Consider the following 72089-nt stretch of genomic DNA (forward strand, 5'->3'; position numbering starts at 1 on the left):
CCATTTTCTCTTCGTTTTTTTTTTTCAGCTTAACGCATTTTCACACACATTCCGACAAATGGTTAGTGTGACTGTCCCGCTTCCATTCTCTTCACTGCAGAAAATCTGAGTGCCACACGGCACCGTCTGTGACAGTGTACACCACGACCGCGGTAGTCGCACTGCTCGACAAATACTGCCTCGTTTTATGGGTTCTCTGACGTCATCGTTGGCGTTACCGGAATGTCATCGTTCATGCAGATCACGATTGTATGGACATCTGTTGACATTTTCTATGATTATATCGTGAATTATACAGACAGCGGGGGAATAGTGGTTTAATTTTGGACACCAGTGCAGACTGTGGAGATAAGAGTCAGCTTTCATGTTCGTTAATAAACACGCAATAATACAAGAACTTCTAGACATTCTCGAAACATGAGACGTTGATTGGAAAATGAGCAATGAAAACGCCTAACAGAAAAAAAACATAATCGTAATGGATGTTTTGCAAATTGCGCAGTTGTTAAATTTCGCCGGCCGGAGTGGCCGTGCGGTTAAAGGCGCTGCAGACTGGAACCGCCAGACCGCTACGGTCGCAGGTTCGAATCCTGCCTCGGGCATGGATGTTTGTGATGTCCTTAGGTTAGTTAGGTTTAAAGTTCTAGGGGAGTAATGACCTCAGCAGTTGAGTCCCATAGTGCTCAGTGCCATTAGAACCATTTTTTTTTTTGTGTTAAATTTCGCATCAAGTGCAGATAAAACTAAAGTTCAGACGAGGTCGGCTGTCATAGGACATTACCGACTGTCAATCATTCAGACACACACGCACACATACGTACACGTACACACACACACACACACACACACACACACACACATATATATATATATATATATATATATATATATATATATATATATATATATATATATATATAGGGCCGCCGCTCGAGCCACCACCACGACCACCACCATCACCATAGTCACATGAGCACTACCACCAACAGTAACAGCACCAGATTAACAGTAATGATTAACAGTGGTGTCAATAGTTAAGTGAAAACGAACGCTATAAACTCTGAAAGTAAAACACCAACTGCAAATCTTCCAGTGTTATCTTAACATAGGTAAACACTACACAGTTTGTAAAAAGGTGAGCTAATGTTTGTTCTTTTGGCAGCTATAAAAACGTACCAATACTTCGAGAACCAGGTATTCGGAAAACGGAAATCGTTTTATTATTCTTAAACGACAATACACAGTGATATCATCACCTGTAATTCTACTGTCCGAATTGTAAATAAAGTAGCTAGTCTTGTAATAATGAAAGCTAAACGCTGTGTATAGCTAAGCCTAACAGGAAAAATATCAGACACGTGTACATAACCCTGTATGAAAATTTGCAAGAGTGTATTTACGAGATGACATTGCTTGTGGTTTTTCAAATTAAGATTGAATTTGTATATCACGAAAAATCATTTCTAGTATTGTAGCTGGGTAGATTATTCACATATCCTGAATAAAGTGTATTTAAAGATGTTCATTTTTCTGCTCTGAGAATTTGGTGAACGTGCCAACCGAAATAGTTACTATAGCTAACCACAAAACAAGAGTGAAAAAACAGAGTCCAAGATTACCAAATAACTGCTGAAAGGTCTCTGTTGGATTCCTTTCATGTTTAATTTCTTAAATCTGTTGTCATTTATGGAATAAATTCCTCTTCTAAATTTACTGTGGCGTTTCTGACTATCTGGGAGGAGACTGAGTAGTGGAACGTGTTACTTTTACACGTAAACAAGAACGATCTGTCACACTACAACACTTTAAAACACAGTTTATATGTAATTCATGTCACACAGTCTCATACGGAACCTACATCCGCTTTCTGTTATATACTGTATATGATAAGATACTGTCATCCCCCTTCCCTTCTGTGTGAGAGTATGAATGAGCAAATGTATTTGTAGTTGCATGCTTGAGGGTAGCAGACAAGCCTGTCTGCTAGAGAACAGTAGGACCAACGTCGGAACAGGTAGCTACGCTTTCATAAAGCAGAGAGGTTTCTATCGTTAGTATGGTTCTGTCCGTCCGTTGTCATGTTGGTATAGGAAGCTGCCCCTCTGGCCACTTCCGTTTGTCTTTGTGAACCACCCTCAGGAAGCACGCTCGGTAGTAGGCAGTTGCAGTCTGGCGGTGGCGAGCGTCTGAAGTGGTAAGATCTCCGGCTAAGCGCGTGTCTGCTAAGTCCATAGGACAATGGATTTCTTAAGTTCAGCCTAACTGAAAATTTAATCACCCTTATTTCGGGTTTAGGTCTAAAATATCCGATGTTATCTTAAATTGCAGCGCAGTATTATTCTCGTGTGAAGTTCAGATTAGTTTCCGGTAGTTGCTTTGTTACTACTTTGTGAGTAAAGTGGAACTACGTGTTGATCAGTAACTCTAAATAAGATCAATCTTAAATGCGAATGCTTGTGTGATTATAACGTCTCGTCTTGACTATATTTTCAATATAGCAACTTTTCTTTATGTTCAGCCCACGTGGGGTGTACTTTGCGAGACCACTACCACGTGCTTATATAACTGTTTGACCCATCAGGTTAATAGTAAGACGTTAGTAACCAGTTCAAGGTTTTGCTTTCGTCAATTGCTTTTCGATCTAATATATTTTAATTATCAAAATTATTGTGGAGTTGTACGCTTTGTGTAAACCAAGTCTACCACGTGGAGAATGTGGTGTAATCATCAAAGTAGCCCTCAGCTATTCTTTTTGCGAAGACTTCACAAAGAGTTAATACGAATTTAGTATACCAGTGTGTGGTAATTACATGACGGACAGGATTGTGGTATGAACGTAATTTCTTTGGGTAAAAAAACTGAATCTGTTGGTTGTGGTTAATTTCTTCTTGCTTATGTTTCAATGTTCTTCGTGAGTTGTTTTACGAATGCAGTGTCGTATGCAGTCTCCCAAACTTGGCTCAATATTTTATGTGTTCCGTAAGATTACAATCTCACATTTTTCAATCGTAAATAAGGCACCAGCTCAGTTATAACTCACGTATAATATGCTGAAATTTCAATGAACAATCATAAAATAAATTTCCAAATATAAACTGATTTCTTTCTTTTTATTTAAATTCTCTTTATATGTATATATATTACCGGTTTTGTATGACTATTAAAAGATTATCATTAATGTTAGTCTGCTTGGTAAACCTAGACTAAATATCTGATGAAACAGTTGCCCAGTAATCCACGGTTAACGTCCCCAGACAGATCACAGCTTTTAACCCGCTTTTATTCTACTATTAGCACCCGATTTCAGCATAGCAAAATTCATGTAGCAATATTACACATGGCGACCCTGTTCTGTGATTCCGGTAGACTCTGGAATCTCTGAGACGTTAGATTGCAAGCGTTGTGTAATCTTAATTTTTTTTCCTTACAGCGCTCAAACAACTTCTGCGTTGTTTCTGACGAGACTTTCTAAAGATTCACTGCGTTGTTGAGCGGCGTTGTGTTGTTTGTCTTGTTGTTTTGTTTTCTATATTTGAGTGTTTTATATGTGTGTGTGGTTTTTTTTCTCGCTTGTAAATTCCACTGTTTCGATCAAAGATAAAAATTTGTTTTTCGTGTGAAAAAGTGAGTACTAGGTTGGGTACCTTTCGTGTAACTGTCGAAATTTTTGGGGGATACATTTACTGCGATTAGTGTGTTGCGTACTGGGTATAAATTGAACGAATGCAGACACGTAACCAAACTAAAAGTAAGCGGTCTGACAACTTAAGCAACATGGACCAAGGGGATAATTTGATTTCGAATGTTAACGCGTCGGGCGGTTCCGAAAATGCAATGGGAAATACTTCAGACGAAATGCAGAACAGCACGAACGGGCTCACATCAGAGCCACAAATTAATTTGCCTCCTACTAACCAAAATGATTTGGTAGAACTCATGAAAGCCTTATTGCAACAAAATAAAGAAAACGCACAGAAATCTGAAAAATCAGTCCGAGAGCTAGGCGATCAAATGACGCAGAAATCAGAAAAATCGTTCCGAGAACAAAAAGAATCATCCGAAAAATCGATCCGCGAGCTAGGCGAACAAATGACGCAGAAATCTGAAAAATCGATCCGCGAGCTAGGCGAACAAATAGACGAAAAACTAATCCAGCAGACAAATTAAGTCGACAAGTCGATGCAGAGAGTGTCCGATGATATCTCACAAAAAATAAACAATCTGGCAAGTGAAATAAAAAGTGATTTTATGAAAGAATTAGGCCGTACATTTGAACAAATCGATGATCGTCTGCAAGCCTTAGAACAGAGCAAGCGGAGTCGCTATGCCGAATCTAAAGAAAGCGAAAAACGGCTACTTAGGAATTTCCAAGAGCTGAGGGAAGAATGCCAAAGGGAACATCAGCAGGTACTCTCGAGGGTCCAAGAGACGGAAACGCATTGTCCCACGTCCGTTAGCAACACAATAGCGGACAACAGTTTAGCGATCCACGCGTTGGAACAGCAAGTAGAACAATTGAAGCAGACTGGGGCGGAGGACAAGAGACAAATAGATGATAAGATTGCGGCATTAGCGGACATTGTAGGCACGATGAAGCTGACGGAAAGCGAGAACAATACTACACCGGTAGCGGCCGCAGAGACCGAAGAAGTGCGTTCGCTTCTGAGATTTCAGAAGGGACAATTCGAAGTGAACAGGCAACACAAGGCTGTAACAGGCGAATTACAAGAACGCGTGGCGCATCTGGAAAACCGCATGGCGTGTGATTCCGAACTCGCCAATAGCACTAAAAATAGCCGTACGAACAGTGCAGAGAGGGACTCCGGCCACGAGGGAGATTTTGACGACAGGGAAGAATGTAATTTGAGGGGCAGACATGAGAAAAATAGAAACATTCAAGGGCCCCGACAGGAGGAAATGTGGGGATTTGATTTCAAACATTTCCTTACGGTAAGAAAGTTTGAGATATTCCGAAATTCGCAAAAAGGAATACATCCACGAGCATGGCTCGAGCAATTTGAGTTCTGTCTTCCTCCCGACTGGGCAAGTTCACATAAGATAGAATATATGTGTGGCTATTTGGAAGGCGAACCGGCGATTCGCATGAGGTCGGCAGCGCGTCACTGCAACTCCACTCGGGAGTTTCGACAAGCCTTTCTCTCCGCCTATTGGTCGGAAGCGGCACAAGATAGGGTCAAACATGGCATAATTATGCTGCCAAATTTGAACCAGTCTGGTTTCGGCAGCCCTGCACGCCTATTCGACTACATGCTGCAGGCAAATCAATTTTTATACGATCCATACGGGCCTGCGGAACTAATTAGGATATGCATCACCAAATTGCCGATGCACTTGCGGCACGTCATTCTTGCGGGACGATGCAAAGAGGACGTGGAAACGTTTAAAACACTTCTCCAAGAGTTGGAATATAATACAGCAGAATGCCCGCCTAATCAGGCACAAAGTTATTACGGGGCACAGCAGCGCGACCGCAGTCGTGGCCGTATTACTAAACAACGGCGTGACTGGTCGTCGCGACGCGAACGAAACAATAATCGGGACCGGCCATATAGAAACTGGGGTAACAGTCGCGAACACAGGTGGAACAACGGAAATGATCGAGGACGTGGACAAGATCGTGAACGCTACAGGTACGGCAACCAGAATCGATATCACAGTGAACACGGTGGGAATAGGACTGTAGGCGGAGCACCTCATGATGTTGAAATTCGGCCGGCTAACCCTAGACATAATCCAGCAAATGGAAATGAACAAAACCGGCAATGACAAATGATCAGCGCAGAAGGCGCCCAATCGGAACAAATGAGTGACATGGCAAATGAGTAGAAAGGTCAGTGAGAAGTAGAGAGGACGGCGAGGAGAAAGAATTGATTACTGTAAATTTGTGACGTATGCATTTTGAATAATATGTTGCTAAAAATAATGATAAAGATGTTTCTATGTGATTGATTGAAAAGATGTTTTAATTTTTTTTCTTTCCTTGTGCAATTAGGATTTAGTTTGATTCAAACGTGAAGATAAAAGGTTTCCTTGTGAACGAGTGAAATGCTGTTTTTTTTTTTGTGTGTGTAAATTGAAAAGAGCCGCTCCTGAGAGAAGCAAGATCTGTGTTGAATTAATGCAAAACTCAGGGGAATATCCGATCTGTGGGTATTATGGGTCTGGCAAACCCAGGTCCCCAGCTGTTAGTAGCCTTGTTTCCGATTTTCTGCTTTCAGTGCTACTATCTATCTATTACTATTCTATATCTGTCAGTATAAATGAGGATCTCTTACTATAGTATGCGTGCTGTATGAATATTTTAAGATAGGAGAACTCTGAGAAAGGAATGAGTAAGTTCAGAATCTTGAAAACAGGATGCGATAATACGATTGTTTAACCATTGGCTTCCCAATATGCGATGATATGTTAATATTGATGATATATGTCTTTTTTGTTCTTTATAGCTGAGTACGGAAAGTGCTGTCTGTGGATTTCGTAAGTAGATTGATTCCCTTCAAGGTGAAAGACGAATTGTGGTTTGTGTAATTTACGTCGCCCTGAAATATTATTGTGGCAGTCAAATACGAGCAGTTTTCCAGCAAATGGAGAATGGAACGGAAATGTGGATCCTTTTTGTAGTCTTCACTGATGTTGAGCCAGAGCCTAAAAAATTATTCTGCGTTAATACTTGTCCTAGAAAAGCGACGTTTATGTATTTTTGCTGATGCTGTGAGCATTACAGCTTACCGTTTTCGCTGGTGCGGGATGCACTGCAGCCTATATGATTTGTACTGAGGAAATTTCCCTCTTGAAGGTAGAGGATGATTAAATAATTCTGATTATGGGAACGAAGGAAAGCTTGGTTTAAGGTAATACGGATGAAGCAAAACATTTGTCATTTAAACTGCAGGAGGATTCGGATCTTTTGTGTCTGTTGTAAGTTCAATATGTTAAGATGATACTGTTTTACAGAATAGAGGTGACCACAATTTTGCCATTCATGAGAAATGAATCCAGAATAACCACCACAGGCGAAATGACTGATTTGGAAGCGAGAGGTAACTTAAAGAAGGAACGAAATCGCAGCAAAATGGGTAAGAAAATGTAGTATAACCTGTATAGTGCAGACATTTTTACCGTTCTCAGAGCCATCTGTGTGATTAATTCTTGTGATAACGTAATTTTAGATGAAATTTTCTTACTGTTTTATGTGTGAATATATGAGTATGATAAATGTATAATTGCGAGTCTCTTTTCAGGTGTGCGAACTGGTATAAATGTTTTGGTGTGTAAATAACCATTGTTCTTTTTACTGTGTATGTTTAAGGAAAGTTTCTCCATATTTATCATGTGACAAGACGTATGCCGCGAGCGTCAAGAAGAGGACGAATTAGAACAATGTTGTAGTGGTATATACACGGTGTTGAAATAGCATTGAAGTAGCTTATTGGCTTAACTAGTAGTGGATAGAAGTAGAATATTGAGTAATGCATGTTTATGAGTAGTTAGTTTGTAGAATAGACAACAGGTGTGCATGTATGTGTGTGTAAATAACATGTGAACCCTATGCTGTCCTGACCTATACTTGCACAAGACATAATCCTATTCATTTTAGTGAATTAATAAGTAGCACTTGCTTTATTAGAACGTAAGTGAACCACATTAGTGATGTGGATTTAAATATTATATTGTCAGTTCATTTAATTTTTTATTTTTTTTACATTGTAAAGTCATTTCACTTTTATTATTTTACATTGTCAAGTCATTTAAATTTTATTTTATATTGTCGATTCATCTAACTATTTTTATAAAAAAAAAAAAAATTAAGTCTCACTTTGTTCTTGAAAATTGTGAAAGACAATAGTAAGTGGTATTATGTATGACATTGTGTAATCACATAACTACAATAAAAAAAAAATTTTCTGTGAATGCAGTTGAGAACGTGAAAGCGAACCGGCTAAACTCTTACGAGACAGCGGGAGCAGCCGGACTAGTTGTAAACTGGCGGGTTTCCCAGCGGGGGACGCTGTCAACCGGGCCACTTCGGGAGCGCGGTCGACCACAAAAGAAGGGCATGCGGCAAACACTTTCCCTTGCACCTGGAGCTAATGGGCGGCCGCCCCGGACGACCCTTCCTCGAGGCGATGACCTGAGATGGGCGAGCGGTCCACCGCGCGGAAATCCATCTGCTGGCAACGCACCACACGCACGCGACCGTGACGAGACGGCCGCGGAGAAACAACACAAGGGGCGTGGAGCCTTTTGACACATACTGTCCAGAGAAACTTGCAGACGTCAACGACGCCTATCGACATTTCCTGACGGATGCCTACTGTCAAGCGACAGTAAATCATGGTTCGATGTTCTATGGTCGCTAAGGGTGGCACAAAAGAAGAGCCATTAAGTGTCATCCTTGCCCAGGAATATCGAACCGGCGAGTCAATTGAGGATAACTCAAGAATGTAACAACACAAAGGGCGTGGAGCCTTTTGACAGGTACTGTCCAGAGAAACTGGCAGACTTCAATGACGCCTATCAACATTTCCTGATGGATGCCTACTGTCAAGCGACAGTAAATCTACATCTATACTCCGCGAGCCACCTTACGGTGTGTGGCGGAGGGTACTTATTGTACCACTATCTGATCCCCCCTTCCCTGTTCCATTCACGAATTGTGCGTGGGAAGAACGACTGCTTGTAAGTCTCCGTATTTGCTCTAATTTCTCGGATCTTTTCGTTGTGATCATTACGCGAGATATATGTGGGCGGTAGTAATATGTTGCCCATCTCTTCCCGGAATGTGCTCTCTCGTAATTTCGATAATAAACCTCTCCGTATTGCGTAACGCCTTTCTTGAAGTGTCCGTCACTGGAGCTTGTTCAGCATCTCCGTAACGCTCTCGCGCTGACTAAATGTCCCCATGACGAATCGCGCTGCTTTTCGCTGGATCATGTCTATCTCTTCTATTAATCCAACCTGGTAAGGGTCCCATACTGATGAGCAATACTCAAGAATCGGACGAACAAGCGTTTTGTAAGCTACTTCTTTCGTCGATGAGTCACATTTTCTTAGAATTCTTCCTATGAATCTCAACCTGGCGCCTGCTTTTCCCACTATTTGTTTTATGTGATCATTCCACTTCAGATCGCTCCGGATAGTAACTCCTAAGTATTTTACGGTCGTTACCGCTTCCAATGATTTACCACCTACGGCATAATCGTGGTTCGATGTTCTCTGGTCGCTAAGGGTGGCACAAAAGAAGAGCCACTAAGTGCCATCCTTGCCCAGGAATATCAACCTGGCCGGTCAATCGAGGATACCGCACGAATTTGACAACACAAACATGGAACCAAATCGAGATGTACGTGACACAGACCACCAAGAGAAACTTCATGAGAGGGCAGAGACGGCGGGATTGCACGCAACAGATGGACAAAAAATCCCTACTGACAGCTGCGGCGACGCACCCCCTTCCCCTCCCCTTATATTGTGCCTCGGAACAGTGGAACTAGTGAGTGTATCAGTGAACAGTGATTATACGGTTCCTAGTTCAATGCATGTACGTGTGTTTCTGTCACAGAAACTTTGACTCGTGTGTTTTGCAGGGATTCGATTTATTGGTGTTTACTAGACTGACTCTTGTATTTTGCAGGTGTTCTATTTATTAATTTTTTTTTAGACTTTGACTCTCGTATTTTGCAGGTGTTCTATTTATTAATTTTTTTTAGACTTTGACTCTCGTATTTTGCAGGTGTTCTATTTATTGTTTATTTTAGACTTTGACTCTTGTATTTTGCAGGTGTTTTATTTATTGGTGTTTTTCATTAGATATTGACTATTGTACTGTTTTATTGATCAATGTTTGTTCTTGTGTGATATATTAGATTTGTGTTATTTTGTTTCGTAAACTCATTCATGTGGCATTGCTTCGTTTATCAGTCAGATCGCTATTCATTCTCATTGGACTGTGATCGATTAGCCTTTGCATGGGGCATATTTATAGTGAGGAACCCCTTAAGGGTAACAATCACATAGTTAATTGCATTTTCAGTATAATGGCACAGTGCTCATTGTTTGCTAACTGACTGAAATATAGTAGAGTGATTAAATTAATGCCACATAGTTATGTTAATTCTACAAATTATTAGTTTTATAAGATATAGAATTTTTTTGCGATAACCACTTTGTAAAGCATGTTTTTTTTTCTTATCAATTTTTGCTTTTGCGGATTGTGCATTGTAATGTTCTGCTTTATAATACTGATGTTATTTCATGTTCTTTTTTAAATTGCTGTGGCACCTTTGCTATTTTCATAAATTTTGCTTGTTAATAAACAGTCATAAATTTGCCTGTGATCAGTTGGCTCTTGCAATGAGCAAATACTGGTGAACTCCATAAGGGTAACAACCAGAAATTGTTTTCATATTAATGACACAGGAACCATTGTTTTTACTTGCTGACCGAATTAGGTCTACAATTTCTTTTAAATAGGTGTCACAGATTGTTTTTTTGTTTCCTCCTTCAAATTGGTAGATTCTAAAGATGTGTTGGAATTATTGTGTTTTAGCAAGTAGCTGGTGACCTTTTGCCTTTTCTTTACACTTTCGGTTTAAGTAGGGTGTGAGAAGCTTGCTTGGGAATGTCCTAGCATGGCCAGAAAATTCCCTGCACAGTCTTTTCCCGGAGCGTTGGGGTTATGAAAGGTCTCTGTTGGATTCCTTTCATGTTTAATTTCTTAAATCTGTTGTCATTTATGGAATAAATTCCTCTTCTAAATTTACTGTGGCGTTTCTGACTATCTGGGAGGAGACTGAGTAGTGGAACGTGTTACTTTTACACGTAAACAAGAACGATCTGTCACACTACTACACTTTACAACACAGTTTATATGTAATTCATGTCACACAGTCTCATACGGAACCTACATCCGCTTTCTGTTATATACTGTATATGATAAGATACTGTCATCCCCCTTCCCTTCTGTGTGAGAGTATGAATGAGCAAATGTATTTGTAGTTGCATGCTTGAGGGTAGCAGACAAGCCTGTCTGCTAGAGAACAGTAGGACCAACGTCGGAACAGGTAGCTACGCTTTCTTAAAGAAGAGAGGTTTCTATCCTTAGTATGGTTCTGTCCGTCCGTTGTCATGTTGGTATAGGAAGCTGCCCCTCTGGCCACTTCCGTTTGTCTTTGTGAGCCACCCTCAGGAAGCACGCTCGGTAGTAGGCAGTTGCAGTCTGGCGGTGGCGAGCGTCTGAAGTGGTAAGATCTCCGGCTAAGCGCGTGTCCATAGGACAATGGATTTCTTAAGTTCAGCCTAACTGAAAATTTAATCACCCTTATTTCGGGTTTAGGTCTAAAATATCCGATGTTATCTTAAACTGCAGCGCAGTATTATTCTCGTGTGAAGTTCAGATTAGTTTCCGGTAGTTGCTTTGTTACTACTTTGTGAGTAAAGTGGAACTACGTGTTGATCAGTAACTCTAAATAAGATCAATCTTAAATGCAAATGCTTGTGTGATTATAACGTCTCGTCTTGACTATATTTTCAATATAGCAACTTTTCTTTATGTTCAGCCCACGTGGGGTGTACTTTGCGAGACCACTACCACGTGCTTATATAACTGTTTGACCCATCAGGTTAATAGTAAGACGTTAGCAACCAGTTCAAGGTTTTGCTTTCGTCAATTGCTTTTCGATCTAATGTATTTTAATTATCAAAATTATTGTGGAGTTGTACGCTTTGTGTAAACCAAGTTGACCACGTGGAGCATGTGGTGTAATCATCAAAGTAGCCCTCAGCTATTCTTTTTGCGAAAACTTCACAAAGAGTTAATACGAATTTAGTATACCAGTGTGTGGTAATTACATGACGGACAGGATTGTGGTATGAACGTAATTTCTTTGGGTAAAAAAACTGAATCTGTTGGTTGTGGTTAATTTCTTCTTGCTTATGTTTCAATGTTCTTCGTGAGTTATTTTACGAATGCAGTGTCGTATGCAGTCTCCCAATCTTGGCTCCATATTTTATGTGTTCCGTAAGATTACAATCTCACATTTTTCAATCGTATATAAGGCACCAGCTCAGTTATAACTCACGTATAATATGCTGAAATTTCAATGAACAGTCATAAAATAAATTTCCAAATATAAACTGATTTCTTTCTTTTTATTTAAATTCTCTTTTTATATATATATATATTACCGGTTTTGTATGACTATTAAAAGATTATCATTAATGTTAGTCTGCTTGGTAAACCTAGACTAAATATCTGATGAAACAGTTGCCCAGTAATCCACGGTTAACGTCCCCAGACAGATCACAGCTTTTAACCCGCTTTTATTCTACTATTAGCACCCGATTTCAGCATAGCAAAATTCATGTAGCAATATTACACTGCAACCTAACAACTAGCGTCAAACCAGGGGTAATGCAACAATATATTTTAACCTGTGTGGCAATACGAGGTGGTATACTAAGTGCAGTGAGAAATCAAGGAAAAAAGTTTGCTCGGTAAACAACTCACCTTACTTCTCGACATTCTCGCCCATGAGGGGTACACACTTGGTCCAGTTTTTTCGTCCCATCAAAAGAAAGAGGTTTTGTCAGACTCTGCGAAAATACTCGTTGACTGCGGCTGTCACTTTTTCACTTGTTGAAAATTCCTTCAAAGCAAGCAAAAATTTCAATTTAGGGAACAGGAAAAAGTAACTTGGAGCTGAGATTGGTGAACAACGCGATTGAGGAAGCAGTTCAAAGCCCAGTTCACACCATTATCGCTGATGCGTGGTATGGAACATTATGCTGGTGAAAGAGCACTTCTTTGTGTGCTAGTCTATGCTTTTCTTCAGCCAACTCAAGTCTCAAACGATCCAGGAATGAAGCATCATAGGGTTCAGGTTCGGTTGTACGTTTTCCAAAGTAATGTATGAGGATTATTCCTTGAGAATCGCAATAGACAGTTGGGCACTGGAGAATTCTGAACCGATCTCACTTTACATTGCAACATGTATCTGCTGCATGATGAACAGGAGTACTGTAATCCAAGAACTGTCAAGAAACTTATTAGTTCCTCCCTAAGGTATCTCATGAAACGTTCTTCATGTCAGAGCTATCGCAGGTGTCAGTGCAGAATTCAAGCTTAGGGCGGTTTTGAGGTACCAGAGACAATGATTCTCACGCGGTACCTGATGTCGACGTTTATTGGAAGCTAAATGCTGAATGGCTCTATGTTTAAGAATACCTCTATACAGTCTCACAAGACGAAAATACATCGCTATAAACGCTTTGAGGTCTACCTGCATATGTGGATGACGAAGCCGTCGTCGACTCCCCTGTCCAGCATGCTCTGGACGGCCTCCCTCGTGCAGATGGACAGCCCCAGGACGTTGACGTCCAGTGTTTGCTGCCACTCGGCTGTCTGTCCAGCTGGGAACACAGCATGCCGCCATCATCAGTCAGCAATAAAGCGAAGGACGAGGACTGCAGTGAAACAGTGTGTACCGACACATCATTCGAAATGCTTATGCTGTTAAAGTTAGTGATCCTCTATAGAATGAAGCTACTCATAACAGCTTCTTTTTTTAATGTAGTGACAGAGCATCGTCGTTTAAGCCGATTCTGTAATCCTCGTCACAAGAAGTCGTGTGCAAACTGTTGTATCTACGTCGTCACAGCCACTTTATGTCACCAGTATTATCAATTTGAGACGCTGAAGACTGTCTTCCACAGGGTCCAACCTGTAAAAGTCGGAGGGTCACTTCTGAACTGTGCAGTGGGTAAGGGATGTTGGTCCAGTCTAAGAAGGTGCCAGATTAGCTGCCAAAGTTTCGTGCGGTTTGGGATTACTATTGTGAATTTAGATCGCTTCCGTGTACTTGTGTAATCTCTTCGTGGTAGTAACGACTTTATGCTTGTAAAAGGTGAACGTGTCTCTCGCTATTTATGAACAGCGGCATTACAGAAAATCAAGAACTGCGTCCTTATTATTCCAAAAATAGAAATAATGATTTTTTTTTTTTTTGCTGCTGGCTGCCTCTTACATTTGTTTAGTATTCGGAAGGAGATACGTCGCTTGTACCTGGACCTATTTCATTCTGGATTATATACAGTATGGTCGGAAACAATCTGAAAAGCTTTTGAGAGTGTTGGAGAGTAGGCTGAGTTGAGAAACAGTTGTTAAGAAAAGAACTCGATACGTTGCTCCGTTTCCGAAATAGTAAGCACTGAATGTCCTTAAGTGCGCAAATTCAGGCGGCCCGCCAGATTCAATTAGTATCAGTTGTTATAACATGGATGCCAACTTTCGAGACTGTTCAGCCTTCGGCTCTGGTTCGATCCTTACTACCGTCCCATGATTATTTGGTCTGTCGCTCTCTTGCTCGATATTCGGGAAACAAACGAACATGTTTGGCGTCACTGTCTCTGGCAAGCCTTTTGAATTTGCGCGCTCAAGACGCAACGGCCTGATTGGCTAACTTCCATTGTTTTTTATTCGGACACGGGGCAAAGTACTGAAATATTTCTCAGCGCAACTTACCCTGCAACACCATTAAGTACTATTCAGACTGTTTCTGGCAACTCTGTACATTCACGTTTCATCACCGGCCAGTAGATGGGATGCAACGATATCTTTGTTGGCTTCCAATACTTGCAAACTTCTCTTTACCAGTCGCAATCCAATAGATTCACACATTCTGATAGTACAAATTTTCTTCCATTCTGCTTAATGCTTTCCGAACGCAAACCATGTTCTTTGAAAGCTCTCAGTTTCTTAAACCATTGTCTGCGTAAATAGACTGGTCGCCTCGCTGAGGATTTGTGTCCATGATTTTAGTTTAAAGTGTCCCACTTTTGACACTTTGAAACAGTACGTAACATTGTAATTCCTTTACTAACAAAAAATTTTATTTCATTATATTTCATTAATCTGATATTTTATTTTTCAATTTCAGTATTGTTTAAATGTTTTGAAGGAATCATCATAAATCATTTGTAACTGATGTTTTATCAGAAAGGTGCCTCAAAACGAACATGCAATAAATTTATGAATTTAAACTACAAAGAACACAGGTAAAACAAAACAAGTCGCCTGTAGTGTGCAGTTCGTAAAATAAATCAATCGTACTGTGCAGACGGAATCTGTTGCCTAATTGAAAAACGACTCAACTTAAACAAAAATTATTGAAACGAGTTCTGTAGGTTAGAAATATCTATAATACCAAAAATATGCGTAACTTTGTGTTACAAAATCAAGGTGGTTGTGCCAAACTTACACTAATGATGCGGCAAGGAATGATTCCATCGTGTAACACTGGTTAAAAATGGATAAAGGTAAGAGGGTAGATGGACAAGCGTTAGCTCGCCCTCTCGGATCAATCCAACGAGTAAAACGATGTTAACTTGATATGTAGTGTCTCTTTCTCTCTCTCTCTCTCTCTCTCTCTCTCTCTCTCTCTCTCACTCACTCTCTCTATTTGTTTGTTAAGTCGATTCCCACTATCCATGACCCCATGAACTAAGGCACGCTAATTTCTTATGTGCTGCATTTTCTCCTGCAGACGTTGCAGTTTCGAATCCACTACTGCTATGACCCCGTCGATCCATCTCATCCTTGGCCGCCTATTTCTTCTGCCGCCGATCTTGCCCAGTATTACCGTCTTTTCCATCGGATGGTGTCTTCTAGTAATTTCCCCAAAGTAGGACTGTTTTTGTTTGTTTGTTTGAGTATTATACCATCGAAGCAACAGTCTGGTTTTATCTGCTGTATTCGTACTCTTTGCAGTCCATGGAACTCTTAAGAATTTTCTTCCAATACCACAATTCAGAGGTATATATTCCACGCCGTCCTGCCTTCTTGCGACTCAGGTCTTACATCCGTATATCACAATTTACCATAAGGTTTTTTGTTTTAAAGTTACGTCTCTACTCCTTAAAACACTGTCGAAGTTGTACCTCCCCTATCCTCAAAGCAACAACGGTTTCTTGATTTAGTGGCTGCATTCACCAACACAGAAAATACCTCCATTTCTTCTCCTCCTGCATGCCATGCAGTGATACATGCAGTTGCACAATTTTCGTTTCCTTGACGTTCTCCCTCAGACCAGCAGGATGTTTAATTCTCTTTCACCTTCTGCAACCAGTATAGTGTCATCTACATATGTAAGATTACTTATATCAATCACAGCTAATTTAATTCCCGTTTATTCTTCATCATGTCCAGCATTCCTCATAGTGTCCACTGTTGAGCCAACTGACTTTCATCCTTTCCTGTCGCAAGGTTGAACTGCCCTTGGTAGCGTTGCTGGCATGTGTCATTGTAGGGGGGGGGGGGGGGAAGAGGGTGTAGGGGCGGAGCAGGGAACAATGGAAGAGAATCATTCTATGGGGGGGCGGGGGCGGGGGGTTTCCAACGAAGATGGGACCAAGATTTATACTGACCCACTCCTGACAAAGGTGCGTCTTAACATGATAACATTAAAGGCCGGCTGTATGAATAAGCACCATCCACCCTTACACAAGCAATTGACCAAAATAACTAAAATCTTACATGACATTTTAATTATTCTTCAAAAAAAGTGTTCAGATGTGTGTGAAATCTTATGGGACTTAACTGCTAATGTCACCAGTCCCTAAGCTTACACACTACATGTTGTTGTTGTTGTTGTTGTTGTTGTGGTCTTTAGTCCTGAGACTGGTTTGATGCAGCTCTCGACACTACTGTATCTTGTGCAAGCTTCTTCATCTCCCAGTACTTACTGCAACCTAAAACCTTCTGAATCTACTTAGTGTATTCATCTCTTGGTCTCCCTCTACGATTTTTACCCTCCACGCTGACCGGCAATGCTAAATTTGTGATCCCTTGATGCCCCAGTACATGTCCTACCAACCAGTCCCTTCTTATAGTCAAGTTGTGCCACGAACTCCTCCCCAATTCTATTCAGTACCTCCTCATTAGTAATGTGATCTACCCATCTAATCTACAGCATTCTTCTGTAGCACCACATTTCGAAAGCTTCCATTCTCTTGTTGTCCAAACTATTTATCGTCCATGTTTTACTTCCATGCAAGGCTACACTCCACACAAATACTTTCAGAAACGAGTTCCTGACACTTAAATCTATACTCGATGTTAACAAATTTCTCTCCTTCAGAAACGCTTTCCTTGCTATTGCCAATCTACATTTTATATCCGCTCTACTTCGACCATCATCAGTTATTTTGCTCCCCAAATACCAAAAATCCTTTAATACTTTAAGTGGCTCATTTCCTAATCTAATTCCCTCAGCATCATCCGACTTAATTCGACTACATTCCATTATCCTTGTTTTGGTTTTGTTGATGTTCATCTTATATCCTCCGTTCAAGACACTGTCCATTCCATTCATCTGCTCTTCCAAGTCCTTTGCTGTCTCTGACAGAATTACAATGTCATCGGCAAACCTCAAAGTTTTTATTTCTGCTCCATGGATTTTAATACCTACTCCGAATTTTTCTTTTGTTTCCTTTACTGCTTGCTCAATATACAGATTGAATAACATCAGGGAGAGGCTACACCCCTGTCCCATTCCCTTCCCAACAGCTTCTTCGCTTTCATGTCCCTCGACTCTTATAACTGCCATCTGGTTTCTGTACAAATTGTAAATAGCCTTTCGCTCTCTGTATTTTACCCCTGCCACCTTCAGAATTTGAAAGAGAGTACTCCAATCAACATTTTCAAAAGCCCTCTCTAAGTCTGCAATTGCTAGAACGGTAGGTTTACCTCTCGTTAATTTATTTTCTAAGATAAGTCGTAGGGTCAGTATTCCCTCACGTGTTCCAACATTTCTACGGAATCCGAACTGATCTTCCCCGAGGTCGGCTTCTACCAGTTTTTCCATTCGTCTGTAAAGAATTCGCATTAGTATTTTGCAGCTGTGACTTATTAAACTGATAGTTAGGTAATTTTCACATCTGTCAACTGCTTTCTTTGGGATTGGAATTATTATATTCTTCTTGAGGTCTGAGGGTATTTCGCCTGTCTCATACATCTTGTTCACCAGATGGTAGAGTTTTGTTAGGACTGGCTCTCGCAAGGCCGCCAGTAGTTCTAATGGAATGTTGTCTACTCCCGGGGCCTTGTTTCTACTCAGGTCTTTCAGTGCTCTGTCAAATTCTTCATGCAGTATCGTATCTCCCATTTCATCTTCATCTACATCTTCTTCCACTTTCATAATATTGTCCTCAATTACATCACCTTTGCATAGACCTTCGAAATACTCCTACCACCTTTCTGCTTTCCCGCCTTTGCTTAGAACTGGGTTTCCATCTGAGCTCTTGATATTCATACACGTAGTTCTCTTTTCTCCAAAGGTCTCTTTAATTTTCCTGTAGGCAGTATATATCTTACCCCCAGTGAGATAAGCCTCTACAACCTTACATTTGTCCTCTAGCCATCCGTGCTTAGCCATTTTGCACTTCGTGTCGATCTCATTTTTGAAACATTTGTGTACCTTTTTGAGTGCTTCAGTTACTGCATTTTTGTATTTTCTCCTTTCATCAATTAAATTCGATATTTCTTCTGTTACCCAAGGGTTTCTACTAGCCCTCGTGTTTTTACCTACTTGATCCTCTGCTGCCTTCACTATTTCATCCCTCAGAGCTACCCATTCTTCGTCTACTGTATTTCTTTCCCCCATTCGTGACAATCGTTCCCTTATGCTCTCCCTGAAACTCTGTACAACCGCTGGATTAGTCAGTTTATCCAGGTCCCATCTCCTTAAATTCCCACCTTTTTGCAGTTTCTTCAGTTTTAATATACAGTTCATAACCAATAGATTGTGGTCAGAGTCCACATCGGCCCCTGGAAGTGTCTTACAATTTAAAACCTGGTTCCTAAATCTCTATCTTACCGTTATATAATCTATATAATACCTTCTAGTATCTCCAGGATTCTTCCATGTGTACAACCTTCTTTTATTATTCTTGAACCAATTGTTAGTATGATTAAGTTATGCTCTGTGCAACATTCTACCAGACTGCTTCCTCTTTCATTTCTTACCCCCAATCCATATTCACCTACTATGTTTCCTTCTCTCCCTTTTCCTACTCTCGAATTCCAGTCACTCATGACTATTAAAATTTTCGTCTCCCTTCACTACCTGAATAATTTCTTTTATCTCATCATACATTTGATCAATTTCTTCATCATATGCAGAGCTAGTTGGCATATAAACTTGTACTACTGTAGTAGGCGTGGGCTTCGTGTCTATCTTGGCCACAATAATGCGTTCACTATGCTGTTTGTAGTAGCTTACTCGCAATCCTATTTTTTATTCATTATTAAACCCACTCCTGCATTACCCCTATTTGATTTTGTGTTTATAACCCTGTAGTCACCTGACCAGAAGTCTTGTTCCTCCTGCCACCGAACTTCACTAATTTCCACTACATCTAACTTTAACCTATCCATTTCCCTTTTTAAATTTTCTAACCTACCTGCCCGATTAAGGGATCTGACATTCCACGCTCCGATCCGTAGAACGCCAGTTTTCTTTCTCCTGATAACGACGTCCTCTTGAGTAGTCCCCGCCCGGAGATCCGAATGGGGGACTATTCTACCTCCTGAATATTTTACCCAACAGGACGCCATCATCATTTAACCATAGAGTAAAGCTGCATGCCCTACACGCTATATAACCTAAATTATCCTATGTACAAACACACATACCCATGCCCGAGGGAGGCCTCGAACCTCCGCCGGGTCCAGCCGCACAGTCTATGACTGCAGCGCCTGACGCCGCGCGGGGTTAGCCGAAGCCACTTCAGCTGAATGTATAATACATTTGATACGCCCAAGAAGTTCATAAACGCTAATGCAAACGTTTGTGGAGGATGCAGTGTCTGTCGAACGTCCGCCAAAAGAAGTCCATTCGTAAACGGTCAGCGGAATTGGGAGTTCCAAACTCTACATTACAAAATCATATCAGGAATGATTACAAGCTAAAGGCACTTAAACCTTCGTTTGCAAACGAACTGCATGGTAACGACATCCGAAAAGTCATTAGGCTTGTGTGGGTGAATGCTTGATGTCTTAGCAACTCTTCCTTCAAGTGACAATTTGTTTTTCTCTGACAAGTGTGCAATATATCGTAGTGCAAGAAACAGAAAAGTTTCTAGAGTAAAGAAAACCAATATTTTTATGACGAACTAGAACACAACCCAACACATGTCCTGACATTGGCTGCAATGTCTGCAACCCACTTGGTAGCTCTATATTTCTTCAACTCTTCTGTGAACCACACTGCTTATGTCACCATGCAACGCGATTGGTTTATTCCGCATCTGCAAGATCGGGAACTGCTCGGGCGTATGTGGTTTCAGCAGGATAGGGCACCAGTCCATTCTGTTATCGCCGTTAGAGAATGCTTCAATGAGATATTTTATCATAAACGGACTGGATGTTGTTCTGTCCATTCGCTTGTACCTTTGGAGTGGCCGCTTCGAAGTTGTGATGTGTCATCCTGTGTGCAATGCGTTTTAAGGGGTTCATAAAATGGAAGGTTTCTGTCACACGTTGCGAGACAGATGTACTTAAGAATTTTGTTCGGCGTACGTTTACTGCCCTCATGCCAGAAATTTGGAGGAGAATTTCGCATCTTACATGTAAGAGAATCATACTGTGTTGTGAAAACGGTGGCGTACCCAGACACTCCGGAATAAATAATTAAGAACAGTCACACAACCTCCAAGGTGTGCTGTGTCATGTTGCCATATGAACACAGTGTCAACATCTAAGTATATACGGACACATTATAGGGGGTAATGCGACTTTGTGATCACTCGTTGATCTTCCGGGTAATCCACGTTCCAAAATTCGAATCTCAATGACGGCTCGGAAGTTCTTAATTGCCGAGAACATAAAACTAATTTTTTCCACAAATTATTAGTAAAAAGGATTTTTCTTCACTTGTGAAGATTTCCAATCACACATTAACCATTTGGAATTAACATCACGAGCTTGTAGAATCCACTGCACGCAGAGTCGCCGCTGTATTGCTTTCCAAATGTGGACGAACAGGCTTTTAAGTAATTGATCATTATGTTTTTTCTCATCAGTGGGTATAGAATACGTGATATATTTTTAATAAGATTTTACCAATTGTTGAATGGCAGTTTATTCTGGCTACAGTAACGCATTATTAATCCGTGTCGCCTACCAGGATAACTGTCTAGGCCTGTACAGCACACGTCTTGGAGACTCATTCAAACCCCAGACAGGTCAGCCCAATGTTGCGCCGCTACTGCCCCTGTTAATCAACGGACGACAGCCTTCAGTGACATGAAAAGTATTCGCAGTTGCGATTATGGGCAACCATCAGCTGTATAATGGAAAGATTGTAACTGTCGTACAGAAATTACTACAGACCAGAACGAAACAGCCTAGCAGATGGGCGTTATCTGAAGCTAATTCCACAGACTGGAAAACTGTAATACTCTGGTATCCCCCTCATACTGCACTGCTACAGTTACTGTAACTGTCAGCCTGTGTCTCAGCTCGAGGTAGTTCCTGCTTATACGTGTGTGTGTGTGTGTGTGTGTGTGTGTGTGTGTGTGTGTGTGTGTGTGTGTGTGTGTGTTGTGTGTGTGTGTGTGTTTGTGTGTGTGTGTGTGTGTGTGTGTGTGTGTGTGTGTGTGAGTCTGCTAAGAGATTCCTTCTGATTATTTTTCATTCAAATTCCATGAGCTGTGAACAACAGCTAAGTGTCCTATCGCTAGTCCCAACAACTGGTTTATCTCGCAGTGTGTTTGCCGTTTCAACATGGCATTGCCTTATCTGCCCGCCTATGAACGCCTAATAGTATTAGTTTTCTTTGGCTACGTGGTCTATAGCTGGGCTCATGATATGGCTTACCACCACACACTGCCATGGCTATTTCATCATGGAACTGCTTCATCTGCCATCTTGGAACGTCGTAGCCGGCTGGTTTGCTTTCGGCATTTTCCCAGAGTAACTTATGATTCTTTTCTTTGTTGTACCTGCTGCCTCTTTTCCTCTTTCATTGACTAAGCGTATCAAACTTAGTGAACTGAACGATGCTTTATCGAAAATTGTATCAATAGTATGTGACAACTTGGCTTCTTATGCTACACGCAGTTTGTACAACAAAAATGAACAGTGGTGGCTTCTGTGAGGGCGCGCTCGCACGCGATCGTACTGGCGCCACTTCTGCGCCATCGATTCTGGCCCTCGTCTTATCATCTTTGCTTTGTTGTGTGTTACCTCTGGGGTTGTGTAGTAAGGAGTGGTGTATGGAAGAGGGATCTGGACGGGTGTGCCTGATTATCCGGCGTAATGACCGATGCAGAGTGTTGAAACCGTTGACCGTTAGTCTGTAGGTGCCCTCCTTTACCTGCAGCGTTTACCGTTGCTTCGGGTGAGCCGAGAGGGCAAAAAGCGGCTCTCGTCGCATGTATCGTGGTTACGAAATGCATCAGTTAATTGTGGTGGCCTAAATACGCCGAGGTGTACTGAACCTCTTGTTAGCAGCTACGAGCAGGAGGGCAGTATTATCCAGTGCCTACTTGAAGTCCTGAAGCTATTGGCTTCCTTGGCATTTATGTGAAATCATGTACGAAGACTATTCAGTAACTGCTCTACTTAAAGACTGTTAATTCTCTTACGGTGCTAGCTGGCCAGGTATCCGGTTCTTTTATGCATTTCAGTAACCCCTTTTGGACCTGTGTGTGTCAGTCTGCAGGTTTCTTTACGCGCCAAGCTAGTATTTTGCAACGGTAATCTGGTACCTGACGTCACTTTATCATTATTTGATACTACTGAGTATGATTTTTGTTTGTTGTAGACGTTATGGCCTTCTTTCAAATGACTTTGTACATTATTCCTTGTTATTTCTAGGAAGGTTAACTTGCAATGTTTATGAGCGGGATGCTCCTGTGCTGAAGTTTTAGTAGTTTGTATCCTTGCGAATAATTTTAATTGTCCGTTTAAATAGTACTGTGTATATTAATTTCTGTCAAACGTGTCTGCTGTTTGACGTTTGGTACATGCCGACAGCTTTGTATAGGGAGCGGTTGACGCATTGCTGCTCTGCTGGTCCGATGCAGGAACGCGTCTTCCTTCTGCTTCGGCGGCTTTCCCGTCAACGCACGAGGCGTAGTTGTTGGCAGGTCACATACGCTTCTGCGGATTTCTCATTTCCACCTCAAGCTGAGCAGTTTATTGTCATTCCTTTGGTATCATGGCTTTGGTAATTTTGAGAAAGTAGTTTTGTCAGTGTTTCTGTTATTGTAAAATCATTGTAATTCACATGGTTCAAATGGCTCTGAGCACTATGGGACTTACTTGCTGAGGTCATCAGTCCCCTAGACTTAAACTATACTTAAACCTAACTATGGACATCAAACACATCCATGACCGAATTTGAACCTGCTACCGTAGCGGTCGCGCGGTTGCTGACTGTAGCGTCTAGAACCGTTCGGCCACCCCGCCGGTTGCAGTGGAGATGTACGCACTTTGACGTCCTTTACTTGTCGTTTGTTGAACTTAAATTCAAGTCCTGTTGTGGGGTTAGCCCACAGTTGTGCTGCTAGACGCGCAGACGCAGCCCTGCCGCCCGTTTGTTTCATCAATTGTTTCTAATCGGTGCGTGTGAATTCCTAAGGAACCAAACTGCTTAGGTCATCGGCCCCTAGACTTAAACTCTACTTAAACTAACTTACGCTAAGAACAACACACACACCCATGACCGAGGGAGGACTCGAACCTCCGGCGGGAGGGGCCCCGCACTCCGTGACATGACGCCTCAAACCGCGTGGCCACTCCACGCGGCTTTGAAATCGGGCCATCACGGTGTTGCATGGTTGATATGTTATTAGAGTACCACTTGTAATTTTACGTGTAGTGCAAATCTCATTATGCATTGCGATATTACTTTAAAAACCTCAGTTATCTGTATTAATTTAACGAGATTCTTGGTAACTGTTAGTTGGCTTATGACAGAATTGCTATTATGTTCTTAATTTTTATTTATTTATTTATTTATTTATTTATTTTTTTTGAGGTGAATGATAAATGACGCACGGAGTTGGCCCACCATTGCACATGTTTTCCTTAAGTTAATCCCGATCCTTGCTCTGAGTCTCTAACATATCACACGACATGAACAAGACATCCAGTCGTGGCCAGAGAGAAACAAGAGAAACAGTAAGCGTACAAGAATCCTTTTCAGCACCGGTTCTGTGCGTAATTTACCACCTGTCCATATAAACCGTAAATCTCATTCCAGATTCTTTGCAGCATCATGACGTCTCAAGATTCTTACTTGAATGGAGACGAACTGTGGCTCACTTACTTGTGGGAAGGTTTTCTCTGCAGACGCCGCCGCTGTTGATAAGAACATTGACCCCTCCTAAATTCTCTTTGATCCATTTGAAGGCGCATAGAACATTCTCCTCGCAGCTGACGTCACATTGCAACGGATAGAGCGTACCCGGAGCGTCCTTCAGTTCTCGAGCCTGCAAGAAATAAACGACAGATTTGTCGAATCTGCACGAGACAGAAGGAAAAAAATCATTAGGAGATAGATCAAGTATGCCATTTAACAAAATTCCATTCTACACAAGTGAGTGTCGTAACTACATGAACAAAGGAGCTGTTGCCAAGAAGGATGATAATATTTTTGGTTCTCTCCGCAGAACCACGGAATTCGCGAAGACCGGTAGCCTCACTTAACTTGATTATATGTGTAAAGAAACTTAACACAGTCATTTAATGTTACGCTTTTACCACTGACTAATCGAATTAAAGCACCAAACAGGTAACAACCAAAAACTTACATTTTCATAATTCTTCAAAGAACTTAAAGCAAATCTGTATGAGAAATAAACAATTTTTAGGACTTCAGTTGGTGTTGTGTTCACTGTTGTACTTAGTGCACCAGAAACTAAAAGACAAGCTCTTCAACTGAACAGTAACCACAGTTCAGATAGGATATCTCGCCGGCAGCTAAGACCGAACGGTTCTCGGCGCTTCATTCAGGATCCGCGCGACGGCTATGGTCGCAGGTTCGAATCCTGCCTCGGGCATGGATGTGTGTCATGTCCTTAGGTTAGTTAGGTTTAAGTAGTTCTAAGTTCTAGGGGCCTGATGACCTCAGATGTTAAGTGCCATAGTCCTCAGAGCCATTTGAACCATTTTTCAAATAGGATATCGACTATGTCAGGTGTGCTGCTCTACTGGAAGCCACATGCCCTGCTCTTAATCTATTGATGGTGGAAATCTTCCGCTTTAGACCAGAATTGTGGGGAAACAAGGATGATGTGGTATGTGCTGTTAGATACTTCGGCCCCAGGTACTCTGAAATTGATGTCGCAACATAACGACTCTCTTTCAGGAATCTATTCATAACCTTCCGTAAAAAGAAGACGTATGGACAACTTATTACAAAATATAACAACGTAGTAACATATCAGTATCACGTGCAGTTCCTGATTTTGTTCTGTTCATTGTGAATGCATTATAAAAGAAAGACAGACACAGCCATAACACAAAAACAGACATAAAGCGAAGTAGCAACGGAAGTAATAGTGGGTTCTTCACTGAGGGACACCGCTAATAAATATGGACTAAATTTCATGACACTATCACCTTTTCTATCGAACAATGAAAACTGGTTCGCCCAATCTAGCTACATCTACTGTTTACAACTACACTGATGGGAAAAATCGCAATATCAAAAAGTGATTGATGTAGAGTAATGAAATTTACGAAATACATTTGTCTAGTTAACATATTTAATTGATTAACATTACGAGGTCATAGGTTAATGCAAGCGCGAGATAAACCATTCTAAATGTGAAATTTTTGTACATTAAGAACCCGTGTAGCCACCAGACTGTCGAATGCAAGCATGCAAACGCGCATCTATTGTGTTACACAGGTGCCGGACGTCAGTTTGTGGGAAGGAGTTCCATGCCTATTGCACTTGGTCGGTCAATAAGGGGCGGTAAAACCTGTTGGTTGATGACTCTGGAGTTTTTGTTCGATGACGTCCCATATGTGCTCGATTGGAGACAGGTTTGCTGCTCGAATTGGACAAGGCAACATGTCGAGTCTTTGCAGAGCACGTAAGAGTAAAACAGCGGTATGTGGGCGATTATCCTGTTGGAAAACAACCCTGGTCTGTTATTCATGAATGGTGGCACAACAAGTCGAATCACCAGACTGACGTACAAATTTGCACTCAGGATGCGTGGGCTGTTCACGAGAGAGCTCTTGCTGCCGTACGAAATATCACCCCCCACCATAACTCCAAGTATAGGTCCATGTGCCAAGCATGCAGACAGGATGGTTGCAGGCCTTTAGCTGGATTCCTTCTTACCAACACACTAAGGCAGAACCAACATTCATCAGAAAACGCAACAGACCTCCACTCAGCCCTCCAACGAGCTCTCGCTTAATACCACTGAATTCGCAAACGGCCGTAGTTTAGGGTCAGTGGAATTCACGCTATAAAGTGTCTGGCTCGGAGCTGTCCTTGGGGTTATCCATTTGTAACGGTCTGTTGTGTCATCGTGGTTCAAACTGCTGCAGTGCGATGTGTCGGAGCCATACTCCCAAACAGATGGTGTTCCCTCTCGGTAGTGCCCCGTGGTCGTCCAGAGCCCGGTCTTCTTGCGACCGTACATTCCCGTAACCACCGCTCCCAGCAGTCATGTACTGTGGTTATATCCCTGCAAGTCCTTCTGCAGTACTGCAGAAAGAACCTCCAGCTCCTCATAGCCCTATTACAGGACCTCGTTAAAACCCAGTGAGGTGTTGATAATGGCGTCTTTGTCCCTGTAAGGGCAACGTTCACTAATATCAACTCACCACGTATAATCTCAAAGATACGACCGCACGTATTTGAAGCCAACCCATTTTGGCTTCTCATAGTGGAACTACTAGCGCAAATCTTAAGTGACAAGGGCGAAATGTGAATCGACATCATCTTTAATATGAAGACACACGCTTACCATCTTTCGTTTACGTCGCAAAACTCCTTGGTGTTGAGATTTCCGTCAGTGTATAGGACCACCTCTTCATCTGAGTAATAATCGCAATGTGGATAGGATTTTAATTATATCCATTTTATTGGAATCCACGTGGGTGGTCTTAACCTATTAATGGTGAAAATTTTCTTCCCCTTCAGGCTAGAATCTTGGGGAAGCAGGGCTGTTGTGATACGTGCTAATAGATAGTTCTGTACCCAGATTCGTTGAAGCTGATGTCGCAACATAACGTTCACCATTCTGCCGCTGTCTCAGCTAACTGCAGTTGGTATTTGTCATAGTGAAGATGAAATATTAAAGTCTGTAGCAGTTGTTGCTCCTGTCGGGCAATCAGAGCAGCGCGATATTCACTGAGTCTTCGATTTATGGAGTTCTTGCGATGTAGCAAGATATCTTAGGAGGTCCTGCGCTAGATAGTTCGCAGTTTTTTCTCCAAACAGACCTGGCAACGGGCAAGAGAGTAATTATGGAATTGGTACATATGAAGAGTCTGCCGACTTGTTTCATATTGTATGATCTGTCAGAAAGGAGGTAACATAGGTGTTAGCCCGGATTTTTCTGTGGGTCGCAGACAGAAGCGGCTCATATTTATCTTTGCAAAGTACACAGCTTCTGCAAGGATGCCTCATGTCGTCGAGCCAACTGTGAACAATTTTTTACCAGGCTTTCCAAAAGCAGTATCATTTGGACATGGTTGAGTCTCAAGTCGCTTGTGGATATCGCCGCTTTGCTGACTTCATTATCTTGTACTGAATAACGAACGCGAACTGGGATATCTATTGCTTGACATCAAATTACCCCAGTTCAGGGTATATTCATATTGGATATACACTCCTGGAAATGGAAAAAAGAACACATTGACACCGGTGTGTCAGACCCACCATACTTGCTCCGGACACTGCGAGAGGGCTGTACAAGCAATGATCACACGCACGGCACAGCGGACACACCAGGAACTGCGGTGTTGGCCGTCGAATGGCGCTAGCTGCGCAGCATTTGTGCACCGCCGCCGTCAGTGTCAGCCAGTTTGCCGTGGCATACGGAGCTCCATCGCAGTCTTTAACACTGGTAGCATGCCGCGACAGCGTGGACGTGAACCGTATGTGCAGTTGACGGACTTTGAGCGAGGGCGTATAGTGGGCATACGGGAGGCCGGGTGGACGTACCGCCGAATTGCTCAACACGTGGGGCGTGAGGTCTCCACAGTACATCGATGTTGTCGCCAGTGGTCGGCGGAAGGTGCACGTGCCCGTCGACCTGGGACCGGACCGCAGCGACGCACGGATGCACGCCAAGACCGTAGGATCCTACGCAGTGCCGTAGGGGACCGCACCGCCACTTCCCAGCAAATTAGGGACACTGTTGCTCCTGGGGTATCGGCGAGGACCATTCGCAACCGTCTCCATGAAGCTGGGCTACGGTCCCGCACACCGTTAGGCCGTCTTCCGCTCACGCCCCAACATCGTGCAGCCCGCCTCCAGTGGTGTCGCGACAGGCGTGAATGGAGGGACGAATGGAGACGTGTCGTCTTCAGCGATGAGAGTCGCTTCTGCCTTGGTGCCAATGATGGTCGTATGCGTGTTTGGCGCCGTGCAGGTGAGCGCCACAATCAGGACTGCATACGACCGAGGCACACAGGGCCAACACCCGGCATCATGGTGTGGGGAGCGATCTCCAACACTGGCCGTACACCACTGGTGATCGTCGAGGGGACACTGAATAGAGCACGGTACATCCAAACCGTCATCGAACCCACCGTTCTACCATTCCTAGACCGGCAAGGGAACTTGCTGTTCCAACAGGACAATGCACGTCCGCATGTATCCCGTGCCACCCAACGTGCTCTAGAAGGTGTAAGTCAACTACCCTGGCCAGCAAGATCTCCGGATCTGTCCCCCATTGAGCATGTTTGGGACTGGATGAAGCGTCGTCTGACCCAGTCTGCACGTCCAGCTCGAACGCTGGTCCAACTGAGGCGCCAGGTGGAAATGGCTTGGCAAGCCGTTCCACAGGACTACATCCAGCATCTCTACGATCCTCTCCATGGGAGAATAGCAGCCTGCATTGCTGCGAAAGGTGGATATACACTGTACTAGTGCCGACATTGTGCATGCTCTGTTGCCTGTGTCTATGTGCCTGTGGTTCTGTCAGTGTGATCATGTGATGTATCTGACCCCAGGAATGTGTCAATAAAGATTCCCCTTCCTGGGACAATGAATTCACGGTGTTCTTATTTCAATTTCCAGGAGTGTATGTATACCACGAACGTACAGTAAAAGACTATGTAAAGCCCTAGCATGTTGCTATGAACTGGAGCCAAGTGGACTGTCTAAAGCAAAAACTTCGTCAGTTCGGTGCAGGGCTTACCTGAAGAATCCACGAGCTACGGAGACTCGTACAGTTACCCCAGTGTCCATCAAAGACCAGAAGCGGCCAAGAGGGAAGAGAGGGCCTGTGGAACACATTTTTTTGAGTGTGAATCGAAATTTCCCAAGATTTCCATGTAAAATTTTGTAATCTGTAAACCCAATAACTGAAACCGGTATAATATCAAATACGGGACATGAGGTTCTAGAAGTGTTAGTTGTCATCTGCCGGAGCGAGAGCTTCAAATAACTTTCACATAACACTAGAATCTCCGTTCAACAGTAAAGGGAATGTATATGGCAAAGTTGGGACAGAAACTCTCCTCGTTGTTGCGTGCGCAAAATTATTAGGTTAGGTGAAATGCAAATCAAACGTAACTGCTAGTACACACAGATGAAAGTAACTAACGGTGGTCCAGTTAGCCTGATAACTGCATGCTTGCACAAGGTGTCAGAATTAGACGCGCCGTTCTTAAAGTCATTCAGCATAGCCTAAATTGAATTACACGGATGCAGCTCAACTATACATTAGCAGAAAGGAGCTACTTTCATGCAGCTAGTACAAACCAGGAAATTTTCACTTACATTATCGACTGTGAGAACAAGCATTCTTGTAAAGTAATGTTAAACTGCTCATCAGATAACTGCTCCGAAAAACTAGTTTCACAACAATCACGTGAGAGATACAGTTTAGCGCTGCTGACAACAAGTAAAGTAGATGATCTTGAGTCCGCCGACAAAGAGACAGTGATTGGCAAACATGGTTAGCGATGTTGGTCACCAAGAGAAAACATTTATAAAGAAATCAAGGGGATCATTCGCAAATATTGGAACCGATAGACAGTTCTACGTAAAAGACGCAACAGAACACTTATTCCAAATTCCAGAATCATAGACGAGTTGTGGCTGATGTTCAAACTCACTATAGATCTCTATGTAGCTAATAAAAATACGATGATGCCCTGTTTTGGTTAAATAGTAAGCCTACATTTTGAAATTGCTGCAAATTGAATTTTGTTACACTCTTGCTAAGGAACAAATACAGTATCACTTAATACAGTCTCTGACTCATTGGCTCTCCATGTTCTTGCACTGTTTTGCATGATACAGTCGTAGATCTTCTCATTCGTTGGCAGTTCCCGTCAAAGTTTACAGTATACTAATCACGTAGACTCTACCGACAAGGGGCTCTTGACGTAACTGCTGAAAATTTAACAGATCTCCATGGTCGGTTATTCTTAGAGTTCATGTTTCCAACCTATTAGTCACGTGGAATATACCGCTGTTAACATTCGAGGTAAGAAATGTTATTTCCAGCGCATGACATACATTGTCCCTCCAAATTTCTCTCCGATAAACTACCGTAGTTAAACTGTAAGGTCATAAAACAAAACATCGGTTCTTTGTAATACAAATATTACATAGCTTACCAGAGATGTATGAAGCGTGCTTTTTACGAAGTTCAAGCCCGATTACGGTTTGTAAATTGTAGTATATTCCTAACAGTCCTATAAAATGATCGTCGGCAGCCGAAAATGCATACGAAGAAACAGCGACATCTTACGAAGAAATAAACACCACTATCAGTAGCCGGAGGAGATGTAACAGTCTTATCGCAGCTTATCACTGCTCCTTGTAACGTTCTTCTTGCAAACTGAAGTCGTGGTCCAATCAATGCTAGGTTGTACTGCTCATGTGCTGGATGCTATGACCGTTTCACCTTGAGACCACCTCTTTCCACTATTAAGGTGTTCATATGTAGCATCAGTCTACTTCCCTCCAGAACACACAGTTTCATTGATTTCGGTCTGTGCACGTTTCATGGTATTCATTCGTAATATTTCGTAATATTTCTAGGTTTCGCAATTTTACATATTCCATATTGGTAAGAGAAGTGGGTCGCTACACTTTCACCTCCGTAATTACAACTACCTTTCAAGATCATCCTACCACCCGCTTCCCCCATCCGAAACACAAACACATGGATCATTGTATATAGGAAATGTCTTAGAATTTTTGGTAGGTTAGCGATTACTAAATGTTTTTGTACTAAATCTGTAGTACCTTTTGCTTATACGTTCACACCAAGAAAATAACTAATTCCTTATTTTTATAGGTGTACTTTTAATAATTCCCAATTTAATTTTTAGCTTATAACATAGATCTGCATCTTCATCATCTATTTCTTTCTCCAGCATGTAACTTGACAAATACAGAGAAGTACTTTCTGGAATTCTAATACATACAAAATTTTCTTCCTGTAAAATACTTATTTTGCGGTTTCAACTACTAGCTCCGTTTCTTTCTGCAGTTCCTCTAGGCGAGAAGATCCGAAGATTTTAATTATTCCTCTTATTTTTTCCATTATGCTTTTGGTAATGCATACTACATCTTAAAGTGTGTGTGCCGGCATCTCCTTGGCTCCACATTCTTGGGGGAATTCAGTATAGAACTTCAGTGGTAGGACAACCCACGTTCTGGAGCACATTAACTGATATCAAATTGATATGCAAATTAATTAAGTCGTGACTGTTAACTTATTTATGACATAAGCCTATTGCTCTGCTAGGTGGTTTTTCATGTAATCTCTCCCCCTTCCCCACCCTCTCCCTATTGTTCTGTTAATTGCTTTATGGAGGCTGATTTATGACTCCCTGAGGGTAATTCATCCTTCTGAGAAATCTCTCACACCTCCCCCTCCTCTTCATCCACCCCTCCAGGAAATCCCCTCAGGATACAAACACTTTCGATATCTAACTAAGGGATTAATAAATTAAATTGAACAATTAATTAACCTCTCCTCCTCTGGGAAAACTACCAGCTGCCTTTCCCTCCCCCAGATCCCTTCGCCTCCCCCATCTGGAATTAGGAGAAAAGGACTTAGTTGATTGTCCACTTGACAGGAATCGATTGGGGCGTATCGAATATTTTTAAATAATTTATGGCAGGCAAGGGAGTATGTGTAATATAGTTATTTATCCCTTTAAAGAATCTGTCAAGAAATTTACTGTAGTGTATGTAATACTGGTTCTTTAAACAGTTTCTGGATGACAAGACAGTATGGAATTTTTAAACATTTATGGCGCTATTTTATTGTGGTCATACATTGAATACTGTCATGAAACACTCATCACACATAGGGGCAGATTGTCCTGAAGATTTATGGCGAGAAAGCTCTCGATCATGTCACTGAATGCGGGAGCAATCTCACTGCACAGTGCGTGCCACAAGTCAGGAACCGTCGCAACTGTGAGACCGCACTAATCCTTTGTAAACAAAGAATCAGGCAGTGGCATCCCTTTCAAAATTGATACCAGACTCATTTCTTGCCTCTCTCTCCCTCCTCCCCCCCCTCTCTCTCCCACAACATTTATTTCAAATAATTACTTTCTGTTTGTGTGAACTAAATTATGCAAGCACACGCAGACCAAGATGTCCTCCCCCGACCCCATCTCATCCATCCCTCGATGGCCCCCACACCTACCTGGCGCTGGTGGTCGCTATATCTACTTGTCCTGACACTTCCATAGCTAGGGAAACTGGTAACAGATGGAAGATAAGCATTTGAGACAGAGTTGTTAGTGTGTGTTGTGTACCGCACTAATCCCTTCTTTCTCCTGAAAAGACTAATGGATACCCGGAAAACACCCAACTGTGGATTTCTTGGAAGTATTTCCTTACTCTACTGGATTGATTTACTAATTAATTAAATCAATACCATTCATGTGCTGCCAGTTTTACCTTGTACCCGATTGTCGGATACTAGGAATGCTACATTTGGTGCGATTCGACCACATAAGTGCCCGGTTTCCAAACTCTCCTAGAGTTTTCTTCCCTTGCCTCCTGTTGGTGGATACTGGGACAGTTGGGTCATTTGGTAGGAAATCCACTACACTGGAGGTAGCTGAAAATTTCAAATTTCTGCTGAATTGCGTGCTACGACCTTAAACAATGTGTGGAGCGGTTCAGTCGGTATGTATGCTCGTAATACCACTATCAGGAACAATAAATTTTTCAATCGGGAATTTGATGATGTGGTTGGGTTTTTGAAGCACTATATAATCCCCAAAGTTGGTTTTCTCAGCCTACAGCGAAATGAAGAAGGAGAAGGAATGGTCTACCATGTGGCAGGACTGTAACAACAACGAATACCATGTTTCCACTGCAAGACAGAGTCCACTGGACGCTACTGAGGAGCAGTATATACCACATAGTTAAACCGTGTTCCATTCTGTAGTAGTAGTTACCACATTTAGGTGTCGGAGATCACTGGAACAGTAGTAAATCCGACGCTCTCACTTCGGGAAGTCCACATGCAGCGCCCCAGGCCAGAAACCGCGCAGCACTGGTTGCCGCCGTGTACTCACGTCTCAGCGATCGCGCCATGTCAGCATCCTGACTGGGGACGATTCGAAAGGAAGTAATTTGGAATTTATCAATACCTCCAGCGCCACTTGTTAGTGATTGATATTGAATCTTCTCAAATATGAACGTAAAAATGGGATAATAGAATGAATACGATCATGAAGGCTGCCCAACACATACTGAGTACTAGTTGGTTGTTCACCCACCTAGAGGGCGACACGGTTTACCCCACATGACTGGTTCATGAGGCTTAGCGATGATTTGCACATGAATCCAGAAATGTCAATTCATTCTGACCACCGGCTACCTCTGCCAACACCCAGAATACAGGCAGAGACGTCCTAAGAGACCAGCCTCATATTTATCAGTGTAATTACAATTAAATATTACAATGACATTTGACAGTGAACAAAGTATTGGAAATGGCTCCTGTTGTCGGCTTTGGCTCTGGAAATATCAGTGTCTATACAATTCTTATGAGTCGAAATAATTTTCCACATAAAACCTTTCATCCCCTTTATGGCAATCAAAGCATTTAAATCGAATTTTTCCGGATCAGTTCTATATCTCCCTTACAACCAGACTTAGTTACTTTCGTTGGCCATGTCGGAACACTGACCACAGTACTCTTACACTCTAAAACATACACATCTGTGATTGTAGTTTACGTGTAGTTTACATGTGTACATGTGTGGTGCGAATGTGGACATCAGAAAAAATTATTTGATGTGCACACTCGCACCAGCTTGCTGTCATTTCGCATTGCACAGCGCAGTGGCAAGCGCCCCCCACCTCCCCCCCCCCCCCCCCGTCCCTTCGCCACATCGTCGTTATCACATACCTTTTGTGGAATAAAGGGTCTAGTTACAATTAAATAAGTCCTCGTACCTTTTTCATAAGGGGCATTCAAATGAAACCCGGTCACTTGTGTAAAGAAACGGTAACGATTTTATGAACTCAAAAATGTAGTTATACACAGCAAACATACTCAAAAATAGTCGCCAAAACTATTGGCACATTTATCCCTTTCGATTACATCCTTGAAGAAGCTGTCGGATCCAGGCCTGGACCCAGTCACGTATTTCGTCGTCCGTTGCGAATCGATGTCCGCGAATAGCTTGTTTTAGAGGTCCAGACACATGAAAACCACACCGTGAAAGGTCGGGACTGTAAGGAGGAGGATCCAGCGTTTCCCACCGAAACTGGATGCAATGTCGTCTTCACCGCGTTGGCCGTGTGTGGGCGGGCATTATCATGCTGGAGGATAAACGCCATTGGAAAACATGCCTCGGCGTTTCGACTAAATGTTTCGTCTAAGGTTCTATAAAGTGGCTTGATAATGCTGGGCATTGATGGTGGTTCGCTGTTCCAGGAACTCGACAAGCAGTAAGCCCTTGTGGTCACATAGGGACATCATGACCTTACCAGAACTGTTGTTCACGGCCTTTGATTACTTTGGAGGTGCTTGCTCTGACGCTTTCCGGTTCAAAATGGTGACACCATGTTTCGTCACCTGTGACAATACGCGAAACAAAGCCGTATTTCGTATATTGATAACGTTACAGATGACTCACAGACAGCGCCATTCGAGTACTGCGCTGTTCGACGGTTACTTGGTGGGGAACCCACTGCGCACTGATTTTTGGAAACATCAAGTGTTGATGCATTATGCTGTGGGTGGTGCCCACGCTAATACCCTGTGACCGATAGAGCTCGTCCACGGTGATTCTGCAGTTGTCCCAGAACAAAGCATTTACTTCCGCAACCGTTTCCGGTGTGATGACACGGTGAGCCTGTCCAAGACGGGCGTCGTCTTCCAGTGACACGCGCCACTCAACGAATCGTTTGCACCGTTCCACGACACTTGAACGACTCATCTTACACAGCCTTCATTTGTCGATACATTTCGGTAGTGGACGATAATGTTTGTGACCACCTTCTCTTTGGCGAGCAACCACGCTGGCAATATGCAACATCAAACGGTGACCACGCGTCAGGCTCTCTACCAATAGATGGCACCACCATACCCGCAGTTATACGGTGCCACCTCACGTGTAAGGCAAAGGTAGACGCACTGACCAGGTTTCATTTGAATAAACCTCATATTTCCTCGTCTTCGCCACTTCCATGAAACCGTTTCGTACTTTTGATCTTTTGATACTTGTAAATCAAACCAACACAGTGGCGTGTTATGTATTCGGACCGCCATGTTGAAGTTCGTGTTAGTGCATTTGAACCTTATATCATGGTTAAACGCATAACAATCGTCGACCCAACATCCAGATCACACAAGTTTCTCGACTAAGACATCATTGCAAGTACTGTATACTACAGTGCGTCCATTCGGGGTTAATTTTCAAGGGCCAAGTAAACCGCTAGAGAAATGTTTGCATACAATAATGTTATCGCAAAAGTGTTTGGTATCGGCTCTAAGCACACTTTCCCTTGCGAAACACTGCACCTGTTTAACACTTTGGAGGAGGTACACGCCGAGACAGGTCTGATGCAGCTGGCAAAAATTAGTTTGTTACGAAAAAAATAAAAGAACCCAGCGTACAGTATGCGTCGTATAATTTCAATATTGATCGAAGTAATTGTATTCTCGCACATGTAACAAACAAAATCTTTACATGGCGCTGTAACAGGTTCTTTTTTTCCGAAACAAAACTTATCGCTGCCCGAGGTGCCCGAGCGGTTCTAGGCGCTTCAGTCCGGAACCGCGCCACTGCTGCGGTCGCAGGTTCGAATCCTGCCTCGGGCATGGATGTGTGTGATGTCCTTAGGTTAGTTAGGTTTAAGTAGAACTAAATTCTTCGCGAGTGATGACCTAAGATGTTAAGTCCCGTAGTTCTCAGAGCCATTTGAACCAAAACTTATTTTTGCCAGCAAAATCAGTTCCGTCTCGAGGTGTTCCGCCTCGAAAGTGTTGAACTGGTGCAGTTTTTAGCAGTAGAAAATTAAATATCGAACAGTTTTACGATAACATTATGGTGTGCAAACGTGTCTCTACCCATTTACTCGGCTCTTGGAAATTAACGCCGAATAGAGGTACTGTAGTATATTGGACTCACAATGATGTCTTGGGCAAGAAATTTGTATGATCTGGGTGTTAGGTGTACGATAGTTATGCGTTTAAACATGATATAAGGCTGAAATCCGCAAACACAAACTCCAACATGGGGGTCCGAACGTGTAAGACGCCACTATAATAGCTGGATATACAAGTATAAAAAATACGAAAGAGTTTCGTGGAAGTGGCAAAATCTAGAAAATAAAAAAGTTGCGGAAGCTTTTTAATTATAATTACATCCATTATTACTCGACAAATATGTGATAATGACAATGTGGCGTGGGATTGGGGGAGGGGGGAGGGAGTCTGCTATTTGGCACAACGACGCCCAACTGGTGCGAGTGTGGACATATAATCTTTTCTGTCGCTATATAACTATAAATGAGAGTGCTGCTTGAACGTAAAGTTACTGTGGCTTATATTCCAGCATGTCACCAGACTTTAGTGGGAAGTGCTCAGACTACTATGCACGTAAGAAAATTACATATGTGCAGTTGTAAAGGCATGATAGATTTGACATCGGTAATTGTAATTTCAGTTCACTGAAGAGTATAGCTGACATAGGGAGGTGATAGACACAACTCCTAAACAGATTCACAATACAGCAAATGCAGGGGTTCAACTGGATCTGATATAGTGTACAAACAGGGCGGGCAATATGGCTGCAACAAAATGGATCACAGAACGTCTTCTCATTGGCTCCCCTAAGCAGATCCTGGCATGTTCTTTGTGGCACTATCGACAGCGTCGTTTATTACAGTACACCAACACATATCGGTGATGACTTTCTAATCATTTCGTCACTGGGAGCACTGTTGATCATCACATATTGCCGGAGGCCTGTGTTTTACAACACTTGTTTGAGAGAGTCTTGGAGGGGATGCAGCACTTCCCAGAAACGCTGACTCAAAATACCTACAGTCTATTCCCGAATCTGACTGGCTAGGAGACTTCAAATCAAATAATTTTCTAGAAATGAGGAGAATCGAGACAACTAGTCTGTGTGTGTGTGTGTGTGTGTGTGTGTGTGTGTGTGCGCACAATTTTTCATTGCGCCGATTGCTGTAAGGGACAGGAAAGGTTTTATGAAGAAAATTATGTCCACTCATAACAGTGGTATCCAGAGCCCAAGCCGTTAACAGGAGCCATTTCCAATACTTTGTTCATCGGCAAATATTATCAGACTGGTACGATGATCGTAATATTTAATTGTAATTACACTGATAAATATGTGGCTGGTTCCTCTAGGACGAGTCTGCTAGCTGTCCAGTTGTTTGGCAGAGGTATCCAGTGACAGGAACTAACTGACATTTCTGGTTTAAGGCGCAAGCCGTCGCTAAGCCTCACAAACCAGTTCGGCGAGATAAAATCATGCCGCACTCTAGGAGGGTGAACAGCGAACTAGCAAATATGTGCTGGGCAGCCTTCGTGATCATATTTGAGAAAATTCAGTATCAATCAATGACAAATGTTGCCACTAGAGATATTGATAAAGTCCAAATTCCTACCATTCCAGTCGTCCCTAGACGCCTCCACACCTGGACATTCCTGTCCGGTATGCCAACTCAGGCTGCAGACCTGGAGCGATCGCTGAGACGCGCGTACACGGCGGTAGCCAGTGCTGCGTGAGTCTCTGGCCTGCTGGGGCACTGCGTGTGGACATCCGAACACGAGGGCGCGCCGGCTTAACGCTTGTTTCAGCGATCTCCGACATCTAACCGTGACAACTGCCACTATGAAGTGGAACGTGGTTCAACTATGTGAAATATACTGCTCCTCAGTAACATCCAATGGTAGACCGTGTCTCCTACTTCTTCGTGCCGGTGTAGCTGAGAGAACCAACTTAGGGACTGGAATGCAGTATTTGGTGTTACGGAGAGTACTCTTTGTCACTGGTCCGTTACCTAGCTTGCATAATCTGTCGCCCAGAGCGAAGTCTCAACTGAGAGGAAAAAAGTGCAGGTGACCCCTGTGCATAAGAAGAGTAAAAGAAGGGATCCGTAACGCAATGGAGCGAAATAATAAATCTCCTTTGGACAGAAAAGTTCCTGTCCGCAAATCAGTGCATATGTAGAATGCACCGCTCGTGAAAAATTCAACTTGCCCTTTTCTTGTATGATAACCTGCGAACCATTGATGAAAGGCAACAGGCAAATTAAATTTTTTTAGATTTCCAGAATGCATTCCAAACATTGCCACACAGCGCTGTGTTGTGGTTTAATGTAGGTCCGACAGTATGGACCAGTACCTAGTACGTTGTTCCAGACGGCAAATGAGACGAGGTTATTATATGGAGTATGCCAGGGACGAGTGATGGAACCTATCTTATTCTCTAAATATGGATAAACGATGTGATGGCCAAAGCAACTGTTTGCTGACTACACTGCAGTGTAAGGGACAGTGTTTTCGTAGAGTGTGTTGGAGGCTACAGGATGAGTCGGAGATCATTTCAATTTGGTATGATGAATGACAGCTTCCTACAAATGTTGAAAAGTGTCTGTTAATGCGGATGAGTAGGAGAAACACTCCTGTATTGTTGGGTACATTGGTAGTGTTGTGCTGAAGGACAAAGACACGGCGATTATCCAGGCTGTAACATCTGTAAGTGCGGACATTCTTACGCATGAGACCTTTATGTGTACACACATCAGCGTGCTGGTTGTTGTTTCTCTGCGTGGAACACTCTTCCTACAAACACATCAGAAACTTTAGGACCTGAGGCTTTCTGCATGATCATACTGCACCACTAGGAGGATTATGCCTGTCAGTATACACTAAGCGTTTTCCGACCACACGTCCGCACTTCTCACCCGACTTACTGCCCAGGGGAAAGACGGTCATTCACTGTTTTCTCTTGCAACATCTACTTAGAGATACTAACCAACTAAAAGATATGATTTGTAATGGCTACGACTTTTAGACTGCAGTGACATAAATAAAGATGTAACATTCTTCCGTACGCTGTCCTCAGCCACCAGTAGAAATACTTGCACTTACATAAAGCAAGTCACTCTAACTAAGGGCTTACGTTCAAAGGACGTCATTTTTCCAAGTAGAGAAGGAATTAGAATATTTCTTCAAAATATAAGAGGTATTAGAGACAAAATTAGAGAACTGCTTGTAGATTATTGGTACATCGGAGCACCACTTAAATAATTTAACACTTCAGAGGCTTCATTTACCAGGACACAGATTAGCTGGATGTTTTTCAAGGAGTTCCTTGCGGGGTGGAGGAGTGGCTATGTATGTAAAGCACAGTATTCCATGTGAGTCCATAGACGTATCACAGCACTACACTGAACACATATTTGAATGATGTGCAGGGGCAGTTGAATTTAGTGACACTAAACTGCAAATTGTGGTTGTTTTTAGGTCCCCTAACTCTGGCTTCAGATTATTTCTGCTCAAGCTAGACAGGGTTTTTGGGTAACTTTGTAGGAAGTACCAGAAATTAATTACATGTGGTGACTTCAATATAAATTCTGATGCAGGCGGTGTTTTTTTTTTTTAAACTACGTTGCAGGGGAACAGTAGCACAGCCATAGGAAATATTTTTATTCATTCTTCATTACTAGATGGGCATTGTGTTAGTAAAAGGGTGAATGGCCTTTCAGACCATGATGCACAAATTTTAACACTAAAGGGCTTTTGTACTCAAACAAAAGTCACGTATACTTACAGACTATGTGGGAAAGATAATCCAACAGCAATAGGCAGTTTCTTAAACCTCGTTAAGGAACAAGAGAGGCAGGATGTTTATTGTGCCGATAAAATAGATCACAAATGTGATGCTTTCCTTAACAGATTTCTCATGCTCTTTGAGAGCTGCTTTCTATTGGAGCGTCCTAAACGTGGTACTAGCAGTAAAAGGCTGCCCGGGTGGCTGACTGGTATGATAAGGATATCATGTAGAACAAAGCGGGATTCATATCAAAATGATAGAAGCAGTAACTATGAAGCTACAGTAGCCCATTACAAACAGTAGTGTAAGGTGGTTAAAAATGTCATTAGGAAGGCAAAAACTATGTGGTATGCAAATAGAATAGCTAATTCACAGGATGAAATTAAAACCATATGGTCGGTTGTGAAGCAAGTGCCTGGTCAGCAGCACAAGGTCGACGATGTAAAGTCAGTTCGTAGTAAAAATATTTCTGTTACTGATAAATCAGATATATGTACAGCATTTAACAATCATTTTCTGAGAATTGCTGATGAATTAAATAAAAATTTAGTTTCTAAAGGGAATCATATAATTTTCTTAACAAATGTCTTTCCGAGATTGGTGTCTGAAACACTCCTCTGTGATATAGACAAGAGGGATATTGAGTCAATAATTAAATCGCTGAACACTAAGGTCTTTCATGGTTATGATGGAGTGTCTAGCAGAGTATTAAAGAACCGTGCTGCACATGTTATCCCTGTATTTAGCCATATTTGTAATTTTTCCTTTAGGAATGGACAGTTTCCTGAGCCACAAAAGTACTGAGTAGTAAAGCCACTTTAGATAAAGGGAGGAAGGGATAATGTAGATAATTTTAGACTTATTTCTATGCCATCAGTGTTTGTAAAAGTTATTGATTTGCTATCAAATGTACAGTTCGGCTTTAGAAGTCGTTTAACAACTGAAAATGCTAATTCTCTTTTGTCTGTGACGTACTGGATGGGTTAAACACAAGCTTTCGAACGCTAGGAACATTATTTTATTTAACTAAGGCGTTTGATTGTGTTGATCACAAAATATTGCTGCAGAATTTGGACCATTACGGAATAAGGGGAGAAGCTCACACTTGGTTCACCTCTTTCTTTAGCAACAAGCAGGAAAACGTTATTATTATCAATGTTGAGAATGGCTGTGATGTGGGGTTTGAGCGGGGTACGTTCAGGTGGGGGGTGCCCCACTTATGAGTGTTGGGGCAACTCCTGTTCCTTATTTATATACATGACATGCCATCTAGTAAAACGGGTAGCTCAAAACATTTCTGTTTGCTGATGACTCTAGCTTGGTAGTAAAGGATAATGTGTCCAACACTGGAACGGTTTCACATAGTTTATTTTCTACAAGCCATGAACTTAGGTCATAAACTGCACTAAAACTAAATCACAGGAAGACCCAGTTTTTACTTTTCTGACACACAACTCAACAAAACCCGACGTTTTAATTTTGCAGAATGGGCATATGATTACTGAAACGGAGCAGTTCAAATTGCTAGGTGTTCAGATAGTTAGTAAACTGTGATGGAAACCCCACGTTCAGGATCTTGTTCAGAGACTTAAAGCTGCCATTTTTACTATTCGAACAGTATCTGAAGTGAGTGATCGTTCGATACGAAAATTAGTCTACTTTGCTTATATTCATTCGCTTATGTCGTATGGTATTATATTTTGGTGTAACTCTTCCCATTTTAAAAGGATATTTTTGGCTCTGAAACGAGTGGTTCGGGCAGTAAGTGGTGTAAGTTCACGAACCTCTTGTCGACCCCTGTTCACGAGTCTGGGTATTTTAACATTGGCCTCTCAACACGAGTCTGGGTATTTTAACATTGGCCCCCCTCTCTCTCTCTCTCTCTCTCTCTCTCTCTGTCTATATATATATATATATATATATATATATATATATATATATATATATATATATATATATTCCTCATGTTATGTTAATAGAGGACCTAGAAACGACGGAGAGGCTCCGTCCCCGCCGCAGCCGCAGTGGTTCACAACCCCACGACGACTACCGCAGTCCACTTCACCCCTTCGCCGCCCCGCACCGAACCCAGGGTTATTGTGCGGTTCGGACCCCGTTGGACCCCCCCCCCCCCCCGGCAACACTCACACCAGACGAGTGTAGCCCTTATGTTTGCGTGGTGGAGTAATGGTGGTGTACGCGTACATAGGGAACTTGTTTGAGCAGCAGTCGCCGACGGTGTAGCTGAGGCGGAATAAGGGGAACCAGCCCGCATTTGCCGAGGCAGATGGAAAACTGCCTAAAAACCATCCACAGGCTGGCCGGCTCACCGGACCTCGACACAAATCCGCTGGGTGGATTCGTGCCGGGGACCGGAGCTCCACCGCGCGGGATTAGCCGAGCGGTCTCAGGCGCTGCAGTCATGGACTGTGCGGCTGGTTCCGGCGCAGGTTCGATTCCTTCCTCTGGCATGGATGTGTGTGTTGGTCCTAAGGATAATTTAGGTTAAGTAGTGTGTAAGCTTAGAGACTGGTGATCTTAGCAGTTAAGTCCCATAAGATTTCACACACACACACCGGCCCTCCTTCCCACCCGGAAAGCCATGCGTTAGACCGCACGGCCAACCGGTCGGGCTTATATATTCCTTACTGTCATTTCTTGTTAACAATATTAGCTTATTCCAAGGAATAAGCAGCATTCACTCAGTTAATACTCGGCAGAAATCAAACCTGCATTTGGATCGGATTTCCCTGACTCTTGTGCAGAAAGGTGTGCAGTATACTGCTACATCCATTTTCAATAAGCTACCACTCGAATTAAAACATCTTAGCAGTAATACACGCGCATTCAAATCGAAACTGAAGAGTTTCCTCATGGGTCACTCCTTCTATTCTGTCGAGGAATTCCTTGAAAAATTTAGGTGATTCTTGTTGTATTGTTGATCGCGTTTACTTATGAACCGACTTTTCCTGATTCATAAACGTTTGATTTTTGTCTGTTATTACCTTTATGTTGTAATTTCATGTACTGACACATTCCATGACTTTGGACATTAGCTCCTCAGTTTGGCCCTACGGAACTTGATGTGTAAATAAAAATAAAATAAATTACACCCGTTACGCTCTGTAAGTCTACGTGTAACATTGCAAAGCTATATGAAATGAAACGAGCAAGTAGTGTCGGCAGTAGCGAAGGCGATTTATCGATTCAAATTTATTGGAAGAATTCTGATGGAAATTGTGATAAGATATGAAGGAGACCGCGAATAGAATAATTGTGCGACCTATTCTTGAGTAGTACTCCAGTACTTTGGATCTCCAGAAGTTCGGATTAAAGGAAGATATCGAAGCAACTCAGAGACGGTCTGTTTGACTTGTTACTATACACTCGAGAAACACTCAAATATAGCGAAGATGCTTCGTGAAAATAAATGGGAGTCCGCGGAGGGATGACGCTTTCATTCCGGTAAACACTACTGAGAAAACCTGGACTCTACTGAAGGATTTCACTAATGTGATATAGAAGCCAAACGCAACATTAAGGTAAGTCTTGGTCTGTTTGCTTGCCGACATTAGATAACGTGTTTTGAATCTCTGTGAACATGACAAGTTCAGACAATAGAGTTTACAGTATTACAGTCCTACAGTCGGACTCACTTGTTAGCAGCAAGAACTGTTACTACATTTTGCAAAAAACAACGTACCGTTTGTGGAAACGGTGATGAGCACTTGTTCATCAAATACCGCTCATAGGTATGAAACCAACATTACTAAGCTCACAAGTCAACCAAGTGAAAATATAGCACTTGTTTCAGGTCTTACTATAATCGTTAGTATTGTCCATAGCAGCACTGGTGATGCACAAGTGGTCGAGGGGTATCGTCTTTGATTAGTAACGAAAACGTCTTCGGTCCCAAGTTCGAAACACGAAACTGTTTAAATATTGATTAATAACCAGCATTGGCGGCCGAGGACTTCCGGCATAAAAGTCACCCTCATTCTGGCAACGGCCTTGTCAAAGAGGGCGGTGCAGCGGACGGAGGTTCAGGGCACTCTCTTGACCTCGGGTTAGGAAACTGCTCCTAAGGGCGAAAGAATCAACAATATCAAATGTCCAAGGTCATGGAACGTGCCATTAGATGAAACTACAACAGAAAAGTAATAACAGATAAAGATCAAATGTTTATGAACCAGAAAAAAGTCAGTCCATAAACTTACGTAAACGCAATCAACAATGCAGAAGGCAACGGAAATCACTGCATAAAACACACATAACGTATATCCACAATATATATAGCCTGTAACTGAACAAAGTTTCATGATGATCTCTCCATTGGAAAAAGATTCCGGAATAGTCCACCATTCGGATCTCTGGGAGGGGACGGCCAAAGGGGAGGTGACCATGAGAAGAAGGTTAGATAACCAACGAAAGGATAACGTTCTACGAGTCGGAACGTGTGTTTGTCAGAAGCTTGAACGTGGTCGGGTAACTAGAAAATCTGAAAAAATAAATTCTAAGGCTCGTTATAGACATAGTAGTGGCCAGTGAAGTGAAATGGAAAGAAGAAACGGATTTATTGTCAGATGAGTATAGCGTAATATCGCACGGCATCAAATGGCTTAGCGGGTGTAGGATTCATTACGAATAGAAGGTAGGACGAGAATGTGTTACTGTGAACAGTTCTCTGACAGGGTTGTTTCTATCCGAATCGACAGCAAACAAACACCAACGATATTTCATGTGTAAACGCCGACTTCGCAAACTGAGTATTAAGAGATGGAGGAAGTATATGAGGATATTGAGCGGGTAATACAGTACGAATAGGGAGATAAACATCCAATAGTAATCGGGGACCAGAGTACAGTTTTAAGGGAAGGAGAATATGGGCTTGAGAAAAGGAATGAGGGAGGACAACGACTGATTCAGTTCTGTAATAAATTTAAACTAGTAATAGTGAATATTCTGTACAAGAATCGCAAGAGGACGAGGTATACTTACAAAAGTCTGTGTGATAAGGGAACTTTTCAGTTAGATAACGTCATACACATACAGAGATTCCGAAATCAGATACTCGATTGTATGGCGTACCCAGGAGCAGATATAAAGTCAGATCAGAATGCAGTAATGATGAAGAGTAGGCTGAAGTGTAAGATTTTAGTCACTAAGAACCAATACGCAAAGAAGTGGGATACGCAAGTACTAAGGAACGACAAGATACGCTCGAAGTTCTCTAAGGCTGTAGATATAGCAATAAGGAATAGCTCAGTAGGCAGTACAGTTGAAGAGGTATGGACATTTCCAAAAAGGGGCATCAGAGAAGTTGGAAAGGAAACATTGGTACAAAGAAAATAGCTCCGAAGAAACCAAACTTCTGTTGATTGGTGAAAGAAGGAAGTATAGAAGTGTTCAGGGAAATTCAGGAATACAGAAATACAAGTTGCTGAGGAATGAAATAAATAAGAAGTCCAGGGTTCAGGGAAATTCAGGAATACAGAAATACAAGTTGCTGAGGAATGAAATAAATAGGAAGCGCAGGGATGCTAAGACAAAATGGCCGGATGAGAAATGTGAAGAAATCGAAGAAAAATGAAGGTCGGTAGGACTGACTCAACATATAGGAAAATTGTAACAGCCTACGGTGAAATTAATAGCAAGGGTGGTAACATTAAGAGTGCAACAGGAGTTCCACTGCCAAATGCAGAGGAGAGAGTAGATAGTTGGAAAGAGTACATTGAAGGCCACTATGAAGGGGAAGATGTATCTGTTGTGATAGAAAAAGAAACAGTAGTGGATTTAGAAGAGATAGGAAATCCAGTATTAAAGTCAGAGTTCAAGACAGCTTTGGAGAACTAAGATGAAATAAGGCCGAACGGATAGATAACATTCCAGGAGAATTTCCAAAATCTTTGGCGGAAGTGGGAACAAAACGACTATTCAGGTTGGTGTGTGGGATTTATGAGTAGTCTGGTGACATACCATTTGACTTTCGGAAGAATATCACCCACATGGTTCCGAAGACTGCAACAGCTGACAAGCGCTTGAATTATCGCACATTCACCTTAACAGCTCATGGCTTAAGAAAAGATAAAGACACCAGCGAGGCAATCGTGACATGTTGGTAGAAAATGGAACCAAGAATAAAGAAAAATCAAGTTACATTCATAGGATTTGTAGACCTGGAAGAAGCTTTAGAGAATATAAAATGGTGCAAGATGTTCGAAATTCTGAGAGAAATAGGGGTTAGCTATAGGGAGGGACGGTTAATATACAATGCGTACAAGAGCCAGGAGGGAATAATAAGAGTGGACGACCAAGAACGAAGTGCTCGGATTAAAAAGGGTGTAAGTCAGGGATGCAGCCTTTCGCCTCTGCTGTACCATCGAAGAAGCAATGATGGAAATAAAAGAAATGTTCAGGAGATGGATTAAAATTCAAGGTGAAGGGATATCAATGATGAGATTTGCTGATGACATTGCTATCTTGAGTGGAAGTGAAGAAGAACTACATGATCTGCTGAACTGAATTAATAGTCTAATGAGTACAGAATATGGATTGAGAGTAAATCTAAGAAAGACGAAAGTAATGAGAAGAAGCAGAAATGAGAACAGCGAGCAACCTAACATCAGGACCGATAGTCATGAAGTAGATGAAGTTAATGGAATCTGCTTCCTGGGCAACAATATGTCCAGTGTCGGACGGGGCAAGATGGACATCAAAAGCAGACTATCACTGGCAATAAGGGCCTCAATTTGTGGAAGGAATTTCTGAGAGGGTACATTTCGTGCACAACATTGTGTGGTAGTGAAGCATGGGGTGTGGGAAAAACGGAACCGAAGAGAATCGAAACATTTGAGATGTGGAGCTACGGACGAATGTTGAAAATTAGGTTAAATGATAAGGCAATGAAGACGAATTTATGCACAGAATCGGAGAGCAAATGGATATGTGGAAAACATTCACATGGTGAAGAGACAGGACGATAGGACATCTAGGACATCAGGAAATGACTTCCATAATACTAGATGGAGATGTAGAGGAGACAAACTGCAGAGGAGGACAGAGATTGGAATACATTCAGGAAATATCTGAGGACGTCGGTTGCAAGTGCTACTCTGAGATGATGAGTTTGGCACAGGAGAGGAATTCGTGGCACTCGGCATCAAACAAGTCAGAAGACTGATGACTCAAAAAAAAGTAGCATTTGAGGATGACCTATGAAGGCTGAAAACCAGTTACGATTGTGTCATAAAAAAGTGATGGAGTTAAAAATAGAAAAAAGTAATACCTTACTCTTAATACATCAGATTCATTTCTATGTGGCACTGAAACGAACGCTATTTCTGTTTGAGAATTTCTGGGACAGATTTTGAAACTGTCCAGTTTTGAGATGCTGTACCGAGGCTGGTGGTTAGTTAACTACCTGGACCCTGTCGATCCTCTTGTCGAGGCCGACGGCCTCGATCCCCCTCCTGAGCAGCGCCCGTGCGGTGGCGGCGCCGATGCCGGAGTTGGCGCCCGTCACCAGGGCGACGCGACCTGCGTACCGCTCCATCCTGACAGCAAGTGGCGCGCCTCAGCGGCTGTTCGCCTCCAGAGGACAGGCGGCCCGCGTACGTCCGGCGGGGCAGCTCATTATCGCCAGACCTCAGTCCACACTCCTCTCTGCCGGCGCGCAAACAGATCTGTCTGTCCGATGGACGACTTCAGTGGAACGCTTCAACGAGTAGCTTCTAGAACCTGTAACAGGTACAAGAGCAGTTTTTGCCTTATTCAAACCGACATTCGGTTCGACCGCAACTGTATGTTAATAAATAAATACGTAGCAGCATTTGTTCCAAACAATTTCTTTTCCGACGACCGGTCTGTAAAGCTACACAACGTCAACGGAGTAAAGTACACATTCGAAATGAAGGCATCGTTCTACGAGGGGCGTTCAACAAGTAATGTAACATAGTTTTTTCTCTGTCCCTTTCTGTTGAAAACATCAAGAATCTGGAATATCACGCTTCAGCTTCTGTAGTTTTATGAAGTTTCGATATGTGGCGGCGCTATATGTCGCCTTCCAAATGACATCTGTAATGCAGGTGCGTTCAAAGCACAGCGCTGTCATTAAGTTTCATTTGGTGGAAATCCAGAGTATTGCAGATATTCATAAGTGCTTGCAGAATGTCTACCGAGGCCTGGGAGGGCGACTGTCATCTCTGCAACAGAGTCGCGCTAACCTGACCGTTCTCCCTTGTGCCGGTTCGTTGCACAGGGCTGTGAATCTTGCAGTGTTGGAACGTGTGGACATTTTCATTCGAGGTGACTGACGGATCACAAACAGACACCTCGCTCCAGAGCTGGACATCTCTGTTCGTAGTGTGGACACTCTGAAGTTTACCCTGCTGCCATCATGAAACTGAAGGATCGACTTCAGCGTGTTCGTTGCCACGAAAATGTGAACGACTGTCTCCTTCTCCATAACAACACGACACCCCACACTTGCCTGGGTATCCAAGAGGATCTCACAACACTTCACTGGAATGGTCTTCCACATTCACCCTACAGCCTGGATCTCGCCCTTTCCGAGTTCCATGTCTCTGGTCGAAAGAAGAATAGACTCCGCAGGAATCAGTACGTGGATGATGCTACAAGAAGTTGGCTCTGACGTGGACCAGCAGCTGGTACCATGCATGCATACAGGTCAGCGTGGTAGGGAGGCGTAAGGCCCTCTCATCGGACGGAGATTATGCTGAAAATAGAGTTTCGTATCCAAAAGAGAGGGAAACAATATCCTGCACTGGAATGGCAAATCAAACCAAACTGCCTTCAGAAAAATCTGTTGCATTACACACTGAACGTCCCTCATATTATTATTTCTTCAAATAGCTTCAGGCATTGGTCCACACAACCAAGTACAAAATGTGTAAACACGAAAAAAATTAAACTGCAAACCCCTTGGGTACAGGTTTTCTCGCCAGGTATGTTGACTTTTCAGGGATATCAGAAGAACGATCATTTGAAGGCGAAATATTCATATGGACATATTCTCGAATAGTTTACGAGATAGTATAGTTTCATATTCAGCTTCAGTGTTGTTCAGTAAAATATCGGGTTTACACATGTACAGATATATAACAGGTGGTAAATGTTACAACATATTTTACAAAGTGTCAATTGAAAAATATCATTTTTTGTAACAGATTCACTTTAAGCCCTCTTATGCATGTCACATTACAAGTGTTTTATAGTTGACAATAAATTCTAGAGTATCCCACCGCAGCTTCATTGCATATGCGGAATATTTGGAGGACATGTACTGTTGGTTGTGCGAGTGCTTCTGTACGTTCCCTAATGAGAGCAGCAGCATCAATGATTACAGCAAGCAGTTCATCTCTCGTATTCACGTTTCGTTTCTACACCCCACATTTCATCTAACATCATAAACAAAGACATATACTTGAATCTTTACCATTTCCTATGGGACACTAAAAAGTGGTTCTTGTAAAACTAATCTGTACATACTTTACTTCTTCTGTTTCGTCTTCTACTTCTTCTTCATCTTTGTCGTTCCCTATTTCTCTGTAATGCAGGTTTAGGCGACGTTGCTTTTTGTTCGTCATTCCTGTCACGTGCTCGTGACACTTGTTTTAAATAGTAAATATTATAATTCTTACGCTAGGAACATCGCGTCAGGGAGGCATTTTCAAACCTTTCGTTTTCCTTAAATGCGCACGTGATTTGCCGTATCAAATATAACTTTCCCTTTGTTTCTTCATTTAAGACTACGTAGAGTAGATGCTGATTTAGGTTTTCCGTGATTTCCCTAAATCGCTCCAGGCAAATGCCGGGATGGTTCCTTTGAAAGGGAACGGCCGACTTCCTTCCCCGCCTTCCGTAATCCGATGAGACCAATGGCCTTGCTGTTGGTCTCTTCTCCCAAACAAATCAACCCCAACCCAAGAATAGATGCCTATGATATAAAAATATGCTTTCGTAAGCTAATTAAATCCTCATTTACTGTATTTGCGTCGATAGCTGATGAAGGTAGAACCTCTGCTACTGATTCTTACTCGGCACATTTTCAACTTTCAAATCATATGCACACTGTTTTTTGTGTTCACGTTTGCAAAAAACTTACCCACGTCTCCTCCGTTAGCCTATAAACGTGTGTCTCCTCAACGGCCGTTCAGCGAATGTCGCTGCTTTATGCGCCTCCGCAGCAGGCGCCTCCTTCCTGCACCCATGCTGACTGCCGTTCATAGGCGACGGAGGCTGGGATTCGCACGCCAGAATCGCAACTGAACGTCCACTGAGCGCCGAAAGGTGGCCTTTCCAGGTGAATCACGTTTTCTGCTTCATCGTACAGATTGCCGTTGACGCGTACGACCCTGCAACGTTCGCCGGAAGCTTCGAAGCTTGATGAGCGAGCGGCATGGTCTGGGCAACGTTTTCGTGGCATTCCGTGAATGACATTATTCTCGAACGTAAAATGGATCAAAACAAGTATGCGTCCATCGCTGAGCCCATGACCACTCCTACATGCAGTCTGGATTTTACTCGGCACGACTGCATCTACCAGCAAGACAATGCAAGGCATCACACAGCTCGGAGTGTACACGTGAAATTCGAAGAGCACCTGCATGAGGTTTTCTTTCTCCCTTGGTCACCAAACTCTTCCTATTTGAGATCAGTCAAGTTCTGTGGAGCCACCTCGATCGGGCTGATCCTCAAGGAAAGTACACAGGGCAGCTGTCCACGCCACTGGAGTAGGCACGGCTCCACGTCCTTGTCCGTACCTTCCAGAGCCTCACTGACTGTCTACCTGCAAGTCTGCGTAACAGATGGTGGTTGTTGAGCCTTCTGACACGTGTTCACATAAATGTGACTGGATCGTCTATAGTTAACAGTGTGATATCTGTGTCATTCAGTGTTAGGCTTTACAATAAAGTTTTAAAATGAAAGAAAAAGGTAATAAGTATAAACATATATTATCGTGAAAGATACCTTTGGCGATAACTAATTTACTGATTCGGTGAATCAGAGAAATTAGAACTTAATGGAGTGAGAAGTAAGAAATCAAGATGTAGGTTTCTGTGATTTCCCGAAATTGCTCCAGAGAAATGTCGGGATGGTTCCTTCGAAAGGGCACCGCCGATTTCGTTCCCCACCCCTAACAGAATGAGAGCTTGTGCTCCATCTCTAATGACCTCGATATGGACGTGGCGTTAAATCCAATCTTCCTTTTTTCCTTTTGTTTTCTCCTTTTTATGTTTTACACACTCCAGTAAAATGGAGACTGTCATCTTCAACTGCAATTTGCATTTGCCTTAACTGCAAGCCTTTGAAACTTATCTCAATACGGGAGGGATATTAGTGTGAGTGTGTGCTGTTGTATGGGAGTTGAGTAAAAACAAGGAAACACCGCAAAAAATGCAGGCGTGAACATAAATTCAGATCCTAGCGAAGGCGGCAGTGTGCGCCGTTCTATTTAGCGACGAACGCCGTCTGTGCAACGATCACATTACGTTGAAAATGTCAGTTGTAGATAAAAGAGTTCTCTGCTTGGTTGTGACAGCATTATGTCGGACTTAAGCGTTTTCCGCGGCTGTTGCGCGTAATAGTATATCTAACAGACAGTGTGTGTCAGTTGTTCACTCGCATTCGGGAGGACGACGGTTCAATCCCGTCTCCAGCAATCCTGATTTAGGTTTTCCGTGATTTCCCTAAATCGTTTCAGGCAAATGCCGGGATGGTTCCTTTGAAAGGGCACGGCCGATTTCCTTCCCAGTCCTTCCCTAACCCGAGCTTGCGCTCCGTCTCTAATGACCTCGTTGTCGACGGGACGTTAAACACTAACCACCACCACCACCACCATCAGTTGATCACATTTCTTTTGGTTATACTCGTCGTATACTCACTGGTGATTGTAGCAGTTACGCGGACCGATTAATTCCACAACATTGTATCCAGTCGCTGCAGACGTCCTTCAAGATACTTCTATATTAATTATCTCTTCTGAGTACAGTTCGAAGAAATCGACTTGCGTTCCAGCATGCAAGCTGCTGGCTCATTACAGACTGCAATAACAGTTCGTTTCTGCGTGCTCCCCTGCAGAGATGTGCTGCCACATGTTTTCAAACTTCAAGCGTAATTGTCCATTGTCGATTACTGCATTCGCTATGATATCACCCCATGATAGCAGAACAGTACTCATCTTCTATACCAGCGGAATAAAGATACCCTTCAGCTTCACAATCAGCTTCATCCCATTAAACTATAGGTATGTTTAATAACCTCTACCGTGTCCCTGCATATCGTATGATAATACAGGCGCGTGACTTCCAGGCCAGGAGTTTTACCAAACAGAATGTGATGCTCTCCTGATCACATAAAATGTTTCGGAACAGCTCATATATGCCTGTTTCTCCACTTTAAAGTTGGGTTGCTTCACAAAAATTCAGCTAACAAACCTAGTAATAACCCAGAATATTTTAACAAGTGTGATGTTTTCGGCTATGGAAGCCACATCCACAAACTGATCAAAAAGACAGAAACTCGTTAAAAAACCATCGAGAGTATTTGTATTTGTCCAAAATAGAAAACAGTCACTGTCATCCTGTCTCAAGAAAGACCTGCGAAGTTACATCCTCACAGCATAACACAATCTCTGGAGAAAGATGAAAACTATCACATTTCATGTATCGGTGACGAAAATAATACAACAGCTTTCAATTAGAGAGTATATCGAAAGATATGCCAAGAAATTTTAGGTCGTACAGATCAGATGAGGTTGAGACCCACATCCTTTGATGGTCTTGCATTGAAATTCACTGCAACAGGAAGTAAACCAAAATATCATTTGGGTGTGACGGTTATCAAAAAATTTGCATCAAGTACTGAGGACAACAGAGAAAACAAAGAACTCAGCCTTTGTTTTGCTAGATTTTGCGAAGAATACTTTTCTCAATTATCGGCTTTCCTAGCTGAGTACCATCTGTAAATAATTTAGCGTTACACATGTGTGTGTCGTTGTGGAGATCAGTCGAAGACTGCTTCGTGCAGTCCTCTGCACTAGTCTGTTCTGTGTAAAGCTCTTCAGCTCTACGTAACTACCGAAATTTACATAAATTTGAACCTGATTACTGTACTCTAGTCCTGGACTTCTACTGTACTTTTAACTCTCCACACTTCCTCCATTTCGAAAGTGTCATTCCTTGATTCCTTTTGGCGTGTCTTATCAAAATGAAATTTGCTTGTTATATTTGCACATTGCCAACCTTCAGTTACTTACGTGTCGCTTATTCGCGACGAACTTTTGTTGTTATCGCAGAACCCACCGACAAACTTTCACTGTAGCGTCTGTTACGGTAGTTTCTCTGCTTCAGGTATTTAGGACGTGAATAACCTAAGCCAACGAAGGGAAAGAGAGGTGAGACGTTTGGCATTCTTTTACAAATTTCGAAGGAAAACAGAGCCTGCGTGTTCTTTCTTTTCTGTTCGAGGCTGTGATAGAGAAAGGTGTCTTTTCTTACGGTGTAAAATGGTGTACCATTGAGACCGACAACTATGCAGCTGGTCCCGGCAGAGGTTCGAGTCCTCCCTCGGGCATGGGTGTGTGTGTTTGTCCTTAGGATAATTTAGGTTAAGTAGTGTGTAAGCTTTGGAACTGAAGACCTTAGCAGTTAAGTCCCATAAGATTACACACACATTTGAACATTTGAGGCCAACTGTATATACGTGAGGGGCGTTCAGTAAGTAAAACAACCATTTTTTTCCCCCTGAGAGCGTATTATGGATTCAAATACTCCATACTATTCCCCACAGGCTTTGCCTACAAAATCCTACTTTTCAACATCACCTGTCAGGCAGACTTACGCGACCTTGTTGCGACGATGCCATAGACCTCGCCCAGTGACTCACCGTGATTTTGTTCGCTGCCAGATCTCCGTAGACATTCTGCAAGCGGCCTGAATATCTGTGATACTCCAGTTTTCCGCCAGAAGAAACTCAGTGACAGCTCTCTGCTTGTAATGCACATCCGTTACAGGCGCCATTTCGAAGGTTACGTATAGCGCCAGCACCTGTCGGAATTCCATGAAACTGGAGGGCGTGAAGCAGGAATATATCACGATGCCTCACAACAAAATATGCATCTTTTAACAAAAATGGTGGAGCCAAAAGGAAAAAAATGCTTTTCATTACTTGTTGACTGCCCCTCGTATATGACGAGAAGACTGTGAGAGTTGTAATACCCACGCCTATATTTTATTCAGAATAACATTCACGACAGCACTGTGTGTAGAAAGTGAATGAACATGCTCGTGATATTAACAAAAAGGACTTCGTCGTTAATAAAATAATAAATAATTATTGTCAATAGCATAATTTAATATTTTGTAAAAAACTATATCTTAGACAATAATTATAGAAAAACATAAAGGAAAACTCTTTGTTATCTATGACTCTTCTAGAATAATCCTTCTTCTTGTCCGAAGTTTTGTACTGATAGGATGTGACTGATGTCTGGTAACACAGAGGTCAGTAAAAAACCGTATTATGTTGCTAATTTAATATTTGGCAAAAACAGTTTATGTGTCACTGAAATAAATCTTCTGTAATTGGAGTTTTACTTCATTTTGACTCTCGTCATATGCAAATGTTAAGTTTTCTGATCAGCTACAAAGCAGCGCAACCATTGGAGCTACTGATCTACAGCGCGGTTTATTGGTAAACGCTGAATAATAAGCGATTAACACTAAGAAATATTTTCAAATGTTAATGCATATAGTGAAGGTACAAAAAGGTTTAATATATATTATTTGTTAGGATTAAAACAGGGGTTGGAGCAGAATTGATAACTCATTGCCTTACGTTAGCCGCCATCTTAGTCAAATACTACAGCGATAGTTTTTAATTGACTTTATATACAGACATAAATGTTGTTGCTCATAATAGCGGTAATAAATCTGTATTGGTTGCCCAGAACCTAATCTGAGGTAATAAATTCCAATTAGACTGTGAATAATCTCTAAATATAGTGAACTTCTATGAAAGGAAACAGCTTCTTATGTGATACAAATTTGTATAAGCTGATGTATGAAGCTTGATTATTTCTTAAAAACTTTTATGAAATATTTTTACACGAAAAAATGCATTATTGCTGTGTGCGTGAGGTTCTGTGCGACAAAACTGTTCATTTTGCTTAGGGAAAAGTGTTGCCGCCTCGAACAACAGTAGCGTTAAATTCGATAAACGATCTGTAACTAGTAAAAAGAGTATTATGCAGTAGCACCGAAACTTACTAAAAATCATTACTCTTATTTAGTTCAGATTACACATCATACATTTAGCTTGTTTGCTGGAATGTATATGATTACTTTTGTGCGTGAACTTAGTGCCATTTACAATGCTTGGCAGACAACATTGCTACACATTCCCTGGTGGAGATTTGTTTAACAAAATAACCATCACTAACCGAGAAAAGCAGTTATTGAATAAAACCTCATGTTACATTAATAATAAGCAACTAGTTTTATTGCAATCTTGATGAAATTGTTCAACACGCAGTCAAATCACAGAGTAAGCAAAATATGAAAGCAGCAGTGGGTTTGTGTGTGTGAAGTCCTTGTGTGATATTACAGATCCCATTATACGACTATTCTGCATCAGAGATGACCATTGTTTTCTTTACTAACTATTTGGCGAGAATTGTTGGGCTGTCGACGTGATAAATAGAGTTTAAGTGTCACCGGAATAAATCTTCTTTGGTTGGAATTTTATTTCATTTTGATTCTTATCATATATAAATGTTAAGTTTTCTGATCAGGTACAAAGGAGCGCGTTCTATAGAAAGCCATGGGAGAGTGCCTTTCTGGGGTTACAGTTCACTTTCCCAGTTTCTGTTTATAAACTGCGTTTAATTGACCATCAGGAAAAGCAAGTCGGTATTTCATCCACCACATACGTTCTGCATCGTCTATTCCTTTCAAAACTTTGTGAAATAACTGGTCTTTCTATGCTGTGCTGAGACGAGGAATTTTTTCAACTAACCTTAATTAGATTCGTCTAGGTTAAAACATGCCCATTGCTGAAAAAATATACTGATATCGTCTAAATTTTGGTAACTGAGTTTATTGTGGGACGGGCTCTCGGCATGTAACGTGAACATTTTCGAAGTTCCATGTTTCCTTCTGCACAATGAGGTTCTGGCGTAACCACGAGCGCCAGAACGGAGCTGAAGAACGCAAGAGAAGAGAAGGCGGTGAAACAACGTCAGCCAGTGGTGCGCTGATTAGGACCGCACCACGACAGCAGCGGCCTCTAGAAGAGGAGAACATAAGCGCAGTTCCTGCCAACCTTGGCCGCTCAGTATTCGGACAGCATCAGCACGGCCCAGCAGAGACTGTTATGATACCAGTGAAGTGTGATCCATATCAAATGCTTGCATTAACACTGTATATAGCAAAGGTCACTTATTTGCATATCGCCCCTCGCTTGCGACCACTTATTGTAAATACAAGTTAAGTTTTGTCATTCTTCTTATTTGTAATAATAACTATTAATGTGATTTTGCTTGAATTGTTGGACAACATTCCGAGAACGCACCATCCTTTAGGCATTCTATGCGAGACGAATGGGCAGGACCCCACAAATGTCATTCTCGGACACCCACTGCGCCGAACTGGCTGAAGTCACACGATATCTTAATTGAATTTGGTCGTAATTTCTTTTTTTTTTGTTTTTATTAATGTGTGCAAAGGGAATTCTAACGCAAACTTGAGAACTGCCGATGAGGGATAAAATTTAAATATATGTCTTCTCATAGATTTTAATTAGAGGGCAGTTGGGGTTAATTAGCGCAGGAATATTGGACGGTGTGCTGGAATGCACGTTAGGGAGAAGTTTAGCTTAGTAGTTGACTCCAGGCTACATTTATTCATGAAACAGAATGAAATACTCTACTCCTGTAAACACTTATAATGTAGAAAGTCCTTTCACTATCGATCAGTGAGGGGTGTCTGCTTTAACTATTTTAGTCAACAGTATTCCGTAAGGATTAGGTCAAGTGAAAAATTCAAACTGGACACTCAAATGAAAAAAAAATCCAGACACTTAAAGAGAGCAGACGACAAGTTCACCATCTCTAGGGCAGACGATCTGCGAAAACTGGCTTGAAGCCGACAATGGAAAGACATCAAGAAACTTAATAAGGATCGCGATGCAAGAAGTAAATCATGACTGGATGAGGAACAAGGCCTTCCCTAACTGAATCTAGGTAAACGACCAGATATTTATCACTCACGAAGGGTCCAAAAAGTGCTTCCGACAAATGAATTAAAAATCTCAGATACTTCCCAACGTGGAAATACTTACTATCTCACAAGTAAAATCACATTTCTAGTGAGCACAGCAGTAGCAGTCACACTAAACAGACCACGAACAGCGTCTGCTGACTTTGAACAACTTTCAGCCTGCAGCAACTCTGAGGACAGAGACAGACAAAACCTGGGAGGTGGCGAACTGACCAATCGACAAAGCGACTCTGCAGTGGTGCCGAGCGTCTCCTCCAATCAGGAGACAGCAGACACAGCATCTGGTTCTCATTTCAGTATTTCCTAAGCATCAAAAACTGAAGCAATCGTTTTTCTTGCGCAGTGATCTTTAAGAAACCAACCGTGAAGCCACTCGTTAAGAATGAACAAGCAGACCGAGCTTCCCCCCTCTGCTCGCACCCGCTAGACTGTCGACACAACGTAGCCTCCGGGAAAAGATCCTACGGCCATTCCCAGGTCCAAGACGGGACCGAAGAGGACAATCTAAATTTATCGATGTGCGTACGTTCGTATTTACACAGACATTCACACAACCAAGCAATCACCCATGTTTAGGAAAGGTGGGTAAGGGTACGAAATATGTTGAATTTCGAGCGTAATAAAACAGAGAATAAAAGTCATATCCGTCCCCAGTGTGAATTCTTCTCCTGGTATGATAAAAAAATCTAAGAAAATGCAAGCAGAAAAGAGACAGTCTGCAAAACATAACAAAGTTACTGCACCCTTCTTACGTAAAACATTTGTCTTCCCGAGATACAACAATAATTATAAAGGTCAAGGGAAATGTAAAATGGTTATCTCTGATACGCACCTTTCATCAATTAAATTAAGTACAAATTTTGTAGTTAAGCAGAAGTGAACAATCCTGATAGTAATGAAACAAAATATTGTCGTTATAGTATATACTTTTTTCGTATACTTGATGCGCCAAAGATGACGATTAGCGTCCTGTCTTTGAGCGCGCGTCATACATCTACATCACACTCCTCAAGCCACCAAACGGCTTGGAAGGTAATTCTGGTGCCACTAAAAGATCAGCCATTCCTCGTTACACGAACGAATAATGCGTGTGTCAGCTTCTTCTAGTTTATAAATACAAGCTCATTTCTTATCATTCTATGTTTCACAGATGGCGAACTGATATGTGTTGCATGACACTTGTAACTTCATCTACGTTAATTAAGCAGGACAACGACCAATTCTTTATCATTGTGGACCATCTTGATTCATTTATGCTCTCACGTACTGAGCCTTGGTAATTACAACATCAGCTAAGTAACTGCACATGCCACCTGAGGCAAATTTTTGTGGATCACTAGGCTACACTGGAAACCACTTCATAATCCTTTGCAATAATATCGTTGGTGTGAAAAATAATCGGGTCTCGAGTATTAAGATTTGTTTGATCTTGTCTATATAGATTATCTCCATCGACTTAGTGATTTTACACATTTAATGTGTCCTTCATGCGACCATGATGAAGTTGCCAAAAGAATAATCTTCTGTTTTTTGTTATATACAATTCTACCCCAAAGAAGAGCATGAGATGGGTGCTCAGATTTATAAAATAGTTAAGATAGTACACGTAAAGTACATACCTGTAAGTTAGCTATTGAGAGTATCCTTAAGCTTCACCTTCTTAGAGTAATTCTATTGATATGCTAGCTGTGTGTGTTTCATTTGCATCGCATCCACACACCATTTAATATCATGTTTTTGTATTTTGTATTACTTTCACATATTAGCTGTTGATGTTTACTTACACCACGACAACAGTGAGGCCATAGCTTTGGCTAAGTCATGTGCATTTTCATTCTTGTGAGGATTTACATTTGCCTATTATGCAAGAGCTTTTTCAGTCTAAGTATTTTCCACAACTTCTACTGATAATTGAAAATAATTTAAATCATATTACAATCATGACTTCGATATGGGTAACATATTTCAAGTATCATTCCTGGGAACTTCTCACATTTTACTAGATCAGTGTTAAACGTATTACTAATGTCGTTAATCAATACCATAGAATACAATTACCCTCACAGACACTGATGATAATTTCAGAAGGAACATGTTGAAATTTATCAAGATTATTTATCAAAGAAATTTTCTGCTATTTAGTGGATAGTGAAATATTTTATTTCTGACTGTACTTGCGAATAAGTACGACTTCCTAGCAGTAGAGGTTGCGAAAAGCGATCAGCTTGGAATGTGATCTTTTGTTTAGTTCATAAAAAAGTTTGAAGCCTGCTCTCCCTTTTTAAGAGAGTCTGATGAAAGCTGTCCATTATACTTGGATATTTGCCAAATTCTATAGATTAGGTTTGTTTCATCTAAGTTATCTGCAAGGGATTATTTCTATCACCTTTGGACCCACTGATTGTCTTTCGTTATGTGATCTGCTGTAATAGTGTACATGATAAGGTTAATAAGAGCAAGAATGTCCCAGCCAACGAGGTAATCAGGTCCAAAGTCATTGGACATATAAAAGCAGAACAATAATGAAGGCTTCTTATTCATCTTCCCATGCCTATGGTAGGGATAGAATGTTCTGTCTTATAGCGTGAAATAATTTGTTGTTGAAGGTGCTTGCATTTACACATGCTGAGAATATATATGACACATTGAAACTATTGCTGCTTTCACATACACACACAAACAGGTGTGTCTCTTTATACACACACACACAACCTATGATAATCGGGTATTCATTGGAGAAATATATTATACTAGAACTGACATATGATTACATTTACACGCAATGTGGGTGCATAGATCCTGAGAAATCAGTACCCAGATTAGCCACCTCTGCCCGTAATAACAGCCTTGATACGCCTGGGCATTGAGTCAAACAGAGCTTGGATGGCGTGTAGAGGTACAGCTGCCCATGCAGCTTCAACACGATACCACAATTCATCAAGAGTAGTGACTGGCGTATGGTGACGGGCTAGCTGCTCGGCCACCATTGACCAGACGTTTCCAATTGGTAAGAGATCTGGAGAATGTGCTGGCCAGGGCAGCAGCGACCATTCTCTGTATACAGAAAGGCCCGTACAGGACCTGCAACATGCGGTCGTGTATTATCCTGCTGAAATGTAGGGTTTCGCAGGGAATGAAGAGTAGAGCCACGGGTCGTAACACATCTGAAATGTAACGTCCACTGTTCAAATTGCCGTCAATGTGAACAAGAGGTGACAGAGACGTGTAACCAATGGCACCCCATACCACCACGCCGGGTGATCCGCCAGTATGGCGATGACGAATACACGCTTCCAATGTGCGTTCACCGCGATGTCGCCAAGCACGGATGAGACCATCATGATGCTGTAAACAGAACCTGGATTAATCCGAAAAATATGACGTTTTGCCATTCGTCGTTGAGTACACCATCGCCGACGCTCTTGTCTGTGATGCAGCGTCAAGGGTAACCGCAGCCATGGTCTCCGAGCTGATAGTCCATGCTGCTGCAAACGTCGTCGAACTGTTCGTGCAGATGGTTGTTGTTTTTCAAACGTCCCCATCTGTTGACACATGGATCGAGACGTGCCTGCCCAATCCGGTACAGCCATGTGGATAAGATGCCTGTCATCTCGACTGCTAGTGATTCGAGGCCGTAGGGTTCCAGCACGGCGTTCCGTATTACCCCCCTGAACCCACAGATTCCATATTCTGCTAACAGACATTGGATCTCGACCAACGCGAGCAGCAATTGCGGTGTAACGACGTATTAGTTTTTCGTTTGATATATGTATGACCATGTGCAGACTTCGTCACCTACGTCAGTTACAACCCACTTCAAAAATGATTCATATTCTTTTTAAATTGTCATAGAATGGTTCTTGAACGAAACTGTAAAACATCAGTTGAGTCGTGTGCAGAGAATTACATCACTTGGGCCAATTGGTTTTCGTAACTTTTTCGAATTTAAAGTTCGTTTGTTTCTCCTCAGAAAATTATATCGACACACGTTATCTTGATCTAATCGATATCAGAATCACACATTGAATAAACTTTTTAGCTTCAAAGTTTCGGCCAACGCTGTCTGAATCAATAATCTTGTCAAATATATTATTAATCCGTTCACATAACTCTTCATAAATAAATCTTCACGACACGTGTTTCAACTTTAGTAGCATACACTATTTTATTAGCTTCCTACACATACAGATGTGAACTTGAGCGTTGACAGACAGTGACTAACATTTCAATAAGATTAAGATCTACATGATGTCATTGTTGTACAAAAAGAGTATAAAACTTCATTTTTAATTTTTAGAAGCACGACGCAACAACTCGGTTCCAGGATCTTCTGTTGCTCCTTGGCTGTCGACCCGCGACGTATAGCGGCCAGCAATTTCCTCTCTGGTCGCGGCAACGAAGATGCTGTCCCCGTTCGTTGCGCCGATCTCTCCGTACATGAAACACATAAAAAAAATACAAAACTTTTAGATAATTCACATTTATTACAAATAATAAGAAAACACATAAACAAAAACTAAATCAAACTTATAGTCACCTGCAAACTGGGCTGACTTGGTGGATGGGTGACGTTTAATTTCGTCCCACTACATACCCCACCCACAAGCTCAGTTTGTCAGGTTTTAACCGGAATTAAAACTGTTCAATATACAATATTTAACTGTTAATACATTTTCCTCACATTTTACGTAACCTAGAGTCCTTGCTATTAGATAGATTTAATCCTTTTAATACGATATAGTTGTGACTATTTGTCATTTACTCTTAATTGTGCTATTACGGTAATTCGTAACCGAATATAGGGAGATTGCCCCTCTTCAGTTAATAGTTGCTAATAAATACTAATTTAGTACGTTCTTTAACGTTGTACATTAGGACAGAGCGTTCAAACTGTGATAGATTAGTTTCAGTTTCATTTATTTACTAGAGTTATTCTTTTCAAGAATGTATATTACTAATAAGTTTCTCACAATAACTAATAGTACTATTTACTTTACGTCATCCTCTTCCCTAATGCCTTATTTATGCCTGAGGTCAAGAAGAAATCAAGCAAACTTTCTTTAGAATCTCGGCACGGCTTTCTTTACCTTCGGACACCTTGTTGGGTAATGGCCATTTATTTTGGAGAAACAAGCGAGAGAGCCCCGTTTGGTGTGTTCTATATTAACACTATTGCAAACCTCTATTAAAGGCACTCTGCTATATTCTCGTGAGCCATATAGCTCTGGACGCCCATGGTCCCTAAAACTATTAACCATCCCCTTTGGCTCCTACTATCCGAGTAAATTTAAAATAAGCAAAATTCCTTTAGACCTAAGAGCAAAATTTCCTCCATATAAATCCCCCTTTTGGTTATCTTTCTCTTTTTGAAGTACCAGTAGATTACTGTAGAACACATGTTTAAGCTTTCTGTCATTTATTTAAATTAACACGTAACTATCACAAAAAACTTCACATGAATAAACTATGAACGCTCTTCCGTATGTAACATATACTAAATATTAACTTATTTAGGAATGAAGAGTTTCATTTGATCAACACTATATAATCCTTTAATTACACCTGATGAAGGTTCCATAAGAAGTAATGCTTTGGGATGTACAATCTTATGTACAACATATGGACCTTCAAAGATAAAGAAGAATTTTCTACATTCCTTATCGATCTTGGAACTTTTAGGATGAGATCGTACTAACACAAGATCTCCTACCTGAAATGAGGGTTCTACAGCCTGTTGATTATAACTTTTAATTCTCCGTTCGGCATTTTTTACAATCTGTTCGCAAACTTTTTCGTCTGGAATATCTTGTTGTATCTCATTTACTGGTGGCCAAGGTAAAGCAGCTAGTAAAGGCTCACCTATAATTCGTTTGCCTAAAATTTCTATAGGTGATAATCCCGTCGTTAGGTGAGGCAATTCATTTAATATCTTTTCGAATTCAGGCATTAGTTTGGCCCACCGAGTATGTTTATGTGCACAATAAGTTCTACATAATCGTCCTAATTCTTTCATGACTCTTTCTACTAAATTACTTTGAGGGTGATATTTCGAAATTAAGATATGTTTGATTCCATATTGTCTTATCATGTCTTGAAATCTTTGACTAATAAAGGCACTACCGTTGTCAGACATAAGTCGTTTAGGAATGCCCCAGTTAACAAAGTAATTTCGGGTGAGGCAGCGTATAACGCTTGCTGTATTCGCTCGTTTCAAAGTATATAGTTTCACATGTTTGGACCAACATTCCATTACAACAAACACATATGTTAATCCTCCTGAACTCCGAGGCAGAGGGCCGAAAAAATCTAATGATAGTAGATCCCACAAACCTCGAGGAATTACAGCATATAATTTATAACGCTTGGATTTGTTATTAACTTTAACCTTTTGACAGGTTTCACAAGCCCTAATAATACTTCTCACAATACGTGACATATTTTTGAAATAATAATACTTCATTAGATGTTTAATACATTTATGAATTCCAAAATGCCCGTAACCTTCATGAATATAAGTAATTAACTCGTCCACAACAGTTTTCGGAATGCAGATTTTCCATCTCTGGTGTTCCCTCTGTGCTTTCCAATACAACAAGTCGTTAAAATATAACCACACACCCCGGGTGTTAACTGCTTCGTCCCCATTATTAAGGTTTTGTATAATTCGTAGAATAACATTTTTCTTTCCTTTATGTAATACGGTAACCTACTACTTAGGACTCGTATTAGATGACTTTCAATTAATTTAGCACGATTTAAATTCCATTCAAAATAATTCCTATAACCTCTCCACCGTTTAGAATATGGAGGAGGGGCTAACAACTCTAAAGTTAAGTGTTGTTGTTTTCGTCTTGACCAATAATTTTGTTTAAACTGCTTAACAAAATCATCCCAATCCCTGAATTCATTTCTATGCAGTACTGCCCATTCCGCAGCTTCTGCTTCTAAATGTCCTATTACAAATTGAATGCGTTTTTCATTACTCCATTTAGAAGATAATGATGTTTCAAAAGCTTTTATAAAGATTATAGGATGAAGTTCGCCTCCTGGTTTGAATACAGGAAATCGACTTGCTACATTCGAATTTGTCGTTATGTCATCCAGACATTCTGCGAGAGAAATAGTCGGATTTTGTTTAGCTTGCAGAGACGGAGTTGCATCGGATTGGCTTGCCGTGATTGCCTTATTCATATTGTTGTCGTCCGTGCTAGCAAATTCGATGCGACTGTTGTCTCTGATTATGTTATTACCTCTGCTACCTGAAATGTTCTCGTTATTATCTAATTCCGATAACCGTTTAGTAATTTCCTGTATCCGCATTTCTGTATTGGATACGCGATTAGCTAATATCGATTCTTCACTGTGTTCACGATGTGAACGCTCTGTACCTTCGTCAATATTATTATCTTTGGCAGTCTCAAGATTACTGCATATTTCAGTAATTAAAAATTTCATGTTTTCGATTTCGGTATGGTCCTTTTCTGCTTGATGAGTTAATGTCTCTAATTCTACATTATCTATTAAAGAAATCTCTACAGGTTTGGTAGAGACCTCTTTAATAGATTTCAATAATTCTCTGCGAACAGTTTCTGTTTGCATAGAAAATTCATCTCGTAACATATCGTTATTTTTCTGTATTTCATTTACAACTAAGATATTGACACTATCTAGTCTCTCGGTTAAGTCAGTGATATCGTTTCGCATGCGAGCTTTTTCCTCGCGCGATTCCTGGATATATTCTTCTAACCTTTTACAATTATCAGCAATCTTATTACTAAGTCCTACTAATTTTTCCTGCATTTCAACTTTAGAAGACTCTATTTTATCACTTAATTCTCGACTGGTTTCATTAAGATATTCCTGTAACCTATCTGTAGATTTTGTTAGCTCCCCTTTAAGTCTAGCAGTAGATTCCTCGTTAAACTGTTTTAATCTAGCCATAGATTCTTCGTTAGCCTGTTTTAATTCCTCTTTTAATCTAGCAGTAGATTCTTCGTTAGATTGTTTCAATTTAGCGATCGCCCTAAAAAGGGATCTCATGCTCCTATCGGACATAGATTGCTCTTCGTCTGACATTTCACTTCCCGACATTATTGTAAAATATTAACTATTTACACACGCAAACTTGTAATCAACAATCCTATAAAAGCACACTTCCTATATACAACACTCCACTTCCAACTTGAAACAAACTCACCGGACACTAATATTGTAATTTGTAGTTCTCGATGATCAGTGTGCTGCTATGGGCTGCAGATGTAACAGTCGTCGATGCAGCCGCTGAGATGCTGCGACCCCGCTTCCGCAACCGGCCGGACGCTGAGTCGAACACCGGAAACGTCGCTGGCTGCAACCACGCCCGGCACCGCCGTAGACAGGCGAAGCCCTCAGCAACACCTCTAATACCAGCCGGAGGAACGCCCCACAGCTGACGTACTGGGCCTATTAGTTTAGGGAGAAAAAAGGTTGTCGGGGTTTGCAGCGTTCAGCTGCTGCCCAACAGATGCGCCTTCTCGTGGAACAACTGCGTGACCGTACTGCTTGGCTGCGGCTCCGTCAGATGCCCACACCCACGAAGTCGCCGCTGGCTGGTGAAGGCTCCACGAAAACTCGCGTTGACTTCCGAAGGACTCTTGATGTTTTGTTTCGTACCTGTGTGCCTTAGTTGCACACAAGTCCTGTTTCTAAGGTCGCCACGGTGCGGTGTAACGACGTATTAGTTTTTCGTTTGATATATGTATGACCATGTGCAGACTTCGTCACCTACGTCAGTTACAACCCACTTCAAAAATGATTCATATTCTTTTTAAATTGTCATAGAATGGTTCTTGAACGAAACTGTAAAACATCAGTTGAGTCGTGTGCAGAGAATTACATCACTTGGGCCAATTGGTTTTCGTAACTTTTTCGAATTTAAAGTTCGTTTGTTTCTCCTCAGAAAATTATATCGACACACGTTATCTTGATCTAATCGATATCAGAATCACACATTGAATAAACTTTTTAGCTTCAAAGTTTCGGCCAACGCTGTCTGAATCAATAATCTTGTCAAATATATTATTAATCCGTTCACATAACTCTTCATAAATAAATCTTCACGACACGTGTTTCAACTTTAGTAGCATACACTATTTTATTAGCTTCCTACACATACAGATGTGAACTTGAGCGTTGACAGACAGTGACTAACATTTCAATAAGATTAAGATCTACATGATGTCATTGTTGTACAAAAAGAGTATAAAACTTCATTTTTAATTTTTAGAAGCACGACGCAACAACTCGGTTCCAGGATCTTCTGTTGCTCCTTGGCTGTCGACCCGCGACGTATAGCGGCCAGCAATTTCCTCTCTGGTCGCGGCAACGAAGATGCTGTCCCCGTTCGTTGCGCCGATCTCTCCGTACATGAAACACATAAAAAAAATACAAAACTTTTAGATAATTCACATTTATTACAAATAATAAGAAAACACATAAACAAAAACTAAATAAAACTTATAGTCACCTGCAAACTGGGCTGACTTGGTGGATGGGTGACGTTTAATTTCGTCCCACTACACAATGTCGCGATACGATAAACCGCAATCGCGATATACTACAATCCGACCTTTATCAAAGTCGGAAACATGATGCTACGTATTCTTCGTCCTAACACGTGGCATCACAACAACGTTTCACCAGGCAACGACTGTCAACTGCTGTTTGTGTATGAGAAATCGGTTGGAAACTTTCCTCATGTCAGCACGTTGTAGGTGTCGCCACCGGCGCCACTCTTGTGAGAATGTTCTGAAAAGCTAATCATTTGCATATCACAGCATCTTCTTCCTGTCGGCTAAATTTCGCGTCTGTAGCACGTCATCTTTGTGGTGCAGAAATTTTAATGGTCAATAGTATATATATTTGTGTGTGTGTGTGTGAATCAGCAATAGTTGGTAGGTGTCAGACATTTTATTAAGAACAAATCTCTCCTGGGCATATCTAACCATTATGCACTACAAAATGCTGGCAGTGTGCAGGCCATGTTGGTTGGTGCAAATTTGTCTATCTCAGGACAGAGTGACTCTCAATGAATACGATTCTTTGAAATAGCTTGCGTTCTGTTTGTGAAATGGCTTTATCTTGCGGTTGGCGTCAGCAAGTCGGTATTTCATTCACCGAATAAGCTGTACCTGACCTCACTTCAAAAATCCGTCGAAAATCTGATTTTTGTAGGGGTGTGCTAAGGACAACATGTGATACATGTTACTTTAGGTGACGTCACTATGGGGAATTTTGTGTATATTGTGCACCATAATATTCAAAGTAATAAATCTTATACGTTTTATTTCAAATCCATACCAGTGTTAAATGTAGCATAGTTTTTGTGAGTCAACATGTGTTGCTAAACAAGCTTTCTTCGAAGCCTTGAGTGGAAGTAACAAGTTAAATACTCTCGTGGTCAATTCAATTTATATTTCATTCAGAACTAGTTGCCCATAATGAGTATTCAGAAATACAATACTTTTTGTTTTATTAAGCTACTTTATTGAGAGGGCAGCTGCATCAATCTCATTACACGTTTTGTGGTATTACAAGCTCGCCACAGTTAGACAATCATATTATCTATTAACGCACAACTACTACTCATATCTTACTAATCAGAGGAAAGCTAGATCCTAGAAACATTCAATCTGTTTCAGTAAAAGGAAAAGTTAACCAGCAATAAGTATTTTAAATCTCTCCCTTTGTCAGAGAAATTCTAGGACAAGGTTTTTTGTTTCTGAGTTTGCAATACTAAAAAGGACAAATGTTGTTTTTATGTTACCTGGCATGTGTCCATTTCTTAAATTATCTCGGCCATGTTACCGTACAAACTAACGATGTGACAGTGGTGTGCTTAGCAACACACTGTTTGGGTTTTGCACATTATTTACGCTAACACAATGGATACTGATCATGAGCAAAGAGTGAGTGTAAAGTTCTGCATCAAGCTCTGGAAAACCTCTAGTGAAACTTGGCAATAAATGCAGGCAAGGCACTTTCAAGAACACAAAGGAATTCGTGAAGACCGAGATTCGAATCAAGACGAACACGATCTGGTCGCCCGTCTACAGCACATACCGATGCAAACGAGGAGCGTGTAAGGCTTTTATTCCAAGCGACTTGCAGCTGTGCGTGGGACATCAGGAGAACTCAATTTGAATCGTGATGTGTCTTGAGATTTTATGCGAAGATTTAGGCAAACGGAAAATTACTGCAAACTCGTAACTCAAACACTAACAGACGAACAGAAAGAGGGAAGACGAAGAGATTCTGCTGAAGTACTGGATGGAGTCATTCCGCATTTCTGTCAAAAATTATTGTTAGTGATTAAGTTTGGTGATACCGGTGGCAAACGACAATCTTCGAGATCAAAGACAATGTTGAACACATTCTTTGATACTAAAGGATTAGTTCGCTTCTAGTATGTTCCTCCAGGTCAAACAGTGAACAAAACTGCTTACATCGATGTCATGAAAGGTTTGCGACAAGCAATTCGACATCGCTGCCGTAATGTGCGGCATTCACAAGATTGCTTCATACTGAATGACAACGCAAGACACCTCACTGCTTCATCTGTTATCGAGTATCTGTTCTGTCATTCTATTATTGACATCCCACATCCACCATATTCGCCCGATCTCTCGCCTTCAAATTTTTTCCTTGTTTCCGCGAATGAAGAGGTGACTGAATGGAAAGTTGCAACAAGAGATCGCAGACATCCTATAAGCTTTGAGTAATGAACTTAGAAGCACCACAACTGAAAATTTCCCTGCTTGCTTCCAAGACCTCCAGCAACGTTAGTAACCGTTAGTAGGCAGCCAAGGGGACTGCTTAGTTCGGAGCTAGTATCATGACTTGCCAAGCGCAGTATTCTATTCTTTGAAAACCCTGTCCTGAAGCTTTTCTGACAAACTGACTATTTTAAACATCAAATATAAAGTACACTGCTCGTTTTTAGTGTCGGGGTCTGAGAATCGTCACTGAGAGTAGCCCGACCTCATTATAATAGTTGAGAATTATTCATTTTCGCAGGGAGGGCAAACTTTATGCAGGACTTAACCAACACCAACTGTTGCAATTTAAAGTACAAGAAAAATATTGACTATACAGAAATCATACAGTCTCTAATAACATGAAAACAACATTTAATTGCAAGACAGATCTTTGTTTCAGTGAATATAAAAATATATCAGCTCAACAATTGTTCTTTTGGATAACATTCCCTAACCTTCAAAGTCTTTTAAATGTCTCTAACTATAATGAACGTCTGCACAAAATATGTGTTGAGGAACACTCTTCAAATAATGTTTGCTTTGGTCCTCATTACAGATAATTTTTTAAGAGACAGTCAATTCTCAGACCAAATTCTATAAACATGGTAGGCCGCTAAACAGTCGCTTTTCACAACACCATCCACATTACTATTGACGTCCATGGTCTTCCCTCAATCAAAATAAAGCTGATAACTATTCAGTGTACTCAGCCTCAGCAAATTCACTGTACGCTAGCGTTCTGTGATGACTGCTAGTTCTTCTCAAACTTCTGATGGCTAGATTTTTCATTTCTCATTCATTTATTCACTGTAACATTTTACAGTATTGAATCGCCTTTTTTGATATTTTTTCTTTCTATCTTTTTGCTTGAAATCTTCTTGTCTTGCATATCCTCTTCTTCGTTTATAACGTTAACATCGGTGTCTATTCTTAAAACTCTGATCGTCTCTGCATGGTCAAACAGCATTCTTCTACTCGTTACGATAATTCTATGCTCTACATAAAATCTTGTGACTTTCGCCACAAAGAAACTCCCTCACTTTCCTCGAAACTATCACTCTTTCTCACTGGTTGAATTTCTTGTCCTGTCTGTTCGTCATTAGGTTACTGAGCCCCATCAGCGACTGACCCCTACCATTTTTCGATTCCTCCTTATCAAAATTTTGCGCAGATAATTTTCCTGCTAGACGAAAGCGATCTCTATACTTGTAAACTGCATACAGTCCAAAGTGCTTGTAACATTAGAATATCTAAAATACTTCACTTTAATTTACACTTAAATACAAAATAACTAAAAGACTAGTGGTATAACTTATATCTCATTATCGTTACACATTTAATGAATCATTGAAAATGCACTTCGTTATTTGGCGGAGGAAATGTCCACTAAAGTATCACCATGGAATAAGGAAAGAAGCGATCAGCAGGCATTTGTAGTTAACAGAGGAGATATAAAGCAAACAGAAGAAACATACATACCCAACTGACTCGCAAATATTTCTTTACGCACTGCCTTGCTTCTTGAATGTCTTTTACACAAGAAGAATCTATTTGATGATTTCTGTAAGGGATGTCTGACACGATAACTGTTTGCTACCTCACTATACTCACATTCACTGCCAGAGTTTCAAATGTCTGTTTCAGTTTGTTCCTGTAAACATCATACGCATCACCAAGTATTGGAATCTATTGATTTTTTGATGCATTGCGTTTCATTAAAATTTCGCGCATACAACAACCAGGATTTGCTTGTAGTAATGTTTGTCATTCTCTTTGCGTGGTTGTCTGAACATAGGGTGTTTTATTATGATCCATAACAGAAGGCTTTATTTCGGTTCCAATATATTGGCTAATTGCAGGCACTTTTTCTTTAGTTGGTTGCTGAAGCACATTTCACTGTAAGACAAATAGTCAGTCTCATGACATAATTGGAGCTATTGGTTTTTTTTCTGAAGTAGGGCATTAATATTTACTGCGAGACAGAGACTGAGTTCTTCTGATATTTCTTCTTTTATTTACTTACTGCGGTTATTTATACATTGCGAAGTGTCAGAAGCGCTTGTTATTTGTTGAGTTACTCGAGAATGGCACTCAAATTGAATCGACGAATAATTTAAGAAAGCATTTAACTACCGTACTTTTTCTTGTGCTTTCAAAAACTTGCGGACCGACGAAACAGACGACTCCTTACAATTTTATCTTATGTAGCGTATTTATTTCTGTCTTCTGTTCCACCAGGAAAATTATTCTTACACCACATAGCTATGTAGTCTGTGTTTTGATAGCATAGTAGTTTGTCTGCTGGATTAGATGTGCATCAGGAATATGTTGGTACCGAAATAGTTTTTACATTCACTCTATGCATTCCATGTATTTCGAGTACCAAAAGTGAGACGAGTCTATCAACAAACCAATAGCTCAAAGAACGTTCATCGCAGTCTTCCTCCTAATTTTATTTTCTAT

At 41.5% G+C, this 72089-nt stretch overlaps 1 protein-coding gene across 1 annotated transcript; it reads right to left on the reverse strand.

The window, feature by feature from the left end:
- Positions 1–13297: 13297 nt before the first annotated feature.
- On the reverse strand, positions 13298–48086 carry LOC126455730 (dehydrogenase/reductase SDR family member 11-like). Its single transcript, XM_050091498.1, has 3 exons — positions 47955–48086; positions 24354–24516; positions 13298–13431 (listed from the first exon to the last, which is right to left on the reverse strand). Exons 1-3 carry the CDS (start codon positions 48084–48086, stop codon positions 13298–13300), a joined length of 429 nt encoding a protein of 142 aa, XP_049947455.1.
- Between the last annotated feature and the right edge of the window lie 24003 nt (positions 48087–72089).

Source organism: Schistocerca serialis, chromosome 2 (genome assembly GCF_023864345.2).
Source record: "Schistocerca serialis cubense isolate TAMUIC-IGC-003099 chromosome 2, iqSchSeri2.2, whole genome shotgun sequence".
In the NCBI taxonomy this organism is placed as follows: Eukaryota; Metazoa; Arthropoda; class Insecta; order Orthoptera; family Acrididae; genus Schistocerca; species Schistocerca serialis.

Bases quoted from the DNA above. Each gene is read 5' to 3' on its own strand.
- LOC126455730 (XM_050091498.1), bottom strand. From the start codon at position 48,086: ATGGAGCGGTACGCAGGTCGCGTCGCCCTGGTGACGGGCGCCAACTCC. The intron at 24,517-47,954 runs GTAGTTAACTAA...TATTTCTTGCAG, and splicing joins AGAGGATCGACAGGGTCCAG to GCTCGAGAACTGAAGGACGC. The intron at 13,432-24,353 runs GTAAGTGAGCCA...CTGTGTTCCCAG, and splicing joins CAGAGAAAACCTTCCCACAA to CTGGACAGACAGCCGAGTGG.